A 60,948-nucleotide genomic window follows, 5' to 3' on the forward strand; every position below is an offset into this window, starting at 1 on the left:
GCTGCAGAATTATATGCATGACCCAGTTTTTCCTAATACTGCAGCGGGAGGAGAGACATAGCATTGTTTGTTCAACACAAAATGGGGAGGGAGGAAGGGCTCTATTCTGCAATGTACAGTAAATAAACTCTTGGATTGCCAAATAAGCTCAAAGGATGCTAGATCCTTTTTTTTTTCTGCTATTGCTAGCAATATTTGCACTGGCATCTCAGAGCTGATCAGCATTTTCCTGAACTACATAGAGCCAATTCCAATTTCCATCTTAAATCCCCTTTCCTGAATCATGGGTCTCCTCTCCATGATGTAGGTGCTGGCTTGCTTGACTTGCTGATTTTGGTGCTGGATGAGATGGTGAGGCCCAGCTCCAGGCCCATGGGCTTTGGCCTGGCTCCATCCTCCACACATGGCAATGGGAACAAAGAGGGCTCAGAGGGTCATGCAGTGCTTTAGGCTTGGCTGCAAGCAAGACGCTCGTTTAGTGAATTGTTGTTATTATTATTATTATTATTATTATAAATATTCAGGATTTATTCTATCCCTGAAGCACAGAGCTGGGTGTTGGTACAGACTGAGGCAGGTAGGGGGTGGGGAATGAGGCAGCTGTTTTTCCCATGGTGAGGCAGCATTTCTGTGTTGTAAGAGACATCCTAGGGGAAAAAAATAGCTAGAAAACCCCAACAGCCAATGCTGCTCCAGCTGTCCTTCTGCCCAGCTCTTGGGCCAAGCCCAGCTGTGATCCTGACCCTTGCAGGGTCCCCTTGGACCTACCTGGGCGATGTGTCCTTCCCAAGAAGGGTAAGCAGATGGACTAGATGGGGTAAAAAGTGACTCCTCATGGTGGAGTCACTCCAGGACAGAGCAGATAAGCTGCAGGAGAAGGTTTGGCTGGAAAGCTCATGGCAACCAAAGGATTTTGAAGCAGGTGCATCCCTCAGAGGAAGGCTGCGGAGCGGTGAGGACAGTGTCATCACATGAGGAAGAAACAGATGCTGGCCAAGGACAAGGGTGTTCCTGGCCACTGTATGCAATGGCAGCATGCCATCCTGTCCTCCAGCTGTCAGTCCAGGGAGTTAAGAGCCTGGGAAGAGGAGCTGTAACTCCAAAGGAAATGTGTATGTGCAAAGCTGGGAGGCGCATGGTCACCACTCCAAGAAAATACAGCTACCACTACCTTAGCGAATGCAGTCGGGCAGGGAACAGGCATGTATGCTGTCCTAGGACCGTTTAACACTTGTTCCTGGCTAGGCACGGCCAAGCCCCTGGGACAGTCCTCCCGGGGCGGCAGGATACAGCTGCTCTCTGCGGGGAGGAGAGCTGCCCCGACACGCTGGGTCCTTTGCCTAGGGCTAGGGAATATATCATCTGCTGGCACAGATGTTTGCATCGACGGCATGTGGGGTCACAGCTCCCACCCCAGGGAAAGCTGCCGCCAACCTTACCTCCCCCACACCGTCTGTTTGGGACGTACACGGCCTCCTTCAAGAAATCCGAGACACTGCAGAAAAGGTGCTGGGGACATTCAGCTGTCAGCCCCTGTGGTAATCGGGATAAGCCTTCAGGAAGATGCCAGACATGATGATGAGCTCTGGGTGGGGAATGAAGATTTTGGTGGCTGAATCCTTACAGCTGAGACAACCCCCACCCTGGACAGCAGTAAATAAATATTGGAAAGAAGGTAAAGCCTGTCTAGCAGAGGAACAGGAGGGAAAAAAAAGAAAAAAAAAAAAAAAAAAAAAAAAGATTTGGATAAGATTTTAAGGTCAAATAAAAAAAACATACAAGAAAAGAAAAAAAAAAAAAAAACGAGAAATTCCAGCACTGTGATAAAGCAGACCTGACAGAGGAAAAAAGGGCAACACAGTGAAAGTCTAGCATGTCTGTGCAAAACCCCCAAGCATCTAGGAAATAAGTAAGAAGAACGTGGATTCTGAAGACACGGCCACAATCATGACATTATGCCTTACAGACCTGGAAAAGTGGAAATGCAGGAAGAACGGAGGAAAGGATGGCGATGTTGCTTTGAGCACCAAGATGCAAAGATTTACTGTGAGGATGAGGAAGAGACGAGGGGAAGACGTGCTGGATGTGCATCCTGTAAGCTAGGCCATGGTAGGAGACACGAGCTACCTCCTGAGAGGAGGAGGAGGTGGAAGAGGCTTTTTATGACCAATTATCAAGAACAGCCACAGCGCAGGATGTTGTTTTAATGAAGAACTGTAACTACCTACGACTGGAAATGTGATAGAGAGCAACACAGGCCCTTAGGGGGTGGGGGATAGCACTTCATCTCCAAAAGTGGAGGTATTTCCTGGACAAATGGCTTCCTCGATCTGCCCATGACATGTAGAGAGGAGCTGGCTGAGAACCAAAGGGGAAAGTGATTCTGGAGAAATTGATCCCAAAACAACAGAATTCAATATTCTCACAACAGGAAGACAAAAGAGCTGAAAAAGAGGGGCCATAAACTTCAAAACAGCCGATCCGAGAGCATGTGGGAAAGCTGTTAGGAGCTCTCCTGGGAAGCCACTCTAACAGAGAGAGGATCACTGGAGAGATGGCAGCGCTGAGGAGGAACGCGCTGAAGGCTCAGCGCAGTTTATCCCGCCTTGGAGGAAGGATCTGCATCCCAGAGTCAGGAACACTTTAATCAAAACAGGAAGCCTACAGAAGGAGATAAAAAAGACATATGTCGCTGGGAACCACGCGGGTCCTGGACCGACCTGAGTTGAACCGCACGGGCCCTGGACCGACCCAAGTTGCGTTCCTGGTGCAAGGACGGAGGGTGGAGGGAGGTGGAAACCGCAGGAGCTTATGACACATTTGCAGCTCAGACCCACCTATTGTGAAACTGCAAGGGAATGTCTGAATGAGTTTCAGATAATTAGGGTGGGAAGGCGACCGGAGGATCTCTAAATACGTCAGAAGGAAAACAAAGAAAAGAGGAAAGAGAGTAACCAAGGGATGATTCAGAAAGGGCCAGTGCTGCTTTCATGGAAAGCTTCCTTGTGACCTTGATTACACGTTAATCAAACCAAGGCAGAGCAGCAGAGCAGAAAAAAACAGGTTGAAGACTGTTTTGGCAGGACAGAGGAGTTTGTGTCAGTACACGTGGAGGGCATTTACCTGGGAAACTGAGGCACTCTCTGAAGCAATAACTGCACTGCGCCTGGTCACCCTGTGAGCTCATGGGAAGGTCCCACGAGAAGGAAATGAGCAGGCGTAATCTCTCTCTTTAAAAACAGGGAATTACACATCAGCAGCCTAACTTTGATTCTTGGAAAGATAGCAGAACAAATTATTAAACAAACAGTTGATAAGAAACCAGAGGGGACTATGGTGATAAGAAGAAAAGGTGCATTTTGTTACAGCACCTACACAATAAATTGCTGTAATGCGACTAATGTTCAACTCAGCTTCCCTCTTTGGGAGCTGTGATATGCCTTGATTTAGGTAAGGCTTTTGATATCACTTCTCACCAACAAATTAAGGAAATACAGGTTAGATGAAATCACTGCAAAGTTAACTTATAAATGATTAAAAAAAGACACTTGGAATCACTGTCAATGGTTTTCAGACAGACCAGCAGGTCACTTTAAGCAGTGTCCTCCCAGCTCTGTCGCAAACCTGGCTCTTTTCTGTCTTTTAATTTACTGACTTGAATAATGGCCCAGGGAACACAGTTATAAAATATGCAGGTAATGCTAGACTGCAAGCACTTTGGAGGACGGGCTCAGAATTCAAAATGACCTTGAAAAATTGGAGAAAAAGTCTGAAATGAACATGATGAAATCCAATAAAGAACAGCACAAACTCCTGCTCTTGGAAGAGAGAAATCAAGTGCACAGCACCAACTGGGGGGCTTTGGTAGGCAACAGTATGGCAGAAAGGGAGAAGATGCAGCATATCACAGAGGAAACAAATGAGGAATCTGATGCTGAGAGAAGAAAACACCAACAGAAGCAGCAAATCCCTTTCCAGGATGTAATAACAAGACTGTTGTGTGTAAGCCAGAGGAGGTAATTATTCTGCTTTGCTCAGTACTGATGAGGTCTCAGTTGGACTAAGTCTCCTACTTAGGGTACACTTTGAAAAAGTTGTTAATTAATTTAAAAGATTAAGATATGAAAAAGTAGAAAAGTTGAAGGATTTAACTTTGTCCTGCCAGGAAAGACAAGCTGTGATAAAAGCTTTCTGACATAGCCAACTGTTATGAAGAGCAGATATTCAAGTGTTGCAAGAGAAAATCACATTAAATTGCAACAGAGCAATTTAGGTTAAGAGTTAGAAAAACACTCTAACTCAATGGCAGTGAGCTGCCCAGGAAAACAGCAGGGCACAGGAGAATCAACAGAAGAAATCCCCACCTTGGGTCAGACCAATGGTCCATGGGTCTGCAAGCCCAGGCACTTTCTGCTGTCCCTTCACCTCGTGTCCCCCAGCAGCCCTGGAGTGTAAGAGGCCACATCCCTCCCCAGGCTCTTAGAGTCTGCTCATGGATCTGTGGCCACAAATTCATCTAATCTCTTTCTGAGCTGGTGAACCTGTATGCCGAGCAGTGATTTTGCATTCAGCTTATCCACTGCCTCCACTGTTTTGTAAACCTGGATCATATCCTGCCCCAGTCTTATCCTCCAAGCTAGACAGCCCCAGTGAAGTCAGTCTCAGCCCCACAGGGCAACTGCTCCGTGCCCATACACATTTTGGTGCCTTTCTCTGTCCTTTTTCTTCCTCTAGCACACCCTCTCGGGGGTATGGGGACCTGAGCAGAGACCATGTGGATGCACCAAGGTTTTATATAGCAGCAAAGCAAACCTTCTGTCTTGTTTCTCAGTATCCCACCTTTGTTCTCTTTCTCAAGCTTTCCAGGCCTATCTAGTGAGGATGACACAGCTAGACCAGTGCCAACGGGGGGAAGGTGTTAATTTGGGCTGTAGTAACCAGAATGCAGTGCCATGCAACAAGAGCAGATCAACCAAGTCTTGCTCACCAGCTGCGCAGATTCGAGCACTGCTGTCCAGAGCACAAAGTAAATTAAAAATGACCAGATCTCTTGTAGGAGATTTATCAGGACAGAGGTCTGAACGTGGACGGTCACATTTAGGCCAAGCAGCACTCTGTCGAGCCATTTTGAAACACATAATAGAGGCTGGCTGCTCCAGGGAATATTCCCCAAAGGCACTTGAGATGCAGCCACCTCGTTGTGCAGTGTGAACACAACTGGAGGTTGCCAGCTGGCCTGGCAGCTGGTGCAGGGGGCATAGTCTAGCACCCAGGCTGGTCACCACTGGCTGGCTCCTGGGGGAACCAGCAGATGCCTGGAGCAGGGGATGGGTCCAGGCAGGGCCTCTGTCTGGGGACAGGGCAGAGGCACCAGCTCTGGAGATCACCCACCCTGTGAGGAGTGGGGAAAGCCTTCTGTGGGGATGGCAAGGAGTATGGCAGTCTGGTTTGAGGAAGGAAGTTGGATGGATGGAAGAGAAGACAGTGCTGAGTAGCAAAATTTATTTATTTATTTTATTTATTTATTTATTTTTGTAGCTCACAGGTCAGGGTTTTTGAGCACCCTTGGAGTAGATCTTCTAGCCCTCTATCTTAGCCCTTCAGATGGAGTGCAAGCTGTTGCACAGGTATCAGCTGAAAATAAACCCCAAAATAACTAAAACATTGTCTTGTGTCTTTCCCTTCGGGGGAAAGAAAATCTTCTGTGTTTTTGGCCTGGCTTTCTACATTTTCGCCAGAGAAAACAGTTCTCCTTAATGATGACTGCCCCACGTTCTTCTGCTCATGTTACTCTCTTTCATTAATGTGTAGATTTCAATGTGCTATTTAATGCTAACATGGGCCAATGAACTCATGGTTGCCTTCATATTCCCAGCCTACAGGCAGGATACATGATTCTATGACAGCCAATTAAAAATCCTATTATAGGATCATGGAATAAGAAGTAGATGATATATTAAATCAAGGTGCAGGTTTAATTTATAAATCCAAGTTATTGCATGCTGTGAAGGGCTACAAAGAGAAAGGAATAAAGAAAGGACTTTGTAATATTGCTTGCTATTAAGTATTATAAACACCAATACATGTCTGGTTGTCAGAGCCTCCCAGAAGCTTTGCGTCTCAGGTACGAAGAAGGTAGCTCTGCTAGCTGCCTCCCCCTGGGGCAACTTGTTTCCTCTATTTCCGAATCTAATAAGAATTTTTGTTGCGTTAGACGAAAAGACAAAAACTCTAACCTCATTATTACAGATTCTTTGATGATAGCAACCTGGCCCTCAGGAGGGGATGTAAAGCAGAATTATACAGTTTCGCTATTAAAATTCGGCCCCAGTAATTAAAATTTAATAACGGAGGCTAGCTCAGCACCCAGATGCCGCAGGGATCAGCTCCCCAGGGCACGCTCCCGTCCCATGGTGTGCCGTGTCAGTGGCACTGCTCTGAAAAAGGGAAGTGAAGGCCTCGCTCAAGCACCGCCATCTGCAGAGGGATGCGGCGGTGAAGGGCCCCCCACTCGACAGGAGCTGGGGAGGATGAAGGCTCTGCAGGGTGGCGAGAGCCGTGATGGGAAGCAGGGTCTGTGGTTTCCAATCCTTGGCTCAGAAAGCAGCTCTTCCCCTCCCTGGGGAAGTGCCAAAACCACCGCAGCATTAGACAAAGGCAAAGAGAACCACTTCCCACTCGTCTGGCTTGGAAAAGAAGGAGACAGGCTCGAGACTTTCCAAGAAGAGCTGCTGGCACCCCAGCTCTTCTCATGGGCCAGTGGAGCCCCAGGCAGCGCCAGGGCTGAGAAGAGCTGGTCTTCTGGCTGTACCCCTGGGGTTAGCATTTCCCATTGACTTGTTTTGGACAGACTCACTATGTTTTTTTTTTTTTTTTTTTTTTTTTTAATCATCCTCTTAAGGTACACAGATTTCCCCAAGTCATCCTGGGCACTTGCCTTGGCCTTCTGATCCACACCAAGAGGCCCAAAGGCAAGTGTGCTGGGTTTGGAGGTGACCGAGGCCTCTGTATTTTGACCGTGGTGACAAAGCAGGAGCATCTACACTGTGTAAACAGTAGTTGTTTTCTTGGATAACAGCCTCCTAAGAAAGATACACTCACTATGGCATAGGACTTATGTGATGTCTGGGGGACTAAACTTCTCAGCAGAGGACTGTAAGACCAGGTTTGAACCAGGCCCCAAGATTCAAAAGAAATGTCAGCCTGGAAAGGCTGAGACTTTTCCATGGGGATATGCTTTGTATACTTGGAGTGCAGCTGCCCCAGTAAATTATCCTCTGGAGGCCAACATCTCAGATCACTGCTCTTCTGGTTGTAGAGGGATGCTACAGAGATAACCAGAGTGAGCAAAACAAAGGAGCAGCAGCAGAAACTCGATGCTGCTAAGTGTTTTAGAAGAGGGTCAAAGGAAATCCCAGAGAGGAGACTAAGAGAGACATAAAGTAAGCGTAAAAAATCTCTAATCCTGCCTAGGAGGGGTGGGAGAGGAAATGGTCCACTAGCAGCACTCTGTCTGGGGGAATCAAAGAGCCATTGTGCCTTGGCATTTGGGTCTCTTCATCCAGCTTTCTCAGCATGTTTCCATGTCCCTGGGGACAGTGCTTCAGCCTCTCACCTACTTCTTACGTCAATGCATTTCCCAGCAGATTTCCCCATCTGTTTATCATCTTTAGCAGTGCAGGATCTCATGGGGAGCTCTGCCTGCTCTGCATCTGCTCTTGTGACATGCTCCATTCTGTCTGAAAGAGATGAATGAGCAGTCCTGGAGCTAGGAAGTCCTGGGAATGCTTCCTCTGTGTCAGCATCACAATAAATATTCTGGTTTGTGGAAGGGACCTTTCTGTCATGGGAGTGAGACCCTGAACTGCTACTGTGGCAAGCTGGGGAAGAATGAGAGGTCTTTGTCAAAGGAGCCAAGCAGGTCTTTGTCTTGATCTACATAAATGAACAAATTCTCCTACACATTTCTCCCTGAACATGGCCTCTAAAAATACTAAGACCGTGAGTATGACGGCTTGCCTTTATGCACAGTAGCTCCTCAGCTGTTAATGGAGAAGAACATTACTCTACCTTAACTTTACCAAATGTTATGATCATTTTGAAACAGACTTGTTGGCCAAAGGGCTTGCACACAGCAAAGGAAGATGACTTACAGCTCTCGGGCCAAACGTACACTGCACCAAACCATGTCTGTGGGTTGGCTCAGCCTAGGTGTGAAAGGGCACAGGTTCCCCTTCCTCTCAACAGCACCATGGTCACAGGAGGGCATAGGAGCTCCTAACTCCTTCTGAGAGTCTTGTGATGAGAGGCAGGAAAAGTCCTACCTGAGGCCCTCCGCTGTGCCACAAATCCTCACCTTTGCACTGAGTGGTACAAAAGGCTTCATTGTCAGACGTGGTTCTTCCAGTCTTAGTTATTTCACTGGTCCGTATAGCACAACTACCTGAGCTTCCAGCCTTTTCAAAGTCCCAAATAAGCAGACTAGACATTTTAGACCCTTAAGATGCAGGTAAGCCCTGAAAGGGATTTTCTAAGCCATTTCAAAGCAAAAATTCCTGTGAATATGGCAATCCGAAAAGGCACCTGCAGGCTGGTAACTAACTTTGACTAGATATATCAGGATACTTACAAAATTCACCAAGAACAAATGCAAAGTCTGGTAAGGAGTAAGGAATAACCTCCTGCTCAGTACAGGCTGAGGACTGACTGGCTGGAAAGGAGCTCTTCAAGAAAGGCCCCATGGGACCTGGTGATCAGTTAGCTGCGCATGAGCCGGCAGTATGCCTTCACAGCAAAGAAGGCTAATGGCCTCTCGGGCTGCATTAGGAAGACCATTGTCATTTGGTCAAGGGATGATCCTTCCCCTCTGCTCAGCACTGGTGAGACCCATCTGGAGTGCTGGATCCAGTTCTGGGCTCCTCAACACAAGAGAGACATGAACATACTAGAGTGAGTCTTGCAAAGGGCCACTGAGATGCTCAGGGGCTGAAGCATTTGCCCTGTGAAGGGAGACTGAAGAAGCTGGGCTTGTTCAGCTGGAGAAGAGACAACCCAGGGAGGGATGCAACCTCCAATATCTACAAAGAGGTTAAGATGATGGATCCAGGCTCTACACAATGGTGCATGGTGAGAGGACAAGAGACAACAGGCATGAGCTGAAATAAGAGAGGCTGAGACTAGATAACAGGAAAAACTTTTCCATGACCAGGACAGTCAGGTAGCAGAGAAGGTTGCCCAGAGAGATTATGCAGTCTGTGTCCTTGGAGGTTTTCAAGACATGACTGGATAAAATCAAAGCGACCCAGTCTGCCCTCCTAGCTGGCCCTGCTTTGAGCAGAAGTTTGGGCTAAAGACCACCTGAGGTCTCTTCCCACCCTAATTACCCAGTGATCCTACAATCCCAAATACTGTGCCCAAGTCATACAGCAAATCTATGGTAGAGCAGATGCCAAAAGACTGTTCTCCCTGCGTAGGAACAGGACTCTGGTAACTGCTTAGTCTTCTTCCCTCCTGCAAGCCACTCCCGCAAGGACCACTACAAACTCACAGCTAGCAGATGGAAGCAAGCTGCCTTTTCCCCCTCAGCACTAGCAGAGAGGGGAAGAGGGGGAGTAGGGAGCTGCTTTGTATTCTCCTGATCTTTCCTGGCTTGTAACTCTAACCACAACATATTGTTCTGGGCATCGAGCAACAACTCCAGATGAAGCAGGGCGTAGCAGGGGAGCAAAATATGCAGTCATATCCGGAATGCTGCATGTCACCCATAGGAACAAGATGAAGGGAGGGAGGGCTATGCTCTGCTCCGATCCCCGACTACATGGGAATGACAGGAAGGAAGGAGGAGAGTAAACCTTCTTCTTTTGTGGCAATCAGCATTTGATTATCCACCACATGATCATAAAAGTCCCTCACTCATCTGGTAATGAGTAAAGGAACAGATAGTCATTTATTTTGCACCATGTTATTTGTCAGTCTATCTGGTCAGAAATACTCCTCCTGGTTTTTGTATTTTTAGTTTCTCCAATTCCACTCCTGCTTGAATAATGAGGTGAATCCAGTGATGAAAATCGGAGGTCCTCAAGCACTCCTGTTCATGGGTCAAATTCCTGTCTCTCTACCTCTCTGGGACCTTGAGGTCTCCAACTCCATACAGCAGCTATCAGAATTCCTTCATAAAAGTGGGTTGTTCCTGGGGTTTTTACTTTATTTAGTCTTCTTCTGATAGAGGGCAATATGGCGTTCCTGCTAAGGAGCAGAGATCACTGAGTAGCTAAAGAAGAGTAGTAGTGGCTAATGGGATAGATGGACGGATGGCCAGATGGCCAGACAAACAGATAGACAGACATCTGCTGCCTTGGACAAATGCATAGCCTGAGGACTGACATCAGTGAACTCAGGTCAGTGGGAGATCTCAGGACAGATGAAGTAGCCGGTTTTCCTAGAAGGCCCCAGAAAAGTAAAGAGAAAAAGAGAGTTGAGCTCTGTGTACTTAGGACAGTGTGGTTGTTTCTTGTTATATTATCTGTTTTGCTGTTTCCCTTTCCTCTCTTCCTTTCAATGAAGTACCAGTTTGTGAAGTTTTTTTGTTTGCAAGTGAGGAAGGACAGCTAGGAAGGGTAACAGGGCAAGGAAAGCTGGAGAATGACAGTGGGGGAAGGACAGCAGAGGCTGAACGGTGGAGAGAGCACCATAGGGGCAGGTTAGGCCCTTGATTACCCAGGCTGCTTTGACTGAATTTACCAGGTTTCTAGGAGAAGGATTAAAGATGCATTTGTAAGAATGCTTAAAAATTGTGGGTTGCTCAATCATCCTCTAGTTGTTGACAGCAAGGTAACATATATTATGGTGTTACCTCTAGACGGAGCAGCATTCTGACCCTTTAGGGCTACATCCTGTCTAAACATAGTCAAGGACAACTTGTTTCACCGATGCTACACAGACGAGAAAGAAAGTTCATGGAGGTGCAAGCAGAAGACAGAACTGGTCTGAGAACAGAAACGTGATGAGTCCAGCTCTACCCTTCATGCTTCTCTTGGGCAGGCTCATCCCTCAGGCATGGCTCATGGCATCACACTGCTCCAATGCTTCTTAACCAGGCTGTGAAGGTGCAAAGCTCAGACGGCCTGAGTGAAACTCATGGCTTGGCGATACCCCACAGCTCCCCATCACTGCTGGGGCACCACAGGGAATGGGGGCTGCCCAGGACTGGTGTGGTACAGGCTCCCAGTGGCGACAGGGCCTGTCTCATTGCTGAAGGTGAAACAGGGGTGGCTCAAAGCACTTCCCCAGTACCTTCCTGGTCTGGCCACAGGAGAAAATCTGGGTTCATCCTCCTTTACATCCCCTTTCCACCCCGGATGCAACTGCAGTGGCAGACAGGACCAGAAGAGGGTCTGAAAACCTGGCAAAAGGAGTCCAGAAAAACCACTCACAATCCTGACAGGCTGGTGAGACCAGGGGGAAGAGTCCTTCGCTCAAGCTGGCGCTTGAGCCAACAGCTCAACTCTGTGCTGTTTTACACATCAAGCCCTAAAAAGGGACCTTATTTTCTCAAGTAATAATCTGCACTAAAGATTTGCTTTTTCCAGACTAATTCAACAGCAGGGATAATACTAAATTGCCCGGAGGAGGATTTGCACGCTGTAAAAATGTGTGAATGTAGTAGAGTGCCGGACTCCAAGGGGTGTCCTACAGGCTTTTCTTGCCTCCTAAACTGTTGCTTAAAGCAAGGCTTTAGCTTGCTCATTCTGGAGGTCCTGCTCCCTGGGTCTTAGTCTCTATCAGAAAGCTCTCCGCAGCATAACCAGCTCCTTATACAATCCACCAAGCTACCCTAAGTGACGTTAGGTTGTTAAGTCCTAAGTTAGTCTTTAAGCTATGTTTGCTTATGTGCTGTTTAAATAGTTCGAACTGATTTAAATCAGCCAAAACTGGGTGAGGCTTTCAAGCAGTTTGGACAAGTGCTGAAATGCAGGACACCAGGAAAGGTGAGAACGACTGAGCTACTTTCCCTCAAAGCCACTTTGTTCCTCTGCCATTCACCACAACTACCCAGCCACCGCCTGGATCCCAGGCAGCTGTGTATGATCAAATCAGGCTGCTCTAGACACGCTTTTCACCACCGATGGCTAGAGAAAAATGCTCCCTTACAGCATTTAGCTGGTGCGCCTGGGTACACCCAACGCTGCAGGGATTGAGCTTGCACAATTTCTGCTGATTCAGATACCAGCATGTTCCCAGGCTCCTTCTCCTACGTACATTATGAGAACTCCAGTTACTGATTCCCTACTCACTTTGTATAGTTCATGATTTTATAGATCTCTGTCATATCCCGCCCATCCTCATTTCTCCCGAAAGCTAAGGAGCCTGCTGAGTCTCTCCCTGACTGGGGGCTATATCACACCCTGCCAGATCCACGCTGATGCAGGGATGATGGGTTTTGTCCTTTTCACCTGCTGCTGTGCTATGCTGTGCTACTCAGTGAGGAGTCTCTGGAAGGCTCTAGGATCTCTTTCCTGCATGGAGGTAATCCATGTGGAGCACTGGGCACTTTGTAGGAGCCAGGTCATTCCTCCTGCCCCAGTCCTTCCCCCTCTTCATGGACACTGAATTTTGCATGTGCCTGTATTGCCTGATCACGCATTATTTTAAGCTTCTTGCATTTCTTCACAGTTACCTTTAGTGTTGACTGAATAACTCCCTATCCTGCACAGACACATCAAATATGATATATTGTGCAGGGCCAGCATAGTCCCTGTTATTGCTACTGTAAAACTGTCCCTTTACTTCTAGTCTGTGCTTACTGTTTTTCACCTTCAGAACAGTCATCCTTATTCAGTGATAGACTAATTTCTTTAAAAGTCTTTTCCAAAGCATCACATGAAAAGCCTTTTGGAAAACTAAGGATTATCTATTAATTAGATTGCCATAAGAATATGTTTAGGGAGAACAACACTATTCTGAAATGTTGGTTGAGAAAGCCAGGCTGAATGATGTTTCCCATCGGCGCTGCCAAGACCAGTTCCTAACCGTTGATGCTATTATCATGTATTTGGCATAAAGCATCAAGAGGCAGCTGAGCCACCACATTGGTCATGGGCAGCCACACCATAGCTTTGAAGTCCCTCTGTCCAGGAGTTGGGTCCCCCTTTCACTGGGAGAGTGACAGGAGCCTTTAAGCTATAAGATAAGATTATTCAGGATGGTTTGGTAATTAGGTCTTGCTGCCTTGCTGGGTACAGCTAAGTTGGCTGAGTAGGGTCACTAGTGAAGTGACATTCTCCTAGCAGAACAGCAGAACATCTGGCTTTGAGCTCTCACTAGAGCAAAAAAAACCCCCAGTAGTTACAGATCACTGTGCTGAGCTGGGATAAATGAACTGTGCTGGGTTAGAAGTGGTGAAAGTTATTTGCTAGTTTGTCTTTGTACCAAGAGGATTTAGGCTGGATTAGGTAGTGTCAGTCTGTGCCACTCTGAAACTCCTTCTGCAGGCGACATGAAGCGTAAAGCTGGCAGTACCGCGTGGCCTGGGTAATTCGACACAAATATGATCTTGTGTCCACAGCTGATCAGAGTTGCATTGATCAGAGATTTGCAGAGGGGCTTGTCTGGTGTCTTTTTCTAATGTTGAATCCACAAGAGCACACAGCCCTCCCAGGGAAACACTCAGCACTGCCAGCTTTGGGGGCACTCATAGTGAGTTTTGCAGCGCACATCAGAAGCTCAGCTTGCATTCACCACCTCACCGTCCCACTCAGGCTGGGTCAAAGGATACACTCCCCACTCAGTTCCTGCCTGTCCCCCAGAGCAGTGTGCTTCCCTTTCTCTGTAGAAGTGATGATTTTGTATTCAGGAATTGCTAAGCCCACCCCATTTTCACTCTACGGAGGAGCAATTTGTGAGACCAAGTGTTTGCAGAGCACGTGGTCAAACAGAAACAGCACTGTCCCTTGAGCCCCGGGCAGACAGTGCATCTGGCTCAGCCACTTACCAAAGCAAAATAATACACGGTCCTTTGGTTAGCATGAAGGAGGGTGCAACCTTCCTGCCATCTCCCTGCTGGGACCTCTTTGAGGCTTGCCAGATGCTCTGCTAACAGCAGATTCTAGTGGTTTTAGCATGAGATGGAGAGTTGGGAGACCTGAGTTTTGCTCTCAGTTCTGCTGCCAACTTCCCGATCATGGCTTTATCACTTAATCCTGGGCTTGATTTCTCCAAGTTTAGGGACACAACAAAGATTTCAAATAAATACTTAAAAAATTTCTTCATAAGTTTTTCTTTGCAACTTCATGACCACCACAAAGCCCCAGCTGAGAACACGACTCCATTTTATTAGGCACAGTTCAAGCCTACAGGATAGCCGAGGCCCCAGAGCACTTACACTCAAGGAGAAATAAGAAGACAAATGAAAGCGCTGTATGATATGCCCAGCATCACAGGATTATTGGTGAAGCTGAAGTGAGCTTCTAAGCTTCAAAACCTGGGCCTTGCTCCTGACCAGCTAAGACGAAACAGATACTACAGAACCTCTGGAAAAACAAGATTCCATGTATTTCAAAGCGGTAAAACACACACACACACTAAAAGCATTAACCTTATACCTTCATTATATTTCTTCTGAAAGGTACAGACATGACTGCTAGGCTTGTTCCACCTGCACTGAATTCAGTGTGAAGGCAGCTGTGGTTTTCAGAAGGAGATAAACTGTTCCATTTTAGAGCATTTGTGTTATTGTACTGCTCTAGGGGAGAGAAGGGAAACATCTTTACAGCATGCCACTGACCTGGAAAGGATTTGATGTGCAAGTCCTGTGCGACCCTCTCCCCTTTCTTGCCAGGGGTGAAGAAGCAGCTCCAGTTGTGCTTCTTTCACGGGCTCATTTCCCTGTCCTACTCGCTCATCATCTCCTGGGCATTACTCTGGATGTAGGGTTAAACTCATGTTTATGCTCTTAGAGTTTTTTGCTCCTGAGCTGCTTCTTTCTTAAAGCCCATGGGGAAAATACAGTCTTTGGCTGTTTACAAGACAGATCAGCTCAGAAGTGAAAGCCACCAAACTCACGTTGAAGAGTTACAAGTTACATTTCTCAACTACCATCCTGGTTTCCTCAGCTCCCTGTTCTGGTATCCCATGGGGTAACCAGGCAGGAAGTCCATCAGTGATACATATCTTAGTGAAGAAATTCTCTCTCCTGCAAGATACTTCCCACTTAGTGGAAACAGGACAATTTATGAAAGCAGCCTGCAATGTTGCTGTTGGCAAGAAGTTTAAGGCAGGAACTGGATTCTTTACAAGAACACTCAACCTGATCTTGGCTCCGTTATGGAAAACATGATTTTATTTTCCCATCAGTATAAGGTGAGAAAAACTGGTTTAATAATGAGGCACCAGAAGCATGCCCTGTCCCAGTCTGAACAAACATCCATGGCAGAGCTGCTCTGTTCTCTGATCTACAGGATTTTCTCACATTCTTTTAAGGTTGTCATTTCACACTGGAAGATAGTGTTTTTCCACTTCACCTCAACAGGTCAAAAGACTTTCCTGTAGGTAATCCGTTTTTAGCATGGATCCAACTAGAAACCATTGTGTTATGTGTTCTTGCTGGGAAGAGCTGCAGTTACTAGGTGTTTCCTTTTTCCATTCCCAGATTATAAAACTTCTACCACAGTTAAGATAATAGAGAGAAATTCATGCCAGCCTGATGTGAAAGTCAAGCCTCTTCAGAATCTTTTTTTTTTCTGGATGCTTATTATGCCTCTGCAATACCCTGGAGGTGAGGAGAACTGTCACTCTAAATCATTTCTCTCAGTCAACCATTCCTGGAAATATCTAAGATTGCAGAGCACCAGATCTGGCTGCTGGGGCCTTCTTACTTTGTGCAACCATTTGGTCTTTAAAGACCAAATCCCAGTTTTCAGAGAGAAAGCAAATGACAGAGATTGGAGACAGCACGACTGCTGAGCCCATCCTGCTGCTGGGGAGGGGTGAGGATGGCCCAGAGAGGACCAGAAAGGTGAAAAGTGCCACCCAAATTCTCCTTTCACAGACCCAGCTTAATTCTACGGGCTTTGCTGGTTAATCTTCCCACTCTACATTTCTGCAAATGGTAATTGTGGTTTTCATGTGAATTGGATCTGAAACAGGGCAGACTTTCCCATACAGTGGTTATTTTCATACAACAGTGACAGAAGATAGAAGAGGATTTTGTCGCGGAGGTGTGAGGGTGATGATCCATGTACAGAGAATGAGAAAGTCTGAATGCAAACTATGATATCTGCCAAATTATTCTGGCTTCTTTTATTACAAATAAATGACCAGAAATTGCTTCCCAGAATGCTTCAGGTTTATACCAGACTAAGCAAGTGATGGTTCTGTAGAGTATTCTTTAGCATTAACCAAGTAATCCATTTCGGACAAGTAATTCCTCTTATTTCATGAACTTTAGAAAGAGCAAGATCTCCTCACTGCAGGTGCAGATCAACACAGCATTGTGTTTTAAATAGCATCAGATGTCTAAGCATGATCCCTGGGTTTTCTTAACAACAGAGACTGCAGTTTCAGGAGGGATGTTTTTCTGGTGGCAAATCAGGTCAAGGAGTTCCTGTCCGTCTGTTGCGCATTCTGACTCGCACCACCACCTCAGTGAAGATCCACAACTGTCTGGTGAACGTCACCAACGAGGTCCACCAACTCTGATTAAAAATATCCTCTTTTTTACAACAGTGTTACCAGTTCACTGACCTGGTTTATGTCACTGCTCTGTGACCAGTATTTGCATGACTCACAGGGTGATAAAAGGGGGGAAAGGGGAACTGAATGCAGAGAGGTGTGTAGAAACTTCTCAAGCCAGTGCTGCTACCAAAAACACTTAACATGAAACTAGGACCTCAACCACTCACTTCCCTATTTTCCTTACAAAACTTCAGCAAAAGTAGAGGTATAGCAAGTTGTGTATTAATAAGCAACTTACAGAGCAGCCAGTAAGGTCCAATGTAGGCAATGAGATTTGTGTTTGTCTTTTTAAGGAGGATGGGATAGGGCAGAGCAGCCCATGCATTTTTGGATAATCTGTGGACTGCCTTTAGGTTCTGTATAAATGATAATAATTAAAAGCGGATGTAACTAATTGGAATCCATTCCACAGCAATAACACAATCCCTTTTATTGCCAAGCCCCTGAGTCACTCAGTCCTCCAGATGATTATTTTTCTGCTTTTCCCTAATACAACTTGAACACTGTCTTTCACACTGCTAATGGATCCAGCGTGGGTTGATGCTCTCAGAGCATTTTAAGCCCACTGCTAGCCCAGACAGAACTAGCACAGTTAGCTCTGCAGCAGCAGGGCAGACTTACCCTGTATTTCTCCAGAAAGTTGCCCCATTTTATATTTAAAATCGCCTCCACCATCCACAAGTCTAGCGTTAACCCAGCTGTGCTATTCCTGTTATTTGCCTTGCACATTCTGGATTAAAAGCAGTGATGGGCATTGCATGATGGTGGCTTTCCTTCTGGGCAGCCTTACTAGCATTCGGTTCACAATGTGATCTGTGTTTGGGACTTAGTGGCTTGAGTGGGATCTTTTATTTCCCGATGACTAGGCAACGTGGACACTCCAAAAACTGCCGAGTTGATAGGTGTATGTCAAAAAAGCAAAGCTGCCGATGCCAGCCACAAGGCTCAGAGGTGCCCCACTGCAAGGCTGGGCTCCTCTTTCTTGACCTTCTGGGAGGAGCAAGTTGTTCCTGGGTTTGGCAGTTCCAGGGGAAGGCAAAGCCCAAAGCTGTTACACAGCAGCATGTCCAGATGCAGGGGAAGGTCCTCTCCCTGCACACGTGACACTGGGTCTCTGGTCACCTCATGGGAATGGCAGTCCTGTCACTGCCTCCTCGGGCAGGGAGAGGCGAACCATTCTCCAGGCTTTTTCTCAGGCTCCTTTAGGCCAGCTTGCTCCCAGGGTTAGGAATGGAGCAAGTTTGGGGTGAAAAAAGTCCACTCTGACTGGAAGAAGAGGCTGCCCTTCAGGGGGGCTTCTAGAAAACCTTGCCAGGCCTGGTAGAGCTGTGAAACCTCCACCTGAGGCTGAACAGGGTCAGTGCAGGCAGGGGCACTGGATGAGCACTCTCAGTGCTGGGCAACGAGAGCCACCCAGCAGGGACTGTGGGAAGCCGGTGGGCTTTGCACCAGTCCTGCTGTTGCTCTGGGTTTCCATCAAGGCAAGTTCTGAAGTGTAAAGTATGGTGCCTATTGCACTCAGTAGTTGCTGCTTAACAAGTACGTCCCTGGCGGAGCTGATGACATCTGAGGGCTGGATTCAAATCTCTCTGAAATCAGGAGGCTTCTTACGGACTTTGAAAGAGTTTGGATGAGGCCCACAGCCCTGTGGAGCAAAAGCACCTCTTTTCTTCAGGAGCTTGGCTATTTCTGTCACTCGTGGGATTTATGCTGTTAGCTTTGGTGTGGCACTGAAACCCTCCCTTGTTTCATCTGCTTTCTGGATGCCTCCTAAAATAACATGTGTGACAGCAAATTGGGAAGCTGGGAGCCTGGTGGAAAGCAGAGCTCAAAAGCTTATATGAATTGATGTTTCAGTTAGTTTTCGGCAAGACCACACTTCAGTGGTGAAGTGAATCCAGGTTGCTAGCACGGGATCAAATGCAGCCTAGCTGCACGGAGCTTCCAGTACAAAGTTATCTTTGCTAGCTGACATTTCTGGAAAAAATTGTGAAGAGCTAATTCTATACTAACAGATTTTATGCTAAGTCAAGAACTTGTCTTGCAGGAACAAATCCTGGACAGGTTTTTGAACACTTGGGTTGATAACTATTAGTCAATGGGAGTTCTGCAGACTCTGAAAATCAGGTGTTTGAGTATTTTCTGTGATGGGTAACCCAGCAATGTAGAGAGCCATATAATGTTTTGGTTTGGTGCACCTGAAGGGGCTCACGTTCTTGCAGGCACTGAAGGCACTAAAAGGCTTTAAAAGCCTCACCTGGGGCTGTCCCTAAAACCCTGGCCGTCATTTCGGCTCAGGCCTTGGCCCTCAGGCCTGGCCTTGAGCTATGTTGAAGGTGTGCTGGTCTCAGATCTCCAGCCCTGCCTCCTGGAAGGGCCTCAGACCAATGTCATAGCCTCGTCTCTGGTCCTGCCACTGCCTAGGCTCCCTGGGCAGATCTGGTTCTGGTCCACCACTTGCCATGCCTGGGGTTGCTGGTGGCCTGTTAGCAGACCCCACTGTGCCCCCTGTTCAGGACTGTGCCCCGGCGGGTGAGGGCGCTGCCTGGGCTGTGGTCACCCCCAGCTTGCAGCTCGTCTGCACTCAGCCCTGCTCTTGCTGCTCCCTGACGCACCCTTTCATCACAGGAAACAGGCTACGTTGTGGAGAGGAAAATACAAACAAAAAAAAGCCTTTAAACAGTCACCGCTCTGCTTGTCGCCTTGGGAAGGGTGAGCTCCACACAAGCAAAACTGCCATGGGGAAGAGAAATTATTACTACCCTGATTTTATGGAGGAGAAATAGAGGTAAGGAGATGTCGAAGTAACACGTGGCAGAGCTGCAGCAAGCCTGTTCCTAGACTAGCTCTCCTGGGAGGATGGGTAAAGATCACCTCTGGTTTGGGGGGACAGATCTTCACCTTGCCTGTTGCCTCTTGAACTTCTTCAGGGACAGACCCAGGCGAAGACTGCTGGGCGTGTTTTACGGATCCGTACGTACTGTATGGATTTTCCTCCTTTTGGTAGGAATCCTGCCAGCTGTTGGGACGCGGCCCGCGAGCGGCAGTGCGCTACGCGCAGCATCGACCGCGCGTGGCCGGGTCGCCCGCTCGTGAGAACGCCGGGGTCTCGCGTGGGAGGCAGCGCAAGGAAGCGCTCGCCTGCCGCGGCACCGCGCGCGGCCCGGCTCCCCGGCGCGCTTGGGCCGTCGGCGCCGAGCGCGGCCGCGGATCGGGCGCCGCGGAGCTGGAACGGGTTATTTTTTTTTTTTTTTTTTTCCCAAACTAATGACGCTGTCATCGCCTTTGCGGTGTAACAAGTTCCTCCCGCTCCCAGCAGGCCCTCTGCTCCGTCCGTCTGTCCATCCGTGTGGCCTGGGGGCTTTGCGCACCCCCGACAGCCGAGGCAGAGGAGCCAGGGAAGGGGGTTGACCGAGCGGTTTCCGAGGAAAAACGAAGCGGGGGAAGGTTTTTTTTTAATTTAATTTTATTTATTTTATTTTATTTATTTTATTTAATTTAATTTTATTTATTTTATTTTATTTACCTATTTATTTATTTGCCCCCCGCCGCGGGCGCGGGGTTCCCGGGAGGAGGGGCGAGGAGCGGGGCTGCTCCATGTCACCGCGTTCCGCGCAGCACATGCCGCGGGAAGAGCACCGCGGCGGCGGCGGCCGGGCGCGGGCGCGGCGCGCGCGGCGCTGCTGCATTGCGGGCGGGCGGCCGCGCGGCTCCGCGGGGCGGGGGCGCCCTTCCGCGCCCGTTCCGCGGGGCTGTGACGCCACAAAGGGCGCCCCGCCCCGCGCCGCCCCACGTGCGCGCCGCGCCGCGCTGCCGCCGCCGCCGCCACTGCGCCGCCGGCGGCGAGGCAGGCAGGTGGGAGCGCGGCAGGGCGGGCGCGCCGCCCCCCCGGCCCCTGCGCCCGGCCATGGGCGCCGCCGCGCCGCCGCCGGCAGCCCCCCGCCGCAGCCCGCCGTGACGCCCGCCTGCGCCCCGGCTCCGGTGCGGTCCCGGTCCCGGCCCGCTATGCGGCGGCGCGGCTAGACGGCAGCGCCTCGCCCGCGCCCCGGTTCGGCGGGCGCCTCCCGCCACCATGGGCGCCGCGGCGGGCGCAGCCGCCGCCCGCCGCGCCGCGCTGCTCGCCGGCCTGCTCGCGGTGAGTGCGGCGGGGCCGGGGCTGGCTGCGCGGAGCGCCGGGCTGGGGGGGGGGGCGGGATGCACTGGGGCAGCGATCGGGGGTGCGTGCGGGGTGCTGGCTGCCCGCCCCGCCCGCGGCGCGGCGTTTGCATCGGCTGCCGGGAGAAACCTCCGGGGCCCTGCGACACCTTCCCTGGAGCGCTTCCCCGTGGTGCTGGTGGTGGCGGTGCCGGTGGTGGCCTCGCCTCGCCCGCCGCGGGCTCCCCGGCCCCCGGGGGCTCCGGCCGGCTGCTTTTCTCTGCAGCCCTTGGGCCAGCAGGGAAAGGCGCCCGCGGAGCATCGCGCTGTCCGCGGGGACTCGTCCCCGCGCCGAGTCTACCTTCCCGCGCAGGGCTCTCCCGCTTCAGGGCTTAAACCCCCATCTTTTTTTTTTTTTTTTTCTGGGAGCGACCGTAATTTGGTGCGTCATGCACATAATGTGGTTACCAGCACCTGGCCGAGGCTTAATTGAATTGTATAACGAAGGAGCGTGCTTGCTCTTGAAGTCAAGGTGGATTTTTTGCAAGCTGATGCTGGCTCGACAGGAATCTGAGTAAACAAAAATAATCTAAAGCTGGGAGAGAGCATATTAACCGGGAATCGAATCCGAAGCATTGCTTTGCACAGCGCTACGTTGCCGGCGGCGGAGAGCGGCCGAGGCCCGTGCAAGGCGCTTGCTCGGTGCTTGGATGGCAGGATCACGTTTTGACCCGCGGAGGGAGGCAAATGCTGCTGCTGCATGTCTGAAAAATGAGATGTTGATGGGCTTGGGTTCCCGTAGGTTGGTCTCAAATTCTGGGTCTAGAGTGTCCTTAAAGAGAGGATGGGGTGACAACATTTTTTAAAAAAAGTGTGTGTGTGTTTATGCGTATATAAATAAGTGCATTTACCCTCTTATGTGTGTGTAGGTGGGTAAATGCAACAGCAGTTTTCCAAAATAAAGCTAAGAATCTGAGGAACTCGGGCAGGCACACGTGTCGCACACACCTGCACGTGCTGCGCCCAAACCATCCACCCATCGCGTGAGCAAATGAGCTATAAAACGTGGTTCCCGCAGGCTTGCGAGCTTAGAGGACGCTCCGTTGGGCGATATGGGGCGCGCCGGCAAAATTTTGGATCGCTCCCTTTGACTTGCGAGGAGTTAATATCTTTAAAGACTGACACAAAGGGCATGGAAATAGGTATTTGGTGGGCCTTTTTGGGCGACTGCAAACCGCAAGGATGGCTGCTGGGTTTTCAAGTGGCAGCTGGGGTGATGATTGTGTAACACGGCGGCTTATAGCTGTTTACCTTGCTCGGCACGGAGAAAAGTGTCTTTAGATGGCTTTCCTCCGCTGCAGGCTCCTCGTGCGCCCGCTGGTCTCACCGAGGTAGTTTTCTCCTTTCTCCCTCCCTATTTCCTTAGCTAGGATCAGCGCTGCCTGGTTTCTCCAGCGCCTCTGTGGGATTTGCAAAGCCTTGGGAATTTCGTCAGCTTTTTAGCGAGATGAATGAAATGATTGCGATTTATGGTGCTTTTGGGTGCTGCTGGGCTGCTTTAGCTGAAGTGCTGTAGACATAGCTGCCTTTTTAATAGGGATCTGTCAGTACAGCTGCTTAATTTTCCCTCATGGAGACCAGATGAGCCTTTGCTGCCGTTTTGGCACATACGGCTGCCTGCGTTTCGCTCCCTGACCATATCGCAGGGACTAGTGAGCAGGCTAAGCCCTGGGCTTGTCATTCCATTAAACCCCCAGACCAACTGAAATATTTTCTTTCTTGTAAAGAAGCGTAAAATTATTTTCCTTTGCCTTGAGACCCTCGTCACGGTCAACTTTTTGGGAGTAAGTGACTTGCTCTTTCTTCTGATGTCTCGTTCCTCCTCTTCACGATTTCCCTGGACATGAGAAGCGCTGCGATTTCAACCGAGAGTCAGGGAATTTTGCTGTTTTCTCTTGGACACAATTCCCAGAGCATCAGTTCAGCATTGATGGTCTCTGTGCACTTGCAGCTCTCTGTGCCTGTGCTTCATTTTTTTTTCTCCACTGGGGTTTGCCTGGCTGTTGCCTTTCTTTTTCATTCTTTTAAGGCTGTAGTTGCCTTGATCCTGCCTGTGGGACTCTTGGGTGGGGTGGCACCGTACGCAACCAAGATGATGACTGTCTCGAGGTGTTGCACCATTTCAGGACTTGTGGATTCCTGTTGTTTTGCCAGTTTTGTGTAGACGTCGCTGCCAGGCTTACTAGGGTCGGGAGTGATTTTGGGGCTGTTGTGTTCTCTGCCGCGGTCATTCTTTGTGCGTTCGCCTTGGAGCTCACGGCCCTGTAAAAATGCTTTACTGTGCAAGTTGTCCATTGGGCTCGTCTGACCCAATGTTACATTCAATTGGCAACAGCAAGCCTTGTTTAAGAGGGTTGGTAAAACACCTCTCATCATCAGCCTGGGGAAGATAGTCATCAAGTTCGGTGGCCGTAAGATGGGTCATGGCTGCATCAGCTGGCCTGAGATCTTGGCACTTTTCTTTTTCCTACGTTATTTATTTCCAAGAATTCCCATCTGCTTTCCCCATGCTGTAAAGACTGCACGTGGTGGATCAGATTATGACCTCTGGGATGTCTTTTCAGTCACCTGTGCTGTTCTGGCACGCAGCATCACCGCGGACCTGGAGTTGCTCCCCAAGATCCTGGAGCAGAAGGAGCGTGGTTGTCCTGGCCGAGCGTTTTTGTTGCGGAGTGCTTTAATGTTCGGAGCTGCTCTGTCTGCCGTGGATGTGGGGAGCAGTGCTGAAGCTGCTTGAAACAAGACGTGCTCCTTAGTGTTGTCTTGCACCGGTTTTCTTTTTTCTTGTTATTTGCTACCCTATGTACTTTCTTTGGTGTTGGAGTAATGAAATGGGTTGTACTTAGCCATTGGATTTCAGTTTGTTACTCTTTTGCTGCTGAAACTGGGTGTATTAGGCAGGTGAGCCAGGAAGGTCTGTTTTTTGGTGCTTGTAAGCAGCCCTGAAAATGAGGGATCTAATCAGCAGACATACATTTTTTTTTTTTTTTTTTTTTCCTTCTTAACCAAACACTATATAGCCTTCCTCCACTTGCTCTTGTCCCTAAGTTTGGAAGTGCTAATGCAGCTGAGGATCTGGAGATGTTTATAAACCCAGGTGCTGGGGTGTGTATTGCTTGATGTGAGGGTGTTTGTGTATGTGGAGCTCAGCCCTCTGTAGCGCTCTTTGAGAGCCTCTGCTGACGGACAGGTTGTGTTTTGAGTGTGGTAGGGGCAGAAAGGAGCCTTTTTACCCATGTTGCAATGGCATTTTTGATCCAAAAACCATTCTGTGGGAATTGTGGTGTTATGGCTTTAGTTACCGAGATGATATATAGGAAGTCTCCAGGGGTGGAAGTAAATGGTGCATGTTGGAGAGCAGAATGGAGCTCCGTGGTATGAACCTTTGGCTTGGTTGAACATTGATTTCTTTCTTTCTTTCTTTCTTTCTTTCTTTCTTTTATTTTTTTCCCAAGGATCTGGCTTGTGCAAAGGTAGGAATGGGACCTGGGCCAGTGGCATGCAGCTGCTCCTTTGCTGTGCAAGCAAGAGAGCTGCTGCTGCTTTGAGCACTCTCCCGATCTCTCATCCCGCTCAGTTCAGCGAGAGTGGCACGTTGGCATCTCAATTAAGGTCTGCATTCCAGTGTTGGAGCAGAAATCTGGGCTGCTCCTCTCCCAAAGGGTTCCTGGCCAGCAGCTTTTTCTTAGATTAACCGACTTCAGAGATTTGCCCGTCTCCTGCTGGCAGAAGCAGCTGCGGAGGTGGGCTAAAGTAGGTGAGCACCCGCTGGCCCACAAGCCCTGCAGCATTCTCCATGCTGCTGATCTTACAGGAAACAGCCCATGCTTCTCACACCCATGGGTAGAGGCTTGTACGAGCCCTCCGGAGACTGAATCCTGTTGCATCTGACTTGCTAATTTGAGGTTGCGTCACAGAGATTATGGGTGGCAGGTTTCTTCAGAGCTAGCTAAGCACTTCATAAATTATGTCTTGAGGGAGGGGGGAAATAAATGCATCACCCACGCGTTTGTACAAACTGCCAGCGCAGTCTCTCTTTTTGTGTTAATAACGTACAGTAATTGGCCTGGCTACTGCAGGATCAGTGTCAGCTCCTGCAGGCTTGTCTGCTTCTGTCTGCTCTTTAATTGCTGCTTCAGGAAAAAAAAATATTTGTAGTGTTTTGTACAAATCCTGAGCCATAAATTATTTAGCAGGTGAAACAGCAATGTGCTGCCAGAGCATGTGTTTCCAGGAAGCAAGTGACTGCACCAAAAATGATGCGGCACAGCTTACTGCCCTGCTGCTATGTGTGTTCTGCAGAGTCATGTTGTTGGGAGGCTTTTCTGAATATATTCTCTTTGGCTGGTATCCCAGAATAGGTGCCAGAGCAAGACCAATGTCCTGTATAGCACAGCAAAGCGATTCGTGTCCCCGGCTAGTCAGTAGAGAAGCATTAGGGTCTTTGGTCTTGATTACAAGTTCTTTTAAAATTTATTTGCTTTCAGTCTAAGCAATCACCTTTAGAAATACAAGGTAATGTTAGCTGATTCACCCTCCCCTTTTTTTCCCCTCCCTCTCCTAAATCTTAGCTGTCAGCTATTTGAAAATGTGTTTCTAATGCCTTGCTTGCTGAATAAGGTAACGATTGTGACAGCCTTTCCTTGATGTGCCATTTGTTCTCAGGATATTGTCCCTGCTGGCATAAATGATGTAAAATCTGTAGAGTAGAGGTTTTCTGGAGGAACTGGAGGTCTTGCTTGGTAGGCATGGCTTCTTCTGGAGAGATTGGGCAGCCTACTGGAATCAGTGCAAAAGAATTTAGGGGAATAATACCATGGAATTGGTAATAGGTACAGAGACAGACAGTTCTCTGGTTGTAATATAGCCAAACCCAATTCGGTGCAGTTTGGTGTCCAGGAGCTTGGCTTGTTGCCTAAGAAATGAGGCGGAGACCTTCCACTGGTGTATGATGCAATGAGGAACTACATTGCAACAGGGACCCTAAAAGAGCTTAAGAATAGCATCATTTTTTTCCTCTTCTGTTGCAAATACATCCAGCTTGAAGTATGTGACTGATGTGGCTGGAAACTCAAAGCAGAAAATCTTGCAGCCTTGCCAAAGTTATGAACTGTGGAAGCCACTGTATAGATAGCGTGAGTGGTACCATATAGGTAGGAGGAAGGTAGAGCTGAGAGATAGTCTGGTAACGTGCTGGTCTGAGTTCCTTTCTGTCTTGCCTTGTTTTACAAGATATGTCTTTGAAAGCAGCAGACTAAGTATAACCTCTAAATATAGAGGAAGAAAGTTTTACAGGTTAGAACTGCCACCACTGGGTTTTGTCTTATCAGCAAACACCTGACTGTTACTGGGTTCTTGCTGAACCTCTCACCCTTGAAACACAAAGCTGCTCTGAACTCTCTTGAGGTGGCCAGGCAGCACGTACTGCTGAAACACAGCTAGTAGTATTAACTGCCCTGGCAGGGTTGCACAGTAAATGATGCTCAGTCTCGCTGAGAAGCCTGGTATCAAATTTAAGAACTATAATCTCAGTCAATTCTTAATGCCTTCATAGCAAACTCTCTATCCAGACTCTGGCTAAATGTCCAGGAAGTGTGTTGTCATTGACACCCTTTCTCCTCCACCCTGATGGTGATGAGCTCTCTGCACTAGGTGCAAGAACTTCTTCCTGGTTCCACAATCCTGAGATGTTCTTCTTGACAGTCCTGCGAGGAATTGGCAATGCGCTTTCCAGGAGATGTGTTTGGCGGAGAGGACTCCACTAGCATGCTGTTGTTGACTAATACTTTGCCTCTGTCTTTCAGTTGCTCATGCTCCTTGGCCCTACTGATGCTCAGTCAAAGCTGACCTCCGAACAGAATGCCATAAGCCTCACCTCTGGCAAGTACCGCCACCTCGACCGTGCCACTAACGAAGAGTTCATCTGCGACAAATGTCCTGCAGGAACCTACGTGTCTAAGCATTGTACAAAGAGTACCTTAAGAGAGTGCAGCCAGTGTCCGGATGGGACCTTTACTAAGCATGAGAACGGTATAGAACGATGCCACGCTTGTAGGAAACCTTGTGAACTGCCAATGATTGAGAAAACTCATTGTACTGCCTTGAGTGACCGCGAGTGCACTTGCCTGTCTGGTACGTTTCAGACTAATGACACCTGCATCCCTTATACAGTATGCCCAGTGGGCTGGGGCGTCCGCAAGAAAGGAACCGAGACAGAAGACGTTAGGTGCAAGCCGTGCCCTCGTGGTACCTTTTCTGATGTGCCTTCTAGTGTGATGAAGTGCAAAACTTTTACTGACTGCTTTGGGAAAAACATGGTGGTGATAAAGCCAGGGACAAAAGAAAGCGATAACGTCTGTGGTCCTCCAGCATCTCTTCCTAATACGTCTTCATCTTCATCAAACCCAGAAGCAGATGGAGAGCCCTATGAAGTTCCATCAACTGCTTATCTTCCCAAAGGTAATGTCAAGTGCTGAAATATGGCTATATTTTTAATCATGCGATTGCATTCTTGCCTTAGTTGAGGCTGCTGTTTATAGATATTTTTATGCTATTAAAAGGCAACCTGATCTAAGCGTGCATGGTGCTTTTGGTTTTTGGCCAGAGCACACTCCAGAGTGTATCAGTTTCACTGAGACTTCAGTCATGGTGAGCCTTTTGGACTAAATTAATATCACTTTCCCCAGCCACTTCTCCCATCTATATGTTGTGCTGGCACAAGTATTTGTGCGTTTTTGTTGAACTTAAGAAGGGAGCTGGTGCAACAGAGAAGATGGGGGGGGGGGGGTAGAGGGAAGCTTCTCTCCACTGGCCTGGTTTCCTGATGGGTTCATTGCTTTCATGCCCGTGCTTTCCCTGCCGCACGTTCCTTGTACTGTGCTAACATATCGGCTTTAATTGGAACTGTTGCCAGAACAGAGATCGAGGAACCTAGACTATGTCATAGTGTTTTTTTTCTTTTTTTTACACTCTGTGACATTAATTAGTTATCACTTGTGGGGAAAACTGAATTTAACTTGACATTCTCAAGCTTAATTAGAAATAATATATCATCACAGTCTTTATTGGAAGACTATCCTCAGCACTCTCAAAGAAAGAACCTCTTTAAGGTGTCTCAAATGGGGCATTTTAACAACAAAATGTAATTTCTAGTGGACTTCACGCCTCAGCAAGTAAATGCAATTGCAGAGAGGTATTGACACTAATAAGCTTTGGTATTTCTAATTTGTTAGGTCTCAAAGTTTGATATGATGTTGATATGTCTTTGGGAGAGGAAGGAAGGATGTTCTCTGAACTTTGAAATCAACAGACAATTATGTAGAAGTTAGGAGGTTTTTTTGGTTTTTGTTGTTTTTTTGTTTTGTTTTTGCCTTTTTTTTTTTTTTTTTTTTTTTTTTTTTCCTGTTGATGTCCTGGTCGGAATGTTTTGAGTAACTGAGCCCAAGGCAAAGTCACTTTACAGATGGTTACACCTACTCTCAGTCTTGTTTGGGATGAGAGACAATCTTTGAAAGCCTAGTTTCCAAAGACTGCACTAGTTCTTGCTGCAGCAGCCCTTCATCTTCTCACCAGGCTTTGGGTTACATGGCTCTGTAGGGCTCGAGAGCTGTCAGTAAAGCATAATTTATTGATAGGAAAACTCAGAAATAGATCTTAAGGGAAGGTTAGGTAGCTCATGTCACTTCAGAAACGTAGTCGATACCTCTGCAACAACTTGAGGTGCTGAGCTGATGCTTATGCTTCTTTAAGAAAACTCCTCAGCTCCTTTCAGTATTCAGAAGAGCGATAATAAGCCTCTAAATTTTCACCAGGTGTTTCTATCCCAAGTACCAAGCTTCCAAGAATCAAAATAAAAGTAATGTTAATAAATTTTTAATTCTTTTTTTAAAGAAGTGTTTTTCTAAAAAAAAAAAAATACTGAATTTGGCTCAAATACAGATTGACAATATCCCTTTAATCAATTAGTTTTTAACAAGCTGCCACTAACCATAACCAGCAAAGGTCAGTTTTATCCTGAACTTAACTCTGTAACTGTAGCCATCTGTTCTTAGATCCAAACCTTAACTTAACCTCTTTACCCTCTATCTACGTGGCATTGAATTTCGGTCTCCTGGCCAAGCAGATGCCCAGACAGTTCTTAGACCATGACATTATGCTGTTTTGTGTCTCCGGTGCCATGACGCTGAACGCTCTCTTCCTTACACAGGTCTGAACTCTTCAGTTCCCGGTTTTGCACCCTCTCCCACACCACAAGCATACAACGGCACAGGGGACGTGACAGGATACTACAACGAAACATCAGTGAACGATACGGACGGTGCCAACGGGATCCTTGCGGACTCCGGGGCCATGAGCCACGTGCAGAACTACCGGCACAAACACACTAGCCAGTCCCTTGAGAAGCAGCCAGCAATGGAGATGACAAGCAGTGAGAAGTCCAGCATCCCATACAGGCCTCCCAGGAGAGGGCCACCAAGTACCCACAAGCACTTCGACATCAATGAACACTTGCCATGGATGATTGTCCTCTTCCTGCTGCTGGTTCTCGTGGTTATCGTTGTCTGCAGTGTCAGGAAGAGCTCACGGACTCTGAAGAAGGGACCTAGGCAAGATCCCAGTGCCATTGTGGAAAAAGCTATCATGAAAAAATCCACGACCCCAACACAGAACAGGGAGAAGTGGATCTATTACTGCAATGGGCATGGTGAGTAGTAACGACTAGGAGACTCAGCAGCAGGCTTAGTGTGAATAGTATCCTGTCCTCCTTCAGATTTTGAAGAAGCTTTTCCTTCCTCTCTGCATTTACAGATGTCAGATGGTGCTTTTGGTGAGCTGCCCTTGTGTCTAGTAAACAGTTACTTTTCTAGTTTTGGGGGCATTGTAGTAATCTAAAACCCATATATTGTAGTTCCTCAGCTATCTCTTAATCCTCTGCAGCTCCTCCTTCACATCCTCTATCTCCCCATTCCTGTTCCCGTGACATCTCTCTGCTCCTGCTTTAACTGTTTCTGAAGGAGTGGTTAATGGGGGGAATGTTACCTGCTCTTCTTAGCTCCTGTCCATGCCCCTTCTCTTTCTTACCTACCCACTTGCTAGGAGGATCCTGAAAAACTCCTCTTTTTCTCCTTCCATGGTGGTTCTGTTTCTCTTCCTCCTTATTTTCTTCACGACTCAGGCATGGGTCTGATTTGTCGTACTCTTTTCCCTCACCTTTTTTTTTTCTTGGAAGGCTGAGTCATCCCTTGCTTTTTGGCTGTGCCTCAATTCCTCCCGCTCCCCCCCCCCCCAAAAAAAAAAAAAAAAAAAATTACCAGCTTGGTTTCTCTGCCCTTTTCCTTTGCTGGAGTGAGAAAGGTTATCCTTAATGGCTGTATTATGTACATATCCTACTTCATATGTTTAGGGAGAACAGGTCTTCCTGGAAAGCTTGCTTTTTAATGGTTCCCGTGCTTTAGGCAGATGACTTGCTGTCAACTTTGTGATGAGACTTGAAGGTGAACTGTGATGCTCGTAAATGGAGACTTCTAAAAATCAGCTATACACTAATGATGTAATCATTAATGTATAGCAACCTGTATTAGCTATGACGAGTTGTGATCTCCCTAGGGATGCACAGTTTTGCCTCTGCAAAGCGACGGTGGCAGTTTTGACCATTTTACCCTGCACAGGCAGTACTGGCAAGCAGTTCCTTAAGGTTCAGATTGCTCAGCCTTAAACATTCATTTGTAGTTAACCTTTAGAAAAGCACGTTTAACAAAGGGACCCCAAAAAAGACGGAACAGATTGAAAAAAGGATTTAAAGGTTTAAGAGATCAGTCCTTGATGAAAATCATCCTTGAATGCTTAAGTACAACGCAAAGGCTTTAAGTACAGTGTCTTCTGCCATGTACTGGGTTTTCCTTCCTGCTGATTAACAGCCCCCCATTTTGTTTTCCTCATTAGTGTATTTACAGAACAATTAAGGTCTTGTTGGAATTAATTTTGTGCCTCCTTTTGCGTTTGCGCTATTAGTTTCCTTCTGTCTCTTTAGAATTCTTAGATTGCAGTTTCTTCGGCTTTTTTCTACCCTTGCAACAAGTTCTAATAGCTTTTTCCCCATATTTTCTGTACTCCTTTGTCCCTTAAACCTGTGGTGGCTAAGCTGGTCCCTGAGGCTGTGGTAAGTGATCTGCAACAGGGCCACAGAACCTTATTAAACAGTTTTACTTGTATCTGCTCTAAGAAATACTAAGGTTCATTGATTCGGCCATGGTTCATTGGCCAAAAACGACTGGTTATTACTGACTCAGTGTTTTTTTTTCCAAGACCTTAATTACTAGTTCCCTGGGTTGGTTGAATTTCTCACTCTTTCCTTTTCTGGGAACAGTGAATTCTGTCATCTCAGAGCAGGGATTGAATTTATGCAGCTTGGGCAGTGATCAAGTTCAGAGACTGCTGCATGCTGTCTTGAGCAGACAGGAGAACTCCTGCGAATAGTATTTCTGCTGATGTCCGTGACTTGTCCATGACTCAAGCTTGAGAAGCTGAAGATGTTTACAGGGCGCACAAGGAATTCAAGTGCTCAGGAATAATGCAAGGCTGAAGGAGTCTGTCTCTTGTGGTCCCTTACTGTGGGACATGAGACTTTTATCAAACCCCAGGCTTGTACCAAGCAAAAATGATGATGTGGCTGGATTAAGTGGGTAGACTTTTAGTTATCTTTTTTTTCCTGAAAGGACTTCATTCAGCCATAAGATCTTGGAGCATTGCTGGCCGCATGGGTGTAACAAAGCAGATCCAATGCTAGAGGTGATGTTTCCTAACTTGGCGTTTCAGCCCACGTGCACTGCAGGTGGCCCTTCTGCAAGGTGTGAGAGCTCCTGCTGTGGGCCGGGCTGTGCCTCAGATCGGTGAGGATAATTCAGGTTAGAGAGACTTTACAGATAAGATAAGGTATGGTGAGCAGTGAGTCTAAGATCATTTAGGTGTAACCCCACCTCCCAGATCCTGTCATCCTTTAGAGGACGGCCTAATCTGCATGCTGTCGTGTGCTTTCCAAACGAATTGCTCCTGGTCTTCCCTCTGTCTTCATTTAATAGCTGAATTTGGCTATGGCATGAGATTTGTCCTGTAAAGTTTCCTCTCTGTCTTGGGAAATACATAGGATGTATCTGCAGCAACAGCACTTAGCTAATAAACTGGCCCAGTATCTGTTCCAGACTCTACAATCCAGAGGCACAAATTCTCCAAATTCTGACTGTTTTGCACCTCACTCCTAATCATTTCTGTGATGGTCAGTGGTGCTTGTGTGCCTGGATGGCTTCATGACTTGCTTCTGCCATCAGATGCCTTCATTTGAACTTCAACAGTGAAGGCAAGACAAACATAAACCAGCTGTTTTGTCCCACTTTAAGTGCGGGTGTGCTGTGGCTTAAATTGTGTTGGATGTGCCTGGGGCAGCCCTGCTGGTTAGCTCCTAATCGGTGGCATTGTGCTGGCCCATCAGGTGTGAAACCTTTCTTCTGCAAGGCCACCTGTGAAGCCCTCTCTGGCTTTTCTTACTGAAAGGTCCAGCTCTTAGCAGTCTGTTTACAAGAAACACATAGGAAGCATAGCAAAAAGGGATTGGCCTTTTTTATTAACTGACCCTAAGGCTACGAGGTGCTACAGAACCGAAGCATTGTGGCTTCGCTTGCTGCTGCTGTAGTGGTTTTTTGTACCCAAATCACGTTTTTCAGAATGTCACTGAAAACAGTACTTCAGATGTGGGCAAATCTGGCTGGGAACAGAGGTACCAGGCTTTCCAGAGAGGAGACTTCTGTCCTACGTTAGTTCAGCCCCCTGCATGGTAGGGAGCCACAACCAAGCCCCTAGATTGGGTGCAAGGGCCTGGTTTACAGTTACACTTGCAATGCACCGTGCAAGTTACCTTTTTTGGGTGGAGGTGAAGGGACTGGATGCTTGCCGTGTACGGATCGCTGTGTGATCTCCCCTGCCTGTGTCTGCAGGGGGTGGTGGGACCTGACGGTCCGGTGGCTGCACCGACAAGGGTGCCAGGGTGCCCGGTGTGCTTATCGCTGCCGTGAAGCATGGACGTAACTGTTACGCACAGCCACCACCCCGCCCCACCGCCCCTTCACTTCTGTTTGCTGCCTCCTCCCTCCTAATCCTTTGAGTAAACAGCTTGACTTTTGGAGGGATTTTTTTTTTTTGGCTTGTTCCTGCTGGTTCTAAGTGAAGTATAATCAGAGAGGCGGTAGCACTGCTTAGAGTCGGAGCAAAGACATCTTGCTGTGGGTAGGCTTCTTCCCCAAAAGAGGAGAATTGAGAGGCTGATTTTTGTTTGTTTTTTGTAAGGGCTTATTGTTTGGAAGAGCATTTTTGTGGAATATTACAATTAGCCATGTGCAAGGAACTGCAGCGTTAAAAATTACTTACGTGCACATTGTAGTTGCTCCTTTGACTGACCTCAGTGAAAGCAGTGGCTCAAACTCGTGCCCGGTTCCTGACGGCGCTTCATGCTGAATTGCTGACATACCTGTGATGCACTTGTCACCCTGAACAGCTATGGTTTACCGTGGAGGGTTTCACTTGTCTTTATCCTCCTGTGAGCTGGTGGTTATGCCCCATGCTCTTGCTGTAGTTATAACACATGCCTTAAATAACAGCCTAAACCTAAAATTAGTAGTAGGTTGGGAGGCTGGTGTTAAAATGAGACCCATGTCCTTAATATGGACGTGGTCCAGCTCAGATGGCAAATGCTGATTATTCTGAAAGGCTTAAACGGTTCGGAGGGTTGGGGAGCTCCCGATGACTAATGACCTGAGCTCAGGGCAGGGTTGGCATGCTGGAAAGTCCCTGGCCCTCAGAAAAGGAGCGATGGTTGGGTTGCCTCTGTGTTTCCCCAAACAGTGGGGTCCCCTTAGAGCTCTCCCCAAGAGCCCTAACATCTCATCTTGAAGATGAAGCACTGGCAGTGCTGCCGTGCTTGGAGACCGTGCTTGGAGATGTTGAGTCTTGTGCCATTTCGGTTTGCTGTTAGTTTTTAGATCTGCAGATGGAAATCCTGAGGGCAAAGGCAGCTTGCCCAAGATTCCCAAAGAAACCAGTGGTTAATTTTCAGTATAACTGTGGTGTCTAAACTTGCAGTGACTGTGCTGTAAGTCCTACTCTTTCCTCGCACAGGGAAGTGGTTTTAACCTTGTATGACTGGCTTCTTTTAGAGGATTCAGAACAGCCTGCATATTGAAAAATCTTTATTTTCCTCTAAGCAATCCTTTCATTTTGGCAAATACCTATTCCTTTCTTCAGGTGTTTCCAAAGGCCAAAAATAGAACCAGCAGAGTCCTTTTAAATATGGAGAGTTGAAGTCTTCTGTAAGTCTTGGAAATGACAAATTTTGAGTCAAACTGTACAACACAAGAAGATGGGCTTGAATGCATCTTGCAGAAACTGCTAATAGTGTTGCTTTGACTTCCACCCTTTGAGTAGCAGAGGGTGGAAGGCATAGACCGAAATGAAGCATGTAAAAAGTTATCTGTGCATGTAAAGCCACTTATAGAAGCATCTTGAAATGGCATACAAGAAGAGGTGTGGTAATCTTGACTTGAAAGACTGAAGAACAGATCTTGACAACGCTGGCTGGAGTGATATTCTAACTTCCCTATTTTTCAAGTCTGGTAATGGCATATTATTGCAGTGGGTGGTAAGGGTGAAACTAGGAAGCCTCTGGTTAAATAACCAGCAAGAAAGCAGCTGTTTGGAAAAAGCTGCTTACAGCCAGGAGGTAGCTGAGCTGTGATGGCAGGTAGAAGAGCACTTATGGCAAATGGCTCAGGATTGGAGGCTCTGTCGAAAGGAAAGAGCAGGGAGTTAAAGGGTGGTGCTGAAAAAAACGGAGAGTGGTGGGATTTCATGGTCTTGATTGCTCAGTTGCTGTGTTGGGAGCTGGGATCTTCTCAGCTGGTGATTCACCAGGAATAGCGCTTGGCTTGCAGCTCTTTTGCGGTGGGGGCAAGGCTAGACTTGATCTTGTTTTGAGCAAAATCGTCAAAGCAAGCAGGTGAGGGTGTTGAAGAGGGACAGATCCTCGCTAGAAAGCAGGGTGGCCACAAGTGCTTGTCCCCGCACCGCAGTTCATCACTGCAAGGCTCTTCAGAGCGAATCTAGCAGTAACGGGAGTGTTGGCAATGGGTTGAGGACGCTGTAGGTTGTGCAGGCTTGTGAAATCGGATGTGTTGTGTTGAAGATGCTTCTCAGTAACCCCCCCACCACCACCCCCCATGACCTGAAGGTTTTGTGCCCAGGACTCAGGTAGCATAGAAATGGCCAGCAGTATCTGGTGAGGGCAGGTACACCCACTGCTGCTAAATACTTGCTGTTATGCGTGAGGAGGAACAACCCCGTGCTTGTGCGTAGGTCCAAGTATGACTCTGGCAGGCAGCACACGAGATCAGGGATTAATGCCTGTCCACCTGCCAAAACGGAGAGGCAGAGGGTTTGTTTAAAAGCAATCTCTCCTCTGGCATCTGCAGTTTAATGATCTGCAGATGTTGTTCTGATCCTCTAATACGAGCCTGTCCCCTTCTTCAAAATAAGATCCAGAAAGAAACGGTAGCAATGGTATTTCAGTGAGTTTTTTATAGTTCAGTTCAACTACTGCTCGGTTGAACTATCCCTTCAACAGGGCCAAAGCTTCTCCACTGGGAATTTCCCGCAGCTGAGACAGCGTTGCTTGACCTGGGACGGACCTTGCCACGATAGGATGAGTTTGGGTTTTTCTTTTTTTCATTTTTATTTTTCCCCTTCCTAAGACCGTGCCCTCTGACTGTTTATAGAGGTGCTGGTTTTTTGGCCGTGGGTAGCGTGTGTTTGGCGCCTTTGGAGCAGGGCGGCTTTGTGCCTGCTGGCTAACCTCGCGCCGCTCGCTGGCTTCGACCCTCGCTCGGGAGGCTGGCGTAGCCGCCTTCGCCTCCTCTGACGAGCCTGCTCATTTAAGAGCTGGAAAAAGCCGAGTAGCTGAATGCTTTGCCCGGCGTCGGTCTATTCAGCGTGAGGGTTTTGTGTCGGGGCCCCGTCGTCGCATGCCGCCGCCAGCATTGTGCAAACGTCTCGTGTTCCTCCTCTTTCGGAAACTTCCCATGATCAGCAGAGCTGAATACTCTCAAGCTGTGTTTTTCTTTTTCTTTTTCTTTTCTTTTTTTATTTTTTTTTTTTGGTGGGGTTGGAGCTGATATTGTGGACTAATGCGGAAATTGCACATGGATAGGAGCACATGGGGTCCCCATCCCATGGAGATGTCGTCTGGGCCCTCCTGCCTTGTTGCCTCCTGATTTTAACCTTCTTAAATTGGAAAGGGTAGGTATACGCTTGATGCTGTGAGCCCTGTTGGTGCTGTTGTGCTCCTGAGTCTCCAGGTGCTCCAGTGGGATGCTCTCATCCAGACTTGCTCATGCGCAAGGCAATGTTGGGTGCTAAATTTGTTCTGACGCAGAGCTCTTCATTTTTGAGGTAGCTGTGGGATTAAAAACATCCTATCCCATAGCCAGCCGCTTAGTCTGCAGTGGGAACCTGCCAGCGTGGAGGAGACAGCCAGAGCAGTGGCCGTGCTGCTGGAGGTGGCCAGCCCCAAAGACAGCACATGTGTTTTGGGCCAAATCCATCCTTGAGCTTTTGGGAAGCTGTGCAGTTTCCAAAGGGCTCATGCACGAGTTGAGCCAGGCTTCATGGTGAAAGGAGGCCTTAGAAAACATAAATGAGAAAGGCTGGTGTTCTGCTTGGGGAAGGGAAACCTAATCAAATGCAGGTTTATTATATCTTGTTCCTGGGCCTTATTGCATTAGCAGGCCTGAAGACTGGTACTTGATCACTTTTAATATGCGCTGCTACACGAGCCATCTGTCTGCATTATGTGCAGGTCTGTGCGATGCTGACCTTGGGAGGTGGCACACATGCTACAAAATCAAAATCTGCTTTTTTTTTTTTTAAAAAAAAAAAAAAAGAAAGAAATGCAATCAAAAATGCTAGATGGCACCTGGGTTAATTAAATAAGGGGTGTGTTCTCACCTGTTATGGTAAGGCTTGATGTCTAAGGCACAGTGAGTCTGCTGGGAGAGGATGGTTACCTTTGGAGAAAAATGTGCTGCCAGATTCTTGAAATCCTGCGTTTATTTCTGCTTTGGGAAGACTTTGGTTTCTCATGTCTGTAAGGCTCTAGCACATAAACTGCTTGAGTAACAAGGCAGATGCTCCTTGCTTCATGTGGGAAAAATCCAGGAGGTGAATGTAATCCTGGGGCTGGCATCTGTTCCTGTTTGGATGTTTAGATGGCTTTGGCTGCAGCAGTTTGTTTGCTAAGGGTTACCATCCTGTCCAAGATAGTTATGAAGATTACCTCTACAAAAGCTGTTTAAAATTTAATAACTGCATAAAACGTTTAAGCTGGTTGACTGTTCCCTTTACCAGCTAAAGAGAGAGGGTCTATCTAGACCCTGTTATTTGGGGCATTGCAGAGTCTGGGCAGAGAAGGCACCCACCAGGAGAGTTTCCAGTGGTAGTAGACAGGAGCTCACATGGCTTTCAGGAGTTTTGAACCAAAAGTGATGATCTCAGTGCTATAGTAGAGGTGACTTCAGTGTACTGTGAGATGAAAGGGAAATCCCAGAGCTGTAGCATGAGGACTACTGACCAGCTTGTCTATCATTGCTCCTTGTGCTGTCTGTCAAGTCCCTGAGGTTAAAAATGTTCTTAACCATGCAGTGGCTCATCCTAAGCCTTCTTTGACTGTCTGGTCTTGCAGAGAGTTATTTTCTAGAGGGTGTGTGGGAAGTGTTTGTCAGGAATCCATTTCCTGCCCTGCAAGATTTCTTGTTTCTTCTTAAAACAACAAAAAAACCCACCCTTCAGTGGTTTGTTGTCTAAACAGTGCTTACTGAGGAAGTGAATCACTAACTTCTGGGAGGGTCTGACACCAGAACTGTCCTCCACGGGGAAGAATGAGCAAAGCACCGTTCTTTAAATGCGTCTCTATAAATGCACCCTCTTCTGTCTGGGCAGAGGCTCTTGTTCAATTGCACCTTTTCCAAACCTCTTTCTTTAGGAGTCAAAATATATGTCTGTCTGTGGGAGGAGAGTCTTCAACAAAATCTTTGAGACAGAGTGAGCCCAAAGTAAAGGGTGAAATTTTCATATTTTAGAAGATTCTTGCATCAGGGATTTAGGACTCTTAAGCCCCAAAATTGCCAAGCTGTGATGTCCTGACAACTAGAGTTTGGATTTGTCGCATCCTGGCTCTGTTTCATCTCTGTTGGTGTGTTTTCAGAGGTAAAAATAGCCTGCTGTGGCTGTGTTTCACATGAGTCAGGAGGATATTTAGAGGTAGTAGGTGGGATGAGCTCAACAGCAGAGTTCACTTAGCAGCGATTGAAGCTGTTATCTGAATGTGGGAAAGGGTTGGGCTGTATCACCACCACAGCCTTCCTATCTGACTCCCGGGTACACCTCAGCTTTGCTTTGCTCTCCACCCATGATATTTAATCCTCAGGGTTTCTGCAGATGTCAGAACCCAGCCAACCTGACACAGTCAGGTTATGTCACCCCATGTGGTGCCATGTGCTCATGCCACATGTCTGACAAAGATACAGTAGTGGTGAAGAGTTAACTTTTCAGCAGAGAAAAAGAGATGAATTTTAAAGGTTTCCTTCTGGGAGGCCATGGTTGCGTTGATGTACGAGGCAGGTTCTAAAATCAGGTTTGCCATGGGTCAGGTAGGATCTCCATGGCTTTCCTTCCCAACCGAATAAGATGGCTGGCACTTAACCTGTTGCTGTGTTAACCCTTTCCTTCATGCTGGTCTTGGGAGAGCTGTGCAGAGTGTGAAATATGAGATTGCCGTTAAAGAAGGCTGCTTTTCTGACAAGTACCGAGTGAGCCTTGCCTTGAGCTCTGAAAATGAAAATCATGAATGCTTTTTTTGTTAGAGGGTGGGGTGAGGAAAGAACTGACGTTCCTCTGTGGTTAGGCTCTTCTGACTTTCCCGTATCTGCTGTCAGGTGCTCGGATGTAGCCATCTGGCAGGGTAACTCTCCCACTTGATTTTTGATTCATTGGAAGATATCAACAAGCAATGGCAGAAAAGAGAAACGACTTTTTGTAGGTATTACCAAAATGGGCTACATGTGTGCTAGCACGGCTGGCCATAGCTCTGCTTAGCGCTGGCTTTTTGCTCTGTTTGAGGCCAAACAATCGCCAGAGAATTCAGTTCATTTCCAACCTGTATGTACCAGGGTTATGGGAGACAAGCAAGGCTTGTTTGTGCTTTAATGACTTTCTTGAGCTCGTTTCAGACAAGTCCCGCGCACTTGTCTGATGACCAATTAAGTGATTTTCATGAATGAAATGAGTGACCGCTCGGTTCAAGGCAAGTTTAAGCTGAACTCTGCGCTCGCTGGCAAGGCGGGAGACATCCAAAGAAGCTGGAAACAGATGGGAAAAGTCTCTAACACTATTCAGAATAAACAAGCAACTGGAAGTCAGGTCATGCAGGCAAAATAGCCTTTATGGGAAAAACTGGGGGGAGGCGACTTGAAGGCGGGATGTGGAGTTGCCAAAGCAACGTGCTTGGAGGTTAGAAACCGTGCCGTTGTCGCTGGACTTCTCTCCACAAAGATCCTAAATGCAGCTCGGTGTTTTTGTAGTGTATTTTCGCTGGGCGCTTGTTCAGCGGTGCCTTTTGCTTGCATGGCTGTGCCGGCGCCCGTTGGTCCCTGCCCTCTGGGAGTGGGTCTGTCTCTGTTTGCTTTCTGCAGGGTTTACTCTAGATGTGCTTGGGCGTGCCCGCGTTCCCATGCGTCTACACCCTCGGGATTTTGATTTACCTGCGTGCAATGTGTCAGCCTTGGTCCTGGCTTTATAAAGGGAATTCCTCACCCTTCTGTCCGTGGCGCAGCCCCAGGTGCAGCTGCACTGCCCCGTGGGTGGGAGCAGTACAGGCAGCAGCACTGCTTGGCTGCTCACAGTCCTGCCAAGCCCCGGGGTGCTGTGTCCGAAGCTATAAAACAGCCCTGCAAACAGGTAAAAGTCTCCAGCGAGGTCTGAGCTGCTCCAGGTTAACTGATGCTAAGGGCTTGCATTGTGCTACTAGCTGGGAGCCTGTTTTGGGGAGAAAAAGCCACCTTCATCCTACCCACGTGTGAACATTTCTTGTGATCTCACGGAGGCTTTGTCCTGCAGCAGCATTCTTGTAGCAACCCTGAAGTAACTTTGGATAAGCCATCCCTCTGCAAGGTTTTTTTTTTTTTTTTTTTCCTCCTCTATTTTTGCACTGAAGACCTCTTCCGTTAAGTGATACCAATGCAGTTTCATAGCAGATAGCTTAAATACTGAGTTTAAACACATAACAATAAGTTTGTGCAGAAAATCTCCACTTTTATCCTAATAGTAAAAGCACTGACTAGATTGCTCTCTTTGAAGAGCTTTGCCTTACATAGCATTCAGGGGTTGTTATGACCTTAAAACATTAGGTCATTACCTAGTGTAGCCTATCACAGTATTTAGATAGGCATTTCTGCGAGTAGTATGTCAACCAAGACATGCCTGGATCTCCTAGATCCTTCCAAAGTTGACCCTGCTGGGTTTATATGCAGTTCTGCCAAACGAGTTGCAGGTGTAAGTCTGATGCCAGCTGTGAGTTCAGAGCAAGGGCTGTCCCTGTTTAATTTCAGTGTCCTCCAAAGTGAGGTAATGTACAGGGTCTAAAATGATGGTGATAGAGAAGGCGATGTGGGCTGCTGCATTAACAGCAAGGAGCTGCCTCTCCTGGTGCTGCTGTTCTGGGCCCTCTTTACAGCAACAGCAAGAGGAGGGGTGAAGGTGGGAGCTGAGATGGTCGGGGGGGAGACGTGGTGAGAGAGTCTGTAGCCTTCCTCCTGTGAGTGCAGGGCGGCTGCAGCCTCAGCCTGGTTACGATGTCTCCTTGGACATTTCCTAGTTGTTGGCAAGCTCAGAACCTCTTTAGCTTTGTGCTTGTGTGGCTGTGACCGTGGGAATGGTGGAATGGGTGGACTAAAGCGCCTTCCTATGACAGCTCAATGGTTTTAATTGTGGTTTTTGAGCTCTGAAGGCTTCATGAATTGCCTCTGGCCTTAGTGTTCAGACGAGCGTAGTGGAAAAATGTCCGCATAGTTGAGAAAATAGTGGTGGGTGAGGAAGACCTGGGGATTCAGGTGGAGCTGTGGCTTTTTGCTTTAAGTGCTCGTAATGGGACACACTGCCAAAAACAAACAGATTTCGAGCAGATGAAATGAAAAGCATGTGATATACCCTTAAGAGCACCTTCCCATCAAAACTGGAAGCTGTGACACTCTTAGTACTCTGCAGAGTAATTTTGGAAGGATTCTGGAAATATGGAAACAATATGACTGTAAGCCTATTATAAGCATTACCATTTTATTTTAGTCTTGAACAAGTGAATTAAGTTACTGTAAATGGCTTGATCAGTAATACTTGGCAGTATGCAGCAGCAACTTGTCATGTAATGGTTTTAACCTTGTTTTTCAGAACAGAGGGAATAATGGTTTTCCAATTGAGTCAAGCCAAATCTGTATTCAAGTCTGTATTTTCCATCTCTTGGAGTTCTGTTTGCACAACATTCGAGTGGATATAGTGAACATATGGGGTTTAAATTCATTTAATAGTTTCAGGAGAACAAATTTAACATTCTTAGCGCATCAAGGTAAAAATTTCCAACTCTGTTCTTGATGGAACATTTATTTTCTGACTGTTATACCTCATTAAGTTCTCTACTATGTGGTGCGTTCTGGTGCCGTGGAATATTATTGCCAAATGATATCAAGATGTTTAGGATATCACCATTAAAGTGCTGGCACTTGGTGCAAGGCAGAACTTAATTTTTAAAAAATTATTGAATTATGTGATTAATCGTACTAAATTTGAAAACGTCAGTAGGACTTCTCGTGCTTTGTGTTGCAAATCTTGTTTGAGAACATGAGGACTAAATACCGTGTCAGTGTGTATAAACTGATGTAAATCAAGTTCGGACCAACTGAAGACTGACCTCAGCTCTGCAGCAGCTATAAACACTGGAGTTTATAAGCATTAAGCACGTAGATAGGAGCAGATGCTGTGTGGGTTTTTCCTTTCCGCAGCGGTCTGAGTGTTCTCCACAGGGTCATAAAATAGCAATTATGTTTTAACACTTCTGGATGACTGACTTGAGCAGGAGCTGGTACAAACAAAGCTTCTGCCTAGCTTTAATGCTTCATCTTGCCCTGTCTCACCTTCTCTTGTTGCGAGGGTCCTGGAGGTGGTTGGCACTTGCAGACCATAACTGATACAGGGAAAGGATTGTCTCATTCTCCTCGCTGAAACACCAGACTGAATGAAATCTTATTGAACTCAATGGGAAAGTGACACTGTTATGAAAGCTTTATGAAAGTATTTTGATTTTTATTTTGCTTTTCTCCTCCTCTCCACTCTCAAGAACCTCCCTCTTTGGCTTGTTTTATCTCCGAAGAACAACACGTGCGTGAATGTCTGCTCAGCACCTCTGCCTTGTTTTGTAGATAAATGAGTAGCGCCAAAGTGGCTTATCCTTCCTGGCACAGCTCTCTTACCTTGGTGCACCAAGGTATACAGAGTGGTTTTTTTTTTTTTTTCCTTCCTACCTTCATATTTAGGTTTACTCTGTTCCATGTTGAAGGAAGAAATTAAAAGCGCATTGACTGTGTGAACGAGCTGTTCTCCTGCTTGTGGTTTTCTGAATGTTGTCTGTACTGCAGCCGCATGAGCCTGGACTCCTTGCAGTATGTTATTCTTGGAGGGGGGGGGCTTGAACTTAGAGTTCTGCAACGTTTATACCAAAAGTAGTTGAATTTGATAGTTTAAAAGATCGATGTCGTCTTGTTTCTTTTAATTTATTATTTTTTAATCCAATTTTGCTTATGTGCTGCTTTCTAAGCATAGGTCTGCGATGTCCAAAGGCATTTAAGTTTAGTCGGGGTGTAGCTGGTCATGGTTTAGTTGCCAGCGCAGTTTGAAGTGTATGTAGTTTCCGTGCAGAATCGACGGCTTTCCCGGCTCCGGAGGCAGTGGCAGTGAGGGCCTGGCTCGTGTTTGGGAGCGCGCAAGTTATCTGTGTCGACTAGCATGAGGGACAGCCGGATCTTTGTGCGGGTAACCGGAGTAGTTAACAAGATGAGACTCAATTCCTGTTACAGCTGCCAGCATCTGCACGTTGAAATTTTATGGGTAATAACGTTTTTATGTGCCTCGGATGGTATTAGACCCATCATAAAGCACAATAGCGTATTTTACGGCCCTTTTTTATTCTTTAATGTCGGGGAACATTTTTCTTTCTCAGGCTTATTCTGAATAATGAACTTCTCTGAACCTTCCCGTAGGTAAAACCGAGCCCCGTGGCTCTGGCTCCTGAGCACGGAGCCGGTGAAGCATCCCCTCGTCCTGCTGACTGTCTGAGATTGAAGCTGCTTCAGAAGCTGCTCAGTGGTGCAGCTCTTCCCTCTAAACCCCTTGGCTATGTGTCATGCTCTAAATATGGCTTTTTAATCTCCGTGTTTTCTCGCTGCACCGGAGGGGACTCTTGGTGAACACCTGTAACGTGCTGGTTTAAACATGTGGCTGCCGACGCAGCTTCCCTAGACAGCGTGAACGTTCCTGTAGATCGCATTAGTTCAGCTGCTCCGCCTCGTCTGCGCACAGGCTTAGAGGAAGGTGTTAGCAACACGCTCGCAGCATCCGCAAGAGCCTTAGGTCCCCACGTGCCGGGAATAACGCTAACGCAGCGCTAGTTTGCTGCTCTCCCGGGTTGAGTCCCCCAGTCCGGGCTGGTGGGCAGAGACGTTGCGTTTGGCTGCAGGCTGCCAGAAACACTGACCCTCAAATACCTTTGATTTCTGCTGAGATATTACATGCAAAGGCTTTTGAGGTGCTACCTGCTTCTCTCAGTGGTAAGTGTGGCCCAATTTTGCAAGGGGGAAGTTGAGCATATTGCACTGAACCTATTCCAGAGACTTTTTTTTTTTTCCCCTCTATTCCATTATGGTGGGAGGAGAGTAGGAGTATGGAAAACATGACATGTATTTAAATGAGTTGACTCTGTTTATCAAGCAGGTTGACTATCAGCTTAGATGTTCTGAGCATGGTAGGGTTATGACTGCTGGAAAACAAATGAATATGTAGCTTGGAAAAAAACACATGTCTTTATACAGCAGTTGTGATAAGCTTTTCTTTGTCAAAAATATAGTTTGACACTCTTGGGGCTTAGACTTGAGGGTATACTTGGGATGTTGGACTAAATAGTATTAAAGCTGCTAAATTTTGCAACTGTGGGAAAGTTTGGGGCTATGAAATACTTCTCTGTAAGCAGCAGTTTTTGCTGACACAGGTGTTGGGACCGTAGATGGAAGAAGAAATAGCCTGTGTAGTAATGGAAGAGTGCTGGCTCATGAGGAAACCTGAAATGTGGCAACATCTCTGAAAAACAGAGATGTTTGGATGGCTTTTGTTGACCCTTCACATGGTGGTTTGAAAGAGGCGTTGTTCAGCTTGGTAAAATAGGCTTAATTGGCTCTTGTGAAGGGAAGCCTTGGCTTCGTTTGAAGACTTGGCTCCTGACCTCCAGTAGACGCAAGGACAAGTGTACTGTTTGAATTGCTCCCAAAGCTTCAGGGAGGAAATCCTTATAGTCTTGAACTAATGTGTCTCAAAGGCTTGGGAGCAGAGATCTGGGGCGAAATCTGTCTTTGTACTCTTCAAATCCCGTTCAAAATTTTCTATTAATGTAAAACTGTTCTCTGATGCAGGCGATGTGCATCTTCTGTCATACACCTGAGTCATTCTACTAGGTCTGCATCAGAAGCGACTTTAAATACACCTATAACTACTATAGATGCTCTCTGTTACGGAAATATATTCATCTTCATAGAGATGCTTCAGTGACTCATCTTCTAAGGCTTTGAACAGAAGCTGGATTAGCTTTGATACAAGTCTAAGGGCGAGCACATTGCCGTCTCTCGCTGAAGTCTCCCTGGGGAGGTATTCCTGCAGCCTCGCAGTCCTGCCTGTTTTGAGGGCTGCATACTTACTTTTTTATTTTATTTTTTTTATGCTGCTGAAAAACAGGCTATTGCAAAGCAGGGGACAAGTGATTGTTACTCTTTTAGTTTAAGCTTTGCTTGCATCTTCTCTCCTGAGATGAAGTGAACATGGAATGATGGGCTATTTGAGTATGTTTTTCATGTCAAATGTGCCATACTACTATGCAGTTGATTTTAGAGTGATCTTAATGTTCTTGTACTGGCATGTATGTTCGGATTAAGCAACTTTAACTTACACAGTAGATGTTAAAAGTGTTTGGGCATGTTGTGGAAGGTCCATTCAGCTCGTCCGCTGAGCTTCTTGCAGCCTGGAGTGGTAAGCAGCTTCATCTATGTAATGAAAAATCATTAAAAAAAAATAAATAGTGTGCCCATCCATCTAGGGAATGGAAAAGGTATGAAATGAGAGGAGGCTGCAAGCCTGGAAACCACTTTTGCCTCATCTGTACCTCTTCTGTCCTACAGGCATAGACATCCTGAAGCTTGTGGCAGCTCAGGTTGGAAGCCAGTGGAAGGACATCTACCAGTTCCTGTGCAACGCCAGCGAGCGTGAGGTGGCAGCTTTCTCCAACGGCTACACAGCTGATCACGAAAGGGCCTACGCGGCTTTACAGCACTGGACCATCCGCGGGCCTGAAGCAAGCCTTGCCCAGCTCATCAGCGCCCTGCATCAGCACAGGCGGAACGACGTGGTGGAGAAGATCAGGGGCCTGATGGAAGACACCACTACGGTAACATGGGGCTCATCTTGATGCTAATGTTACAGAGATGCTTTTTGTAATGCTATCTGTCTTGCCAGGGCCAGTGCTTGGGAGGATGATACCAGGTTGAGACTCTAGGTTGACTCATAGTCAAGTAGCCAGGCTCTGTCTCACCCCAGAGCTTCTCAGGTACTTGTATTTAAGTCATCTTTTGGCCAAGCATTCGTGTGCAGCACATGGCCCTCGTGAAGGTGGAAGGTCTGGGTGTGCTTGACTGTTCCTGATGCTGTGCAGGGTTGTCCCCTCCTGCAGCAGATTCTCAGCATGGTGTAAACTTTGGGGCTTTTGTGCTCTGACAGCTTCCTGCCACGCTCACCACCTTGGTTTGTTTTGACCTCCTCTTGCCTTAGCTCTTAGCATGCTTTTGATTTTTTTTTTTTTTTTGACTCTGCTAATTTGTGGTCATCTAGAAGAATTAATAAATATGGTGGGTGGACGCTGAATGTGGAGGCCGGTGGGAGAATATATGGATGGAGGAGGGGAGTCAAGGGGGGAGCTAAACCAGCTGGTGAAGTATTTCCCACTGATTTTTTTTAAACTGATTTTCACCCAAAAGGAAGTAAGTGGTAGCGGGTACCTACGAACCGCTATTTGGTGTTTGTGTGCCGCTGATGAGGAAACTCTTCGTGGCTGTGTAAGAGCTTGTGGGGCAGAGCACTATCAGGACAGCTCAGTGCCAAACCCTGTCACTGAGACAGGACTGTCCCATGCTGCCACAGGGACTGCAGTGGCTTTACCATTTACTTTTTTTTGCAGTCTTAGCATGCAGCTGTGTACTGAACATTTTGGTTTTTTTTACAAGCCTGCTGCAGAATCACAAGCTTTCGCATGCATGCATTTGTGTGACTCTTGGACTTGCATCTTTGACAGCTCCTTGTAATCCCACCGATCGTTCTGTGTACTGAGCACTACCTCATCTTTTTTATACACAAATTTTGAACAGGCTTGTATGTGAGCTCCTATTCCAGCTTAGTATGTGTGCTTTGTGTCACGGGCTTTTTATTCCTTCAAACTCCTAGTAATTAAGTAGTATGTAGCTCTCTTGTTTTGTACCATGCTCCAAGGGTGTTTGTTTTTTGTGTGTGTGTGCATCTAAGATGGGAGAGGGGGAAAAAAAAAAGCCTGAAACAAAACTATAGGAAAAGAGAGAAGCAGAAAAAAAGTGTTATCTTGCACGTGACTTGCACATGTGTATGAAACTTCCATTATGCACGCTGTGCCGAAAGGACATGATGTCCTTTCGGTCTCCTTGAGCAGGTTGTAAACTCTCTGTTCTTCTGGTTATTGTTTTGACTTTGAATAATCCCGGAGTAAAACGCTAGGGCTAGGAGAGCAGATAAAAGGTTTGGTTTGTTTGTCAGCACAATGCTTAATTAACCAAGTTGGAAAGATTGCGCGATGCTCAATGTTCCTGAACGCTGCTTTCTGTTTCAGCTAAGAATATCGGGCGCTTATTCTCAAACAGCAAAAAAAAAAATGAGGAGGATGACTTTAGGAGCTAGGTTTTACAGTGTGCTCTGTCAAGATGCTTGATTTCTGGTGACTAAATAACAACTAACCGTTTGCTTACATTAGACATGTAGTTCTTAATTCTGAAAATCCAGTAATCAGAACAAATGTCTCTGGAAATAAGCAAACCCAAATCTTGCAGATTCTTGAGTACAGGTTTTCTGGATGTTGTTTAAAATCTGGATTTGGAGGACGTGTGGTGCCTCTTCAGCCAGATGTTTGAAAATTTGCATTGGAAAAACTTTCAGCCCTTTCGGATGAAATCCTATGGACTCTGTCCGAAGGGAGGAGTACACGGCTAATCAGGTTGACTCGGTGGAAGGTGTCAAGGGGTTGATTCTCGCCACTTGGAAATGCTGTCAAGCCCTTCAGAAATGGGTGCTTTTGTGAGCAACTGAAAGCTTTCCTCTCTACTAGAGTTTGAATGTGAAATAGCTCAAGTGTTCAGCTTCCATTTTTCTGAGAATCTCAGTAGACTTGAAACCTTAAACTTCTTACTAAAAGGAAAATAAGTATGTGTTCCACTCTTCTGTTGAAGCCTATTAAAAAAAAAAATTTCACCTTTGTGTAGTATTTATTTATTTTCAAGTGAGCTTAGACTGTTAATCACCTTCTAACAGCTGCCGTGGTAGTGCTGAAAATTCAGTCCTGCAACAAGATTGCATGTGTGCATCCTTCCTCCAGCCGCCATCCCCATGACTCTCCTGCTGGCCTTCCTGCTGGGGACTGGTGGATGGGAGCCAGCAGTCTTCTACATCAGCAGCACATGCATTTCACTCTTCTGCTATGCCTCCTCAATGAGGCAACACAGACATACCTGTGCTTATCTTTCTGGTGGAAATGGTGACAGTCAGCTGGTAGATGACAAATACAAGAAGCCCTAATGCTTGTATTTCTCTGGAGCAAGATTGCCACCGTGGCTGACCTAGGTAATGGCTCTAGGTCGTCTTTTTCTAGGGTATATTGTTTGTAAGGGCAAATCTTGCACGTGGTTATTCTTAGGTGGTGTCTGTCGCCTGAAGGCACCAGGCTGGTTACTGCATTGAAGCGGTGCGTGGGATGTTAAAGCTGAAAAGCACCCCGGTGTGGATTTGACGTGGCTGCGCAGTGCGTTTTGGCAAGGTTCGGTCCTGCTGCAGCCTGTTTCCCTCCTTTATCAGATCCTGGCGTTTCGACGAAAGCCACGATAAAGGCCCCAGGAGATGGAGTAGCCCAGGGACCGCTGCGGGAGAGGTGCAGAAAGCTGTGGGAAGCGCCTGGTGCAAAGGTGAACGTGGCCCTCGAGCCTAGAGCAAACAGCTGCTTTGCAACGCTGCAGTCCAGAGCACAGGGCTCGGCGTGAACCGAAGTGCCATGAACGTGCAGGGGAGCCTATTGCTAAATGCCGGGAGCAGATGTTGAGTGTTTGGGGTTTTTTCATCTATGCAAAATATGTGCTGCCTTCTTCCTGGCTCACCTGCCTGATGCATCTCCTACAGCTAACTGCATGAAGCCCCGTGGGCACGGGAGAGCGAACCAGCTGCTGGCAGCGTGCATGTGAACGAGCTGCAGGAGTGCTTGGTGAACTGGTGTTAGGAAATGCATGGAAATTCCCCTCTCCTGCAGGAAGCCGCTGCCCGCCGAAGGGGCGAGGGGAAGGAGAGAGGAAAAATCTGGCTCAAAACGGATGCATTGGAGCGCAGAAGCCTCTGCGTTGGCAGCAAGGTGCTGCGGCGATCTCTGCGCGGGGAGGTGTCCCGCTGCAGACAGAGCCCCGAGGGTTTCTCAGGTTTTTAGTCTGGACTGGCTGGGAACGAGCTGCAGGGGGTGAGGTCTGGGCCCGAGGCTGCGCGGAGGCAGAAATTCAGGTTTTTGTTGTGCAAGGTCTGGGCTGTTGCCCCTTTGAGGGAGATTTGGGGTTAGTTTGTTCTGCTTGTCGCTGCCGAGATGCTCGGGCTCGCTCTCATCGGCGAGTCTGCGCCGGTGGTGCAACACCGGCCGGACCCGAGCAGAGATCTGCTGCAGCCGCTGCCTTCGCGGCAGATTGCATCCCCGTGGCCTTCCCTTGTTTCCTGTCCTCAGACCGAGACACCTGCAAGGCAAAGCCACCCTCTGGTCCTGTCCCATTCACAGAGAAGCTTTTTGGGCTCCAGCATATAAATATTTACAACTGCTGATAATTCAAGAATTGAGAATTAAGGCAGGTCTCTGGAGCATTACAGTGTACAGCACAAGCACTTTCCATTGGGTAAAGAAAAGCTCCACTGAATGCTCAGTGGCTTTTTTTAGCCCTGAAAGATTATGCTGGTTCTACCTCACGTTGACCAAATTTAGGTTAAAACTGGATTAGCCCTCTGAATCACTTTGCTGGTTTTTGCCCTAGTCACTGATGCAGAAAATATGATGAGCAGAGCAGCTGCAGGAAGAAGCTTGGGGTGTGTTGAGCTGGCACAGCTCCCGCGCAGCTCTCGTGTCGGCGGCAAGGGTGTTTCCGGCTCGTCTCCGTGGTGGGGAATAGCTCTGCAACGTCTCTGCCCTGCCAGGCACGCTTCGCTTGGGCAGACGGGTGGCTTAGGGGGCAGCGGCATGCAGGTCCAGATGCTAGCGGGCATGGGCACACCCCAAATTAGTGCTTTTGGCACTCAAAAAAATAATAAAAAAAAAAAGGGAGGGTAAAGGATGGCTTTTGGACTGGAATCTGCAATTCTTAATTGTTGGGGTAGAGGTGGAAAAGCTGAGTGAGGCTGGCGAGGTCTCTTGGGGATAAGCTCTCTTGCAGTTGTGTGCTGACATAAGGCTGTATCGGTCGCCAAGCCCTGAGCGTCGTCATCGTCGCCGCTGCAGCGCTCCTGGCACAGCTCGCCGCTGGTACCGCTGTAAGCACCCTACCATGAGCAGTGCTTTAATCTCTTATCTCTTTTATTTATGGCTTTATTGGCTTTAGGTAGAATATTCTAAGGTACTGACAGAAAGAAGCAAACAGGCTTGCTTAGAGCGTTCAGAATAAGCTAGAAAATAAACTGGGAAGGCAGGTGGTGGGGGGGATTGAAAATGTTGCAGCCCTGAGCCCTGCGAGATATAGTGCGTGGCTAAATGCATGTTGTCCTTGATCCCGTAAGTCAGCAGATATGTTGGAGGAAAGCTTGTTGGTGGGGCTGTGTCCTGCATGAACCTCAGTTGCGCAGTTTCCTCCTCCTGGGGGGGCTGGAGGAGAAGAGGATGTGAAAGCCCTGTGTGAAGCTGTCCTGCAAGTAGGCAGACAGCTGTTGCAAGCTCCTCTTGTGCCTTTACTTCTTCTTTCACAGGTTTTGACCTTTGGGTTAAAAGCCTAGAGCAGCGCTCTTCAAGCAGAGCACAAAATTTGGGCTGCGTCAGGCTCCTAGTCTAGGAGTGACTTGCTTGATTTCCTCTTTTTACAAAGCAGAACCGGACTGGACTAGTTAATCTGCCTTGTGCTATCTTAACTTAAAACGCCAGCGGTGGAAAGAGGATGAAGTTACTACACAGATTTCTCTCTCAGGAGGTTCACGGCAGGACACTGGACACGGAGCGCTGCCCATCCGAGGGCAGGGCTCTGAAACGCTAAGGCAGCTGGCTGAAGCTTGCATACAACTTTCCTTTCCGGTTTCTGTACCGTTTTAACCATCTGTCATTACTAAGCTGTAGTATAAATTGGTCAGAGTCTAGAGGAAGGTGACATGGAGGAGCCTGGCAGTTCTCTGGCAGGCTTGCTCTAAGCTGTGGGTTGACTTCCAGTGAACTGTGGGTTTGAACGAGCGTGGAGGATGTACAACGAACACAAATGCAGTTTTATAGTAGGCACAGTTGTATTTGGGGTCTCCTTACATTTGTGGCCGTGTCTCCTTGGGCTCTATATGTCATATCCAGTACAGAGAGCTAAGGAGCGTAAGATGAAACTAGCAAGTGGAGGAGCTGGAGCAAGCAAAAAAGAGGTACCGATTTGTTCATCATCGAGCTGGGGAATTCCTTGCCACAAGAGACTGTGGCTAAAAGTATGAGTTCAAAAAATGACTGGACAAATTCATAGAGAGGAAAAAAACACCAGAAGCTTTTGTATAGGCACCATCTCCTATTTTGAGAAGCACCAGACCCACAAATCACCAGGGCTGATGGGGAAAGCACTCATATAGTTCTCATGCAAAATGGCTGCATTTTGGTCTTGGTATCTAGCTGACTTCTGGACCCCAGCCTGATTCCCCAGACTGTGTTCTTCCGAAAACATGAGACTCGATTTTTTAGTAGTTGTTTTTCAGGACTGTCTTACAAAGTGTTGGACTCCAGGTCTGCACACAGTGTAGCGGTGGCCAGTGCTCTTTGGAAATGTGGCCAGTGAAGCCAAGGAAGCCAATTCTGCTTTCTCACCCCACCCTTGGATGCTGGAGCACCCTCCTGTGCCATGGGAAATCAGATAAAGGTCTTTCCACTCCCCAAAGGTGTGAGCCCTGTCAGGGAAGTGATGGACTTTCTCTTCTCTACCTTCAGTTGTGTCTGTGCAAAATGTACCAGTGTCAACTGGAGAGCATGAAAAGTGGGATTCCTGCCTCAGGCAAGATCCACCAGCTAGACCTTGGCTATTAGTCAACATAGGGATAGAGGCAAGCTGACAACGAAGTGGTAGAGGAAATGCTGCTACATCTGGGTGGCATCTTGGCTCCAGTGCATCTCTGGCACCATCTGATATGCAGGCAGTGACCGCTCCTGGGGCTGCTCCGTTTCCATCCATCTGGTTGAGGGCTTTCGCTGTTTTTCTCATGTCTTGGATTCAGTCCAGGAGAATAACGGGAGCATGTTTCTCCAGTATCTGCAGACTGTCACTTGGTCTTTGTGACCTCTGTAAGACTTTGCACCTGGGTGAAGGGTATTTTGGCTTCAGAGGACTGTTCAGCTGTAAATGTTGGCCCCAAACATAACAGTGCCTTGAAGAAACGACCTAGAGACTGTCCGAGTCTCTGAAACGGAGAGGACCGCCAGGGAACGCTCTGTGTGGGTTTCTCCTTTAAGGTATTGTGCAGGAACTTGTATTTAAGGGTTTTACACAGGATTTGTCATTGCTCTCGGAGCATACCCGTTTGGTGACCCCACCAGCTGCCCCTGCTGTCACAGGTAATCTAGACGCTTCTGCCGAGAGAGCTGATCGGAGGTGACAATCCCATTTAATAGAAAAATTGTACCACGAGTGGAGCACAAAGCTGCTCATCTGGGTGGGTCATCTTTGCACATAAGGTCCCTGCTAGTGTACCCTGGGTGCTTCTAGCCTTCCCAGGCATTTTGCCTCCTTTTTTTCTCCTCCGGAGCCCCATATGGAGGCTTAACGAACCTGGAAATAAGGCAGGTGTCAGCTGTGTAATCTTGTTGCAGGGAATCCAGGAAACTGCAACCTCAGTGCTAAACTTAACCCCCGCTGAAGCGGTGTGCAGCAAGCTGCATGGCCACCCGACCCAGTGACTATAAAATCTCCCTCCGGAGAGATTTTTCCTCTGACCACAGCCCCCTGCTAATTTTCCCCTTTTAAAAATAGCAGCCGTTTCGTTTGCATTTGGCTTGGGCAAGAAGACTAACCTGCCGCAGCCAGCGGCGGCAGCTGGTGCCGTGCCCGAAGCCCGGCTAACGCGGTATCAAAGTACATTTGACGGCCTGAAGTCGCCCGGCAGCAGAGGCGGCGCGGTCCGCGCTCCGGAGCTGGGCACGGCCCTGAGCGAGGCTCCCTCGCGCCCCGCAGCCAGACTGAGCGGCCGAGCTCAGCGTTTTATTGGGGCATTTCCCCGCTGTTTCACTTGCAAAGCCTTGATGCTGTTTTTTTTTTTTTCTTTTTTTTTTTTTTCAATCTCCCTTTTCTTTTTTTTCTGTTTGGGAAATACATGGTGAGCCTGGAGTTAGCACCAGTGTGAGAGCGCTTGGCCGGCTGCTGGTGCGCCCGGAGGGCTCCCACGAGGTCTCTGCGCTGGTGCAATTAGTGATGTCTCCAGCAGCGCTTCGAACGGCTGTTTCGTGGTTATCTTCTCTCGCTTTGCAGGTGATAGCCCTGACCTATGCTTCTAACAGCTGCTCCTGAGCTCAAGGAGTAATGCAAAGCTTCAGTGAGGAGAAGTCTAGGACTAGCTGCTAAACTCCCCGGTTGCCAAAACTGACTTTGCTGCGGGCGAGGGAGGAGAACGGGGCATTCGGGGCCGTGAGCGAGCGGGAATTGGCAGGCGCTGAGCTTGGCACCAGCCCATCAAACTCATCCCGCTAGCTCCCGGTCTCCGGCTGCGGGAGCCACGCAGGCGAGCTCTGGGCGTTTGCCTCGAGGTTCGTTCGGTTCGAGTTCGCAGAAGCGCTCGGGGCTCGGTCCTCCCACGGCTGAGGACGCTGAACTCCTGACGCCGAGTCACTTAGATACGGCGATCACGAGCTCGCCGGAGATCGCCTTGAGTGAGCAAACACAAACGCATTCCTCTTCATCAGCGTTTGCTCTAAAGATCGATTCGGCGGGTTGATAAATGACTTTCAAGGGTTATTTTGAACTGATGCGGTACCAGCTAGAGAGACCTGCCAATACCCTCGCTCATTGCTTTGTTTTTGGTGTTGGGTTTCGATCCCCACTGTGACGCTTTTCGCTACAGTTACTGCGGGAAGAATGACTAGGAAGTATCATCCAAGGGGGATTTTTTTCATAATTCCCACAATCAATCCTTCCTAATGTTAGCACAGTCATTGCAGTTTGTTTGTCCAGGCTGATCTTTTATTGCCATACAATAAAATCAAGACAAGCCCTTTTTAGTCAAAATAAGGGACCAGCCAAATCAAAGGAGCCGGCGGGAGCAGTTGTGAGGACAGCACGTGGATTTGTTCCCCAGCTGGATGTAACGGCGGGGGAGTTTGTGCTTGGGCAGTTGCATAAATGTCACGTGAAGAGAAAAACGAGTTCAAGTGTATGTCCTCTTTTTGCATCCATCCCCTTTTCTCCCTCCCCAAAGGCTTTTAGGAAGGGACTTCTCAAATTCTCCTGCTTAGAGCATCCTTCCAGACCTAACCCACATTGCGTTTAGGAGCCAAAATGTTGCCATTAGGACCTGCACCCTAAAGGGCTGTGAATACGCAGGAGCCTTTACGTTTTTTTTTTTTTTTTTTTTTTTTTTTAGCCTTGCAAACCGCTTGCTGCAGTGATCAAAAAAAAAATTTGGCCGAGCGCCCCAGCGCGATTGATCCGCGCTTCGTTGCAGGAGGCTGCCAGTGCGTCAGAGCCCGTTGCGTGCTTGGTTTTCAGGCTGAAATCCATAAATTCTCACCCGGCGACAGCATTTGCAGGCTCTCCTGCCTCGGGACCGGCTAGGGAGTCCTGGTGTACTCGGTGCAAGCGATGCACCTAACAGCCCTCTATGTATCTGTGTGCCCAGTGGCAAATACGGCCCCTGTGGCAAATGCAGGGCTCCCCTACCCCTCGTCAGGTGAGAAGTAAGGAAGCTCCAGAAAGCCTCGCCTTGGAGGAGATGCAAATCGATGGCTTTCCACCATCGCCCTCCTGCCTTCAGGGGTCAGCGCTGCAAAGACACTGCAGGTAGCAGGCTTTTTCCAGCGGGGTTGGGGGCATTCATCACTTTGCTCGACTGCTGATGTTCTTAAAAAAAAAAAAAAAATATATATATATATATATATATATATATATATATATATATATATATTATATATTTGCAATGGTGGTTTCAAGCAAATGAGTCACAAGCTATTAATAATGTTTTTGCACCAGGCTTTACCTCAGAGCAACCTCTTACTTTCCCTGGCCTTTCAAAACACTACCATTCCCTTTGCTTTCTTCTCCTGGTTTAAATATTAACACCCATTCGAGCATCCTGTTTACTTTGCTTAATAAACTAACAAACGTTCAGCTATTTGGAACGCTTTGGACTCCAAGGACGCCTGCAGTCGAGAAATAACCCCAGGTGATTTTCTAGAATGCTTTAGCAGCTGTTTAATTAAACGCGAAATAATTTGCACGTTTCTTCTGGGAAGCATTTTCCCCTCTGCTTGGAAGGCAAGGCAAGGGCAGTGGGTTTTTTCAAGCCCTTAGATAATTTTTCCACGTTGGTCAGGCCTTTTTAGAAGATCAGGAGTTGAGTTGTGGCTGGAGAGTAAACGGTTGGGTTGCATGGGGAAAAACTAACCTCTCAAGTCTGTTTATTTTTAAAGGGGAAATCACAGTGTATTGCCACGTGGGAAGTATCCAGTTGCTATTCTGGCTCTTTGCTTGCAGCTTTCTTCCCTGTTAATGACAATAGTCTAATTCTTGTCGAGGAATTGTATTGAGAAGGGAATTTTAGAGAAAGCAGATGCTTTTAATTAAGCATTAACACTGGTTTGTATTTTTGCTATGCATATTACATAACATGCTGAACCAGAACAAATCCTCCCTTTTAATTTTCAGCTGAAAAAAACCCTTTCATTCCACCGCGAGCAGCCTGAAATGTTAACTTAATGTCAGCTAACGGGCGTCTCGGCAGACACGTGATCCGTGGGTGGCAAATTCCTCGACGCGGACGGGGAACGCGCGATGACGTCCCTGCGCGCGGTGGAGCGCGGCAGAGCCGTGCGGAGCCCGATGGAGCCGCCCAAGCGCGGAGCAGATCGGTATGGGTGGGAGGAAGCAACCGCAGGTAGCGTGCGCCCAGGGGACGCGGAGGCGCGAGCTGCCACCAGCAGCATCGTCCACCTGCCGATGCGGGACGGCGCGTCAGCTCCCTGCCCGGCGCAGCCTTTGATTCTAGCGTTGCATTTGATCTCTCTGCTGTCGGCAGAAGCAGGCAAACACAAATTGCCTAGTTTTCCCCTCCAGAAGGGAAGACAGAGTTGTGAGATGCTGCTGAGAGCAGTTATCTTCCTTAAGGCTGCTTCTGACAACATTATCATGTGTTATGAGCTTCTGCTTAGAGAAGAGCAGAGCTGTTTTCCTGGGGGTATGCATTTGGGGTGTGCTGTGTTCTCCAGTACCATGTAGCGGTTAGGAGAAAGTTGGTTACATGCAGAAGTGGCTCTTAATTCTGCTCTTGGACAGATCAAGCGAGGCTAGGAAGGGATTGAACACTCGGTGATGCTCCTTGGAGCAAGTTGCTCAGAGCAGGAGAGATGGATTGGTGACCTTCAATATTGTCCCAAGTCTGTCTTGCCTGTAGACCTTTGTGGGGTGGTGGAAACCAGAAATGCTGTATGCTTGGGGTTTGCCATCCCAAAGGTGATGTTGAGAGGCTTGGAAGGGCGTTGGGTTTGCTTCAGGGATAACGGGGCAAAACTGAAGGCCCTGAGCTGATGCTGTCCTTGACATGTGTCCCTAGTTACCCTTTCTGACCATAACCTCTGAGTCAGGTGGGACAGAGAGCTCTGTAACATGTTCACCATGTGCTTACGGGAGCCTGGGTGAGACGGGTCAAACAAATTATTAACTTGAAACGTGGCTCAACATTGAAAAGTGGATTAAGCTGTGGTTGATCTAAGTGCAGCTGAGGAGATGTGTGATGACATCATTTCTGTTCCTTGGGCACGCTGGCACCAAAACCCTGCTGGGTTGCACTGGCGTGTTACAAGGCAGGTGCAACTCGGGAGCGTTGTGCCCCAAAGAAAGCTCCAATCCTAGTGACGCATGGAAAACTGGAGTCGTGGACTGCTGGAGGCAGTTCAACAGTGCTGCACTCGCAAACCAAGCACGCTGCAATGGAAATAACCAAGGAGTGCTGTGTCTCTCACCTTCCAAGTTTCTCATCGGATGAAATAACGAGGCCAGACCGTGTCTCACACTTGTGAAATGATAAATATGGAACAGTTTTAATCCACTCTTTGGCCTGTGTAGCAGTGTTACTGGGAGCAATGGGACATGAGTTCGTGTGCAGAGGTGGTGGTAGGGGAATGCATCTACTATGAAAGGTGGTGTCTGGAGGATTTCTCATGCTCTTGCATCCTCCCCAAAGCATATATTAGAGGATGATGTGGTGGAAATAACATGTCTAGAACAAGAGGGAGTCACGTTAACCCTCACCAGCCCTTACTGTGGGCATAAGGGCTATCAGGATGAGATTGACTTGGAGCTGGATGTCTGTACTCCACTGCATGAAAACACCAGAATGCTCTTGGGAGGCTGCAGGGAGGGTTATCTGCTGGATGATCATGGCCATTAGCCCCAACAGTTGTACTTCAGGCTTTAGTGACTTTTTCAGAGCATAAGAACAAACACCAAGTTAAAATACTCTGCTGTGGCTGCATGCGTCATCCTATCAAGAGCCGAGGTCATTTTACCCTCCTGCCTGTTGAATAGAGGTGTGCTGAACCCTAGCAGTAGTTCCCACCTCTGACTCCCCTCTGGTGCTTGTTTTGTGGGGTGCAGACTCTGGAGAAGGGGCCTGTGGGGATCAGCAACTGCAGGTTATCTTGGAGGAGGCTATCCAAACGCGACATTTGCTCAGGGGAGTTTGTTTCCAAGGATGGGCTCGGATGGATTTGAAAGCCTCAATGCTGCTGTTGTGCTTAATTCCTGCTGCGATGGAAATGACTTTGAACGTAAGCTCATTGTGTAATGTCCTTATGAGTTAGTTTTTCCAATATCTTCTTTGCAGCTGGAAGCTGACAAACTGGCGCTCCCAGTGAACCCCAGCCCACTCAGCCCCACGCCCAGCCCCACTCCGAAGCCACCCGAGGCGACCGTCCTCACCGTGGAGCCCTCTCCTTCAGAGAAGAAGTGCTTCTTCGTCGACGAGTCGGAGCCCCTCCTGCGCTGCGATTCGACTTCCAGCGGCTCCTCTGCGCTCAGCCGAACAGGCTCTTTTATTACCAAAGGTACCAAAATCAGCTTGGGATGCCAGGGAGAGCGGGAGGATGAAATAGCCGTGATCCCTGAAGGTCAGTCAGGGCACGTCCTCGGTGGTCAGCGCACGTGGGAAGTACGGTAGAGCCGCCTAGTGAGCAGCGGCAATGTAATATCCTTAAGGTAAATAGCTGGGGAAAACGGACTTTCCGGAAAAATTTATCGCATCCTGATTCAAGACGATGAATATCCTGGTAGCAAACATAACGTAGAGTAGAGAGGGAAAACACCTTTAAAGATTTTTAACTCTTTCAGGTGCTGCTGGAGAACCGTAGCGTCCCCAGATGTCTGGAGCTTCCCTTGCAGAAGCAGGGAAGGATTTCTCCTAATTCCCAGCTGCTGCGTTAACCCTCGGTGCTGGGTTATTGCGGTCTCCCAAGCTCTCTGAAAGGGAATGCCTTCTCTCCCAAGGCTTTTTGCATGAGATTAAGACAGAAAAGCATGATTTCAAGATTGATTTTTTTTTTTCACCCATGGTCCTGCTCACTGCAGCCTGTGACTTGCGATGTAAATCATTGTTAATTTGCTGCATTTAATTTGCTGCATTTAATCTTTAACTTCTGATGAAGGTGAAACATGAAGCTCAGCCAATTTACTTAATTTATACTTTGCAGAAATGAACCTGATCCAATGAAAATAACTCAAAATACCAGCATTCAGCCTTTTTGGCCCCCCTCCACCCTTCTTAGCTTTTTAGTACTGACCATGCAGCATTTCTAAATACTTCAGCAGGATACTGGGTGAGGTGGCTCTACAGCATTAGGCCCAACACATGCTGCCCCTTTCTCCTTTTTCCTCCTTTCTTTTTGTGGTAAATCACCTTGTAGAGGTGACAGCAGGGGATGGACCCAGGTGTCCAGGGAGAACAAGTCCTAGTTAACAGGGGTCTTCTGAATTAGCCTCTTAACACCCAACCCCTCCTTCCTCCCACAGAAAAGAAGGACACAGTCTTGCGCCAGGTGCGCTTGGACCCTTGCGACCTGCAGCCCATCTTTGACGACATGCTGCACATCCTCAACCCCGAGGAGCTCCACGTGATAGAGGAAATACCACAAGCCGAAGACAAGCTGGACAGGCTATTTGAGATCGCCGGAGTCAAGAGCCAGGAAGCCAGCCAAACCCTCCTGGACTCTGTCTATAGCCACCTTCCTGACTTACTGTAGGCATCGGTCACTACGCACTCTGAATATCTGCTAGAACTAGCTTGGCACTCGTTAAGATGATCGACAACATACAGGCAGGTTTTGTTGTAGAGTACATGGCCAGTATTTTCTTTGAGGTGTCTGGTTTCTGGAGGGGGACAGTTCGCAAGCATTGCACCTTTCAACCTTAACTCTGTTGCTCAATTAAAGTCTTTGCACCCTCTGCCCCCTTCTGAGTCTTTCTTTTCTTGCTCTCCTTCCAGTCGGATCAGTCAATGCACTTTAAAATGCAGTTAATGAACTAGAAGACCACAAATCTGGTGTAACTTCTATGCTGAATCTGGGATTGCTCTGTAACCCGTTTCAATTCTGTCAAAACTGTTACTCTGAATGACTCTCTCCTGCTACCTCCCTTCTGCCTTGGAGTGGTAAATGGTAAACCATGCAAAACTGATTGTTGCTGTTACCTTCTCTAATGCATCTAGCTTTCCCCAAGTTGACTTTTTTAATGTACTATTGTATAGCTCATATTCATTGCTGAAATTTTACTAGCACGATTATTTATTGTATGGTTTTCACCTGGACAATGCATTGTGCTCCTCTAAGCTAAAGCAGAAGTGTTTTAATGAAATTAAGAGGTTTAGTTCCACCAACCTTCGAGATTATAAAATGGTCCTTTGCCTGCAGCCGAATGTAACCCAAGCAAGGTGTATCTTGCCTTGCAACTTAAGAGAACAGCAGGCCCTAAATATGTTGTTGCAATCAGCACTGGTGCTGGACTTTAGGAGTTGAAGGCAACCGCTGGTGGTACTGCTCTCCTTGTGGTTTAAGACTTACCAAGCTATGCTTTTACACTTGTGTCTATTGTTTTTTATACAGACATGGCCAGTAGGTTAGGTTCTCTGAAGACCCTACCTGGTCTTAATAGTCTCTTCAAATCACATTTCACTTTTTATTAAAAGAAAAAAGGGGGGGGGAAGCTGCATCGTAAGAAGTCTGTCTGATTATATTTGCAACTATTATGCTCCCGTAATGAACAGTCTGTAATATGCTCAATTTGAAGAAATTATATTAGGGTGGCATGTGCTACCTTTTTGGCAGGGGGTGGGAGTGGGGGGGAAGAGGGGAATGAATTGAAACATTGCCTTCCAGTGTACTAATTTATTAATAAATACTAGGTGTTTGTTACTTGACATGATTCTGTGTTAACCTCCTTAAAAGCTGCCTCGGCTTCGGGGAGGCAGTGGTTGGAGCAGGGGCTGTTCGGGGAGCCCCAGGCTTGATGAAGGGGGGGTGGATTTTGGGGTTCAGTGCATGTAAGGGGGTCTCTCTTTTAGCCTGTGCTGAGACTTGCAAAGATGTAATTGCCTTGTGTTATAAACATCATTTTGCACCCCCGGGATTGGGTTTTGCAATTAGAACAGCTCTGTAAAAGGCTTTGCAGACATTTGGGGAGCTGACGCATTAATTTGCCTGGGATGCAGCTACTGCCCTGATTTGCTCTTAAGCAAAGGTCTGTAGTTGCAGCATTTCTGTTGCCCTGTTGCATTATTTATGTCCTTATTTATGGTCTCTGCTCCCAGATAAGAGATTCCTTGTTACTCTCTTCTATGTATGGAAACCTTAATGGGACAAATGCTTCTATTTTATAATACTGTTGCTTCATATACTTA

The 60,948-nt window shown here is 47.6% G+C and overlaps 1 protein-coding gene across 1 annotated transcript; it reads left to right on the forward strand.

The window, feature by feature from the left end:
• Positions 1-20,797: 20,797 nt before the first annotated feature.
• On the forward strand, positions 20,798-60,373 carry TNFRSF21 (TNF receptor superfamily member 21). The gene is made up of 6 exons (XM_062573220.1): positions 20,798-20,866; positions 26,730-27,384; positions 29,132-29,629; positions 45,504-45,769; positions 57,886-58,105; positions 59,067-60,373. The coding sequence occupies exons 1-6, from the start codon at positions 20,804-20,806 to the stop codon at positions 59,294-59,296; spliced, it is 1,932 nt and encodes a 643-aa protein (XP_062429204.1). The 5' UTR covers positions 20,798-20,803; the 3' UTR covers positions 59,297-60,373.
• Positions 60,374-60,948: the final 575 nt, after the last annotated feature.

The sequence above is a fragment of the Rhea pennata genome, chromosome 3 (genome assembly GCF_028389875.1).
Source record: "Rhea pennata isolate bPtePen1 chromosome 3, bPtePen1.pri, whole genome shotgun sequence".
NCBI lineage: Eukaryota > Metazoa > Chordata > Aves > Rheiformes > Rheidae > Rhea > Rhea pennata.

Excerpts from the sequence above, each read along its gene's own strand:
- TNFRSF21 (XM_062573220.1), top strand. The coding sequence starts at position 20,804 with ATGGGCGCCGCGGCGGGCGCAGCCGCCGCCCGCCGCGCCGCGCTGCTC. Across the intron at positions 20,867-26,729 it reads TGCTCGCCGGCCTGCTCGCG|TTGCTCATGCTCCTTGGCCC; the intron begins GTGAGTGCGGCG and ends TCTGTCTTTCAG. Across the intron at positions 58,106-59,066 it reads AGGCTCTTTTATTACCAAAG|AAAAGAAGGACACAGTCTTG; the intron begins GTACCAAAATCA and ends TTCCTCCCACAG.